The sequence below is a fragment of the Platichthys flesus genome, chromosome 13 (genome assembly GCF_949316205.1).
Source record: "Platichthys flesus chromosome 13, fPlaFle2.1, whole genome shotgun sequence".
Classification (NCBI taxonomy): domain Eukaryota; kingdom Metazoa; phylum Chordata; class Actinopteri; order Pleuronectiformes; family Pleuronectidae; genus Platichthys; species Platichthys flesus.
In genome coordinates this window covers 23,687,685-23,748,632 of record NC_084957.1, presented here as the reverse complement: position 1 = coordinate 23,748,632, position 60,948 = coordinate 23,687,685, and the positions used below count along the sequence as shown (strand labels likewise).

The 60,948-nt window shown below is 41.1% G+C and overlaps 1 protein-coding gene and 1 long non-coding RNA gene across 2 annotated transcripts; one reads left to right on the top strand and one right to left on the bottom strand.

Annotated features, from left to right (window-relative positions):
- Window positions 1-770: 770 nt before the first annotated feature.
- LOC133967136 (putative nuclease HARBI1) lies at window positions 771-2,073 on the bottom strand. Its single transcript, XM_062402376.1, has 4 exons — window positions 1,641-2,073; window positions 1,418-1,530; window positions 1,213-1,324; window positions 771-1,138 (listed from the first exon to the last, which is right to left on the bottom strand). Exons 1-4 carry the CDS (start codon window positions 2,071-2,073, stop codon window positions 771-773), a joined length of 1,026 nt encoding a protein of 341 aa, XP_062258360.1.
- Window positions 2,074-24,484: 22,411 nt separating this feature from the next.
- LOC133967449 (uncharacterized) lies at window positions 24,485-27,217 on the top strand. Its single transcript, XR_009924040.1, has 3 exons — window positions 24,485-24,589; window positions 25,362-25,413; window positions 25,662-27,217. It is a non-coding gene; the product is annotated as an uncharacterized LOC133967449 (long non-coding RNA).
- The last annotated feature ends 33,731 nt before the right edge of the window (window positions 27,218-60,948 follow it).

The following is a 60,948-nucleotide window of genomic DNA, read 5'->3' as shown; positions in this document are numbered from 1 at the left end:
TTCTTCACCTTCCACAGATTATTAATAATGTCTTGATAATTGCTGAACACAGCTGTTAATGTCATTAGAGGAAGATGATGGAGAAACATTGTCTGCAGCATTTGAAAGGGAAGAGGAAAGGCCTATTGAGGTTAACACCTTTTTAAATAACATCTAAAAGTTGATGATAGCGTTGTACAATTTAAAACTGACATCTTCTTTCTCTCAAACAGGATGAAATTGAATTCAATGAGAGGCCATCCACTTCTAGCTCTACTTCACAGCTTACCTCTGTAAGATTCTCCCTGGAATTATAATGAAACGCTGTACTTGGCACTGTGAAATCCAATGTCATCTTTTGCATTCCTATAGCTTCCAGTCAAAGAGCTCTATAAAATCTATCTGGGAAAACAAATAAACAAAGCAGACTTGGAAATGGACCACATTAGGCAAAAGATGCAAAAGGATGCTTTGGAGATCCAAATTTTGGAACATAAGTTAAAGGTGGGTGAGGTACAAACTGGGATACTGTTTCCTGCTCCAAAAACATACCCAATATGAATGACCATTTTTTTTTTTTTTGTGCTTTCAGGAAATAAAGAAATCCTCATAAAAAGTAGATTGTCTTTATTAGAACACGGGCTGTGGTGGGACAAGTTATTTTGTTGAACAGTGTCACCCCCTACCAGAGGCTGGGTCTGTCACACGAGTTTACTATCATACAGAAAGGCGAAAGAATGCCAAAGAAAACATTTCGGAAATAATAAAATACATTTAACTACATAGAAAACTCAAACAAAATGATTTTGGCAGAGTCTTTCTCTAACCACCCTTCCATCCTGTGGATCCATGGCATGGTTTATGTGCTGCTCATCTGCAACTGCAGGTGGGCAATTTTCCCCTCTCAAAATCGCGATGTTGTGTAGAACCACACATGCAATTATTATGTCACATGCCCTTTCTGGTGTGACTCGCAGCATTTGGAGGCACTGGAATCTTGCCTTCAGGATCCCGAACGTGTTTTCGACCCTGGCTCTCGTCCTCATATGCGCCAGGTTGTAGCGCTGCTGTGGTCCTGGCACGGGATCGGCATACGGGGTCAGAAGGCAAGGCTGGCAGGGGTACCCTCTGTCACCTAAAACATGACCGTCGAACTCTCCTACGATACAGGTGAAATATTAATCATCTGAACAAATATGGATTCTAAATCCTTCAAATATAGGCTTAACTCACCACGGGCAAAGCGAGTGCTCAGATTAGACTCCCGAAATATGCGTGCGTCATGCACAGACCCCGGCCACTTTGCCTCCACTTGGGTGATGATATTTCTGGCATCACATACAACCTTCAAATTGCAGAGGAGTATAATTAGATACAGAGGCTGTTTTGTTAAGTATCTTTAATTTAAAATGCTGAAGGTCTAGGCCTTCACCTGTACCTGCACATTGATGCTGTGGAAGGACTTCCTATTAACATAGTCTCCTTCATTCACTGAAGGAGCTTTAATAGGAATATGAGTTCCATCGATGCACCCGATAACACCCGGAAAATCTAGAACATTACAAATTAATTAATTTAATTAAATTGTGCACATATTTATACATATTTATTACATTAAAACGTTCCAAGAAACAAATAGGCTACATTGTTGCTACTGTTACCTGCAATTCTGTAGAACTCTTCCTTGATTGTTCGTATAGGTCGGTGACTTGGAAACATCACAAACGTGTAAAGAAAACGTTTCAGTGCCAAAGTCACATTTCTGACAGACCGACACACGGTTGCCTTTGAAATGTGCTCGGCGTCACCGACGCTGTAAAGAAAGCTGCCGTTTGCAAAAAAACGGAGTGCCACACAAATAATTTGTATTGAACTTAAAGCATGCCCCCGGTGCGTTTGACAGTTAACATGGGGGCTGAGAAGGTGGTCTAAATAAATGATAGATTGCGCTGAAAAACGATAGCGCTCGTGAAGAAAATTATCAGGAAAAGAAAGTATATCCAACCGGGGTTTTAATAATCGTTCCTCACGGAGATTCCTTCTGAGGGTCGCAGCCTCTACGTCCACGGGCTCTCGTAGAAAAGGACATGCCATTTCTAACACTTCCTTCTGTCAGAGAGCTGCCTTCAGCCTTATAGACAACAAACTCAGAGTAGGTCTAACCACCTCCCGAGCAGGTTAGGTCCACGGCGTATGTTGCCGCAGCAACTAACTCTCGGTTGCGCTGAACCTGCTACCTGAAACGGAAAACCCAGAGTTTCCACTAACTCAGAGCGAACAAACTCGGGGTTGCCTCAACCAGCTACCTGAAACAGGCCTCTGTAGTGGCTATGCTTATTTATAAAAAACACTATGTAGGCTTCAAATACTTCACAATAAAATTTCAAAATTTTGACCTAAATCTAACAACAACACTACTTAATAAACACTGTTTTTCAGTGGAAAAGCCGTTTGGGGTTTTAATTACTTTAAATATACCAAGCGAAATTACAGTTACAGAGTCTTCATAGCATAAGCCTTCGTTTTCATAAACTAAGGAATAATCAGCAGTCTAGATCTGATAAAAAACATGTAGACAACCAAGATACGATCACACTTTATTGATCACCTGGAAGAAAATGTATTTTGTAGACGTGTAGGTGAGAGCTCCTGTGAATGCTGAACTTTTCAAACAACCCAGCCCTCAAACTTAATTGTTAGGAATAATTATTTTCTGTCTTTTTTAATCTCCCGTCCTGTTTTGCCCAGAAAAAAACAAGTTTTCTATCTGAAATGGCTTCGAAAAGCGTAAAACCGAGCAAAACAAAAGAAGCTAACATGGGCTTGTCTCCACAGATAGGCTTAGAACAGCATGGGAGGAACACTTGGGTCTCTCTCTATCAGAGGACACTTGGACTTCCATACTTAAACTGGTTAGCTCATCCACATGTACTGGTCCTGTTCGAGCCTTACCAACTACTGGAGAGAAATTTTCCATACACTCTCTCGGGTGTTAGGGGGCAGATTGGAACCAAGCCCGTTGATTGCTCTTTTTGGGCTCATTGAGGCGGAGGTCGAGTTGTCCATAGAAAAACGACGTACTGTATCCTTTGTCTCCCTGTTAGCTAGGCGACTGATCCTGCTCAGATGGAGGGATGCCTCCTTCCCCACTCACGCACAATGGCTAGAAGAAATCATGTCCTGCTTAAAATTGGAGAAGTGTAGATACTCGCTTAAGCAATCAAGTGGGAGATTTCAGAAGGCATGGGGTCCTTTTCTCGATGCATTCCAGACTCTGTGAAAACCTGGCCATTAGGTGCAGCTTAACAACACTATGTACTCTTTGCTTATGCTTATTTTTAGCGCAGGCTCTAGATGTGACAATGTGCTCATATTATTGTAGTGTATTGGCAGTGACTGGGAAGGGATTATTTTTCATTTGGAGATCCTATTTGATATATTCTTTCTTTTCTGTATAACGTTGCATTTGTTTTTCTGTTTCTCTTTTTCTGTTGTTTCCTTGTTTTCTTTTCCTGAAGTTATATAGCCCAATTCTGTCTGGACACATTGGTGTTGATTGTTGCACTCATGTTTACCTCCTCTGAAATGTCCATTCAGCATTGCACTTATATATATTGAAAATACTTCAATAAACAGATTTTGATTTAAAAGATCCGTTTTTGTTACGTCTTTGTCTCGTCTTAGTCACGGTAAAACGATCGTTAAAGAATATTTTGTCAGTTTTCGTAATGGAAATTAACACGGTTACAACAGTGCGTAATGTTATTAAGATCTTTGCCAAAGAGTACCTGGACAAACCGCAGTCCTTCTCGGAAAATGGTTCACGGCCCATCTTAATATTTTAGATGGGCCATGAAACATGAATTAAGGTATCACAACGCGAACTTGAGTGTACCAGGACATGAGCGGCCTTCAATCAATCAAATTGTCTTTGCCCATATTCGCAAATCACGATTTGTCTCATATGGCTTTTAACATGGTGTGACATCCTCTGTCCTTAACCCTCAGCAAAAGTAAGGAAAAACTACTAAAAACCCTTTTTATCAAGGTAAAAATACGTAGAAACCTCAGAGAGCCACATGTAAGGGATCCCTCTCCAAGGATGGACAGAAGTGGAATATATGTCAAGTGTAGGAAAACATAATTGTTACATACAGTGTTCTGTATGTCTTGTATGTATACATGTTATAGGCCTACATGTATTGTGTTCGGTTTTGTGTTGATGTTTTGTTTCCTCCGCCCGTTTTCATTCTCCTACCTCACAGATGGGCACACCTGGTTCCAATCATCAAATCACCACTCCTGTTCCAGATCTCCCATCAAACATTCCCCTTTAAATAGTCCTTTATTTTGTTAGCCCAGGGCTTTTGGTTTTAGCTGTGGTAGAGCTCTGGTTGGCCGCTGGCTGAGCTCTGATTGGTTTTGCTTGGTTGTTTGCTGGTCTATCTATTTATCTATCTATCTATAGGGATATCCCTATTGTATGTGTTACATTTAGTTTATCAATTTATTTAAACAGCTTCTCAACAGTGCTGGGTTTCCGGCGGTTTCTTTTTTTAGAAATAATTTCGCCTGCTTCATAAAATATCCTTTCACATGACACAGATGGAGCTGGTTCAAAGAAAAGATACCGCAAGTTTGTACAAGTTAAGGAATGAATTATTCCCCTCCCCCACCATACTCTATATTGTACTATTATATTGCAAGCAAACGCACAATAAAGTCCCAAGACAATTAGTGTGTAGGCAGTGGCGGCTCTACATGGAATTGCGCCCCGGGCGAGACCCCCCCCCCCCCCCAAGTGTCTTCTTAATTTGTTGGGTCTCTTGGAGTTTTCAGACATTAAATTACACACTGTTCTCTCCTCATGTCCTACCACATTGACTGTGAACCCAAGAGCAAGACATGCTTCATCGTACCTTCTTTTCAACTTGGTTTTTGAACACCGTCTCTTGTTTGTCCCTGACTGGCTGCTTCACGTGAACAAGCTTTGATCTTTTGTGTGTGTCTCTGAGTGGGGGTAAAGCCCCGGGGCCTGAGTGTGTGCGCTGTCCGTTCGCCGAAAATATGCGTGACATGCACAATACTGTACACGGAGCCACTGCAGAGGGGCTGAAGTCCCCTGTTGCCGACCCCTGGCTACGAAGAAAGAGTAATTTGTTTACTGCTCCGCTGTTAAAGAGATGTTTTATGTAAAAAAATTAATTTAAAAAGTACAATTCATAATTTCATTTGTTAATGTTTAACATTTAAAAATATAAGTTTAATCACAAACAAAAATGGTTGAATTTAAACGGAACACTAACATACATATGACTTAAATACGTCACAGGTTGACTTCCATCAAAGTGTTCACTTTGAACACTTAGTGTTTTATAAGAGCTACATTTTAACACGATTAAAGTTTTTTATGGCGCTTTGATTTTAAGTCAAGATTTCATTGTAGATCATTTGATGTAGATTCTTTCAGGTCGCGAGTCTTGTCTAACATGTCTAGTTTGGACTTGATTGGACCAAATATGCCACAGATACAGAAGCTTGTGTTTTGATGGCGTTGTAATCAAACTTTGACACCAGGCCACGGTCACAACGTGTGCTGAAATCAAATAGTGAGGTAGATTATATCACCATCTTGTTTAGATAACATTCCCAGAAGTTAATCTGATGAAAGCCAAAGGATAAGATCATCAGAGTAAATTTGTAGAAAATAGCCACCAAAGTTAATATGGCGGGCTTCCTGTTTGGTCTAGCATATCTATCCAGAGCCTTTCTTATGTCATGAAAAGACACATAGAGTTTTGTAGATGTCGGACAATTGTAGTGCCGGGGCTATCCTTTAGGGGGCAAGTCAGATATTTTGCCAAACCCATTACTTAAAACCATATGAATGTCTGCAGGGGGGGGGGTTGTTGCTATAAAACTGTAGTTTGAGGGAGATTGAACCTCGATCACAGAAGTTATAGCAATTTTGTGTGTCGTGGCGAGTTGATAAACTTTGATGCAACGCCATTAATATGCCGTTTGATGAAAAGTCACAGTAATCTTATGCCTACACTATCAATGTCTTGAGATCCATTTGACATGGTTGAGGTCAGTGGATGAGGAGGAATACATCCAATTGTAAGACATGCAGAAAACAAGACATTGCCTGTTGCCACCAAGGGGCGCTGTGACTTCAAGTCATAATTTCTATGTAGATGTCATCAAGCCGGGACCCCTTTCTTACATGTTTAGTTTGGACTCCATTGGACCAAATATGTCTGAGATACAGAAGCTTCTGTTTTCATGTTGTTAATGAAACTTTGATGCCACGCTATGATCACACGGTGTGACGAAAAATCAATCTTTGGGTTAGTTTGTATCCATCTTGTTGTGATGACGCTCATCTCAATTTAAAGTTGATCTGACGAACGCCCGGGACAAATATGTCAAAGTAGAAATGGCCACTAAATGCAATGGTGGATTTCCTGTTTCGTTTTTCATTATGCTCCTGACACTTTTTTTTATGACTGGTCACCATACACCTGTGTTCTGATTTTGGTGAAGATCGGTTAAAGGGAAACATGGGGACTGGTTCCAGGTGGCGCTGTTGAGCCATTTTTCCACACCCAATTCAAATTACTCCAGAATACTAACATTTTTGTAGATGTTGAATTTCCTGCAAAAATAATAAAAATAATAATCCCCTAAATAATAATAATATAAAAATCATTACAATTTCAATAGGGCCTCCCACCGTTGGTGCACGGGGCCTAATAATCCTTAATATTTCAATAGGGCCTCCCTCCGTTCGGTGCTCGGGCCTTAACTAGGACTGGTAAGCAGCACTGAACAAACTATTTTATCCTGAGTATAAATGTATTTTTAGATTCAGGAAATCTGTGTTGTGAAGTTCAACATTATGAGTCATTCATTCATTTTAAACTACTTGATTTATTTATCAGTCTACTTTAGTGCTTATTTCTTTGTTTTGTACCCGGATGTGAGAGTTTCAGCAGTTGGATAATTTCCAGCAGATGGCGCCACACTTGTGCGTAAGGTTTGAGAACTCTGACCTTCAGTTCATTTGGTTAGATCTAAAGGCCAATTTTAATGCTTCTCCGTTTTGACGGACACAGACAGATCGGACCACCTTCTTTGCCATGGAACGCCCTCTCCGGGCCTCTCCGGGGCTCCACGGAGAGCTTTTCGTGCAGCTCTGATTTTTCTAACTACACATCGGCATGGCGGAGAGCCCACGGATAGCTCTTGGATGTGATTGGTCCGCTAACGCCAGCATTGCCGGACCTCAAACTTCCTGTTTCATTCCCTTAATCACAATAAAACTAAATCACGACTAAGACGCTATGATTATTGTGACAAGTGTGTTTGTCCGGCTGACGGTGGCTGGTTAGAGCACTTACGGCAAATGTGTACGGTCACATATGGTTAAAACGAACTTTGATAACAGGGGTAGCGGGCTAGCCACCATGCTAAATGCGGTGGGAACAGTGCAAAACCCCGCTGACTTTAATCCCACTTCTGACATGACACTGTTTCTCAAACACCGTCAGGTTAGAAGCAAACACTTGGTAGTAGTTAGTATCGGGTGTCCGTTCTGACTGTGTGTGGAAGCTGGGGGGGAAGACAGCTGTCTCCGTGTAGCTTCAAGCTGTTGCAGCTGTTGAATTAGCAACGCAGTTTGGAAACAATACCGGGGTACCGCTGCGCTAAGACACAATAACATAAGCATTTTGACCCGCTGGGTGTCACTTTATTTCAGCAAAAACTGTCGCGTCATCAACAGCCTTTTTCTGTTAGTTGCCATCATTCACTGTGTGTGAGGAGCCAGGGGGACGTAAATAAACCACCGTGGACAGAAGTCGAGCTTCTCTAAGCTAAGTCGAGCTTAGAATAACAAAGTGCTGCGAATAGATGCACTGTATGAATTTGTGTGTGAATGGGTCAGTGTTGTGCAAAAGAACGCGTTCATTGAACACGTTCACTTTTATGAGAACGATGAACTGAACGCAACTCAATGACAAATAATGAATTTGAACGGTGAACACGTTCATATTGTAGTGTCCTCGCGTTGAGACGACAGGAAACTTCTCAATTTTTGTGTAACTTTATAGAAGTCCAGCTAACACAACATACCTCTGGTTCTTAACTCCGACACTCCTACCCAATAACATTTGGACTGTAAACAGATGCACACACAAAGAGTCCTGTAATGATAGCATATCATGTCATGTCGACATAAATAAACATTAATGATGTCCACAATCGGGGTGATCTTACCTCTATATTGTTGTCTCTTCTCCTCCTCTACTTTGCGGTGCTTTCTGAATTGTTCACCTGATAATTTAATCTTTTTTTGATTCATCTTTGTCTCTAAGGCGAGCCGCCGCCTGACTGTTCACACAGGGAGCCATCCAGGAGGATGTTAGATGCTGGCTTGCCTGTCAACGGAGCCACGGGTGGTGACATCAGCAAATGTCCCAACTATGCTGCCAAAATGAGTAGGTTTTTATACTTCTCTTTGTATGCATCATGCTGCTATGAGGAACTGTTGTGAAGTGAAATGAACCTTCCTTCTTTTTTTCTGTTCTTGCTGAAATAAAGTGGATTCACTTGGTCTGACGTTTTTGATCACATCTTTATAAAACACCTCATTAGCTTCACACTACAAACCCTATGGGGGGGGGGGGGGGGTTTGAGAGAAGATTCCAGATTCATTCACTAGACTTGCACTCAGTGTAAACTTAAATTAATTTAATATAAGATGGGGAAAATTAAATAAAAAAAAAAACTGCCACGCAATTCCTGCGCAGGATGTTTTTTTTTTCAATTTCATTTAATTTCATTTTATATTTCATGTTAAATTTTTCCATCATTACTTCTCCGCTCTGGTTCAGGGGTAAATGATGCTGTTCTTCAAAGGTGACTGACCTTTGAAGCCGCCATCTCCCCCCCCCACCACAGGAGATTATGTGCTTGTGTGTGTGTCCGCGGTGCTTCCCGGCACTACTCTGCCGGTGTGAACAGTCCAAGTATTTAACGTGGGCGAGGAAAGGAGGCGGACCGTTTTTTGCAGCGCTTCTACCTCTGGTGCGTCCCCGGGGTTAGAGGATGGTGGTGTGACGTTATTGTTTTACATTGCATGTGTCACGTCATGATAAATCAGTCTCCTATGTTGCCTGTACCAGGAGCCGCCCCTGTCACTGGTTATCTTGCCTCGCTGTCTGGCCGGTAACCAGCCGTCCGGACCGCTCCGTGAATAAGGAGGAGGAGATGTTTCTTTACTTGGAATGCGCCACTTTATTTCTCGGATATACAGCAGGAGTGACACTCGCATCACCTCACTTCTCGTTATACACACTTTTAGCGTATTTTCCCACAATACCCAGGTGCACTACGTAACACACTACAAACTTTCCTTAAAGGGGCAGGCCATACCTGCAACACAACAGCTCTCGGTCTTGTATACAGATGGCAAGAGAAAGCAGTGAGGGATTTTTACACACTGTCTGACAAATATAGGCAAGGGGTAGTGATGGATAAGGTTTTGTTTAACAAGTTAAGTCTTTCATTCTCACTTTCCAACTTAAAACTATGAACTGAACTATGAACTAGTTCAGAATTGAAATGGTGAACTATGAACGTGAACTATTCATATTTTCTTGTATGAACTGAACTTTGAAGTAGTTCATGAGGTGTGAACTTGCACAACACAGGAATGGGTGAATGTCAAACTGTACTTTAAAGCGCTTTGAGTGGTCATCAGGACTAGAAAAGCACTATATAAATACAAAACCATTTACCATTCATCCTTGTTTCATCTTGGATATCCGAGCCAGCCAGCACCCTGCCGCCCCAGCCTGCATCTGTGATTTGTTACCAATAAACTCTTTTCATTCTCAACTACCAGTCAGTATCTGCTTTGGGGTCCAACCGAACAACAAATCCTAACACTTACTTACTTAAGGGAAACAATTTCAGGTTTTATATTTATTTAAAGCCTGATGTACTTACACCACATAGTTTTGTTGGTACCTTTAATAAAAAAGGTGTTATCTGCACTGAGGGAAACTATCCTGAATGCAATTGTAAAACTCAGATCATTGTCCTCTGCATATGAAAGCCTCCCCTAGGATAAGGAGCAGGGGAGTCGCCTCCCATCATTCCCAGGCTTGTTAAACTGCCAGAAACTAGTGCCCCACGTCAATTCCTGACTTTTTCTGTGCTGCCTTCAGATTCCTGTGAACAGGAATCTGTTTTTTTTTTCTCCCAAAATTTCCTGCAACACTTATTGACACAAACTCTTCTGTTCATGTAGAGGAAGGTAATGAAACACGTGGTTCAGGTTTGACTGTTGGTAAAACACTTTGACTAAGAAGGAAGGAAACCTTGAAAAGGTTTCAGAGTTTCACAAAAACATCATCAACATGAACACCTGGGCTCATTCAGGCATTTTACGGATGTTTTACTAAGAGGCCGTTAGAAAACGTCAGAGGCAACTCACTTGACCATTACCGTTTTCACAAACAGCCCCTCTGGAAAATTCCAGAAAAATTTCCAGAGTTCAGTACATTTCTGAAGGCGGCTTAAGTGAGAAGCAGAAAATCAAAGCTAATATATACATTATTTTTATATTCTGAACCAATGAAATTACTTCATGTATATAAGGTCTTATTATTGATGACCCCAGAGAGAAATACAACCAGACTCTGCGTCTTCCAGGTTGGCAGTAAATCTGTGCTGTTTTGGCTGAATTTAACCACTGTCATCTTTAGCAGCATTAGTTTTTATTCATAAAGCTGTGAAAACCACACTATCTGCTTAGCAACTGACAGACAGAGTTAGCGAAAAGCTTGTGAACAAAGCGAGCATTAATTACCAAAATACAGATCAAGGAAGAGTGTGGATTTGATTTATAGTCATCGGACGGCCAGATAATCCAAATGTTTCTTTGTAATAGACATGCATGATAACATGATAGCCACATCACCTTAAAAAAGGTATTAGCACATCAGTGTAGTGTTTCACTTAACTTTTGGAGAGCTGTCTTGTCATCCATGTTCAGATAGGGGATATGGTTAAAGCTAGATTTTTTCCTCCTTTTTCTGGTCCTAGCTAGTCTTTTGACACAGCTCCCTGTTAATCAGGAACCTGCTCTGACCCCAAATAGTCATGTTGCCTGACACACTGACCCAAATAATCAGAGCCTCCCGATCTCCCCTATCATGCCACGGGGAATTAAAAATAAACAAACAAAAGACAAAAACAGCTGATTAACATTTCAGTCATCTGATGTAGTTAAACTGTTTATTATCAGACAGACAGAAAAGCGGATTTCGTGCAGAGGGGACGTGACTGCTGTGCAAGTGCCAAAGCTTGGAAATCGACAAAGTGCGTGCAGCACTGAACAAGCCCGGGCACATGCATTTTGAAGTGTTGCATGCGTTTTGCACACTGCAGCAAGGATAAACGCTTCACTTCCTTAGTCCGTCGAGTGATGATGTTCCTTTCCTGCTAATTGCTCATTATGGTCCACGCTATCAATTTATGTAAATCGAATGATATTTGTAAAACAAAGTTTACTTCCTGTAGCCAAAAGGTGGCGCAATCACTATTATGTACAGACTAATATATCTGTTCAAGTAGGGGCTCTGATGTAGCGTGAGTAATTTTGTATTAATTGGACAATGTTAAACAACTTAATTTTCAAACTGATCAGTAGGTGGCGTTATGACCCTGAATTAATATATGGAGCTGTTCAGGTCAGGATTGTGATCATAAGTCAGTAGTTTGAAGCCGGTTGGATAATGCAAAGTGGATTTACAAAGTCCTTCCTGCCACACATCGATGTTTAAACGGTTTGGGGAAATGTCACAATTCTGGTCATGGTCCATTGACTTGTCTCAGCTGAGCTTTATATTGTTAAGCAGCCAGGAGCAGTTCTTCAATGTATAAAACATGTCAGTTCCTGTAGCCACCAGGTGGTGCTATGATTTTAAGCCATGATTTCTCTGTAGATGTCATCAGGCCGGGATTCTTGTCTTACAATATCTAGTTTGGACTCGATTGGACCAAATATGTCTGAGATACAGAACCTCATGTTTTGATGGCGTATAATCAAACTTTGACGCATCGCCACTGTCACAGGCTATGGCGAAAAGTTGAAATTTGAGGTAGTTTGGATGTCCATCTTGTTGCGTTTTTCATAATGCTCCTTGAGACTTTTTTGGATGAATGGTCACAATACACCTGTGTTTCAATTTTGGTGAAGATCGGTCGAGGGGAAACCTAGGGGCTGCGTTCTAGGTGACGCTGTTGAGCCATTTTGCCACATCCATTTCCAAATACTCCAGAAAACATACATTTTCACCACTTTCCAATTTTTGAGCACGTTAAAGCCCTCAAAAAGCACCTTCTTTTGCCGATAGGGCCTCCCACCGTTCCATGATCAGGCCCTAATAACAATTAGAATAATGCCTACAATTTCAATAGGACCTCCCACCGTTCGGTGCTCGGGCCCTAATAAGAATAATCCTTACAATTTCCAAAGGGCCTCCAACTGTCTCCTACTGTTCAGTGCTCGGGCCCTAATAATAATCCTTACAATTTCAATAGGGCCTCCCACCATCTCCTACAGTTCGGTGCTCGGGCCCTAATAACTAGCAACATCAACGGTTCAGACACGAGTTTGTAATTAAAGTAACACCTTTATTTTTTTGTAGCAAAGAACAAATAACCTTCAAAATCTTTACAAAACAAGTCATTTAAATAGTAACATATTTAAATATTTTTCACTTAAATAGTCTGTGCTGTACAAATGTTGACTCCCTGAAAAAGGCTTTGGATTGTCCATCTTGCACTTAAGTAAATCACTGGCTTGTAACGCTGTCTAAGAGCTGCTCCCACTGATCCACTCAATTCAGTTTACTGTGACTCATTGAGGTCTACCCAAATTTCCCAGATTACGACCTGGTTGTTCACTGCCCTTCAGCTGGCTCAAGTGAGGACAGGACACAACAGAGTGATGGGCCATAATGAACTAATGTGTCTGATGACTTCACTTTATATCCCATTGCTTCATTACCATGCTCTAGTCTCACTGGTTCTGAAACAGAGTGGATTCATCAAGAAATCTCCCCATAATGTGTTCCTTTCAGTTAGCCTCTCTGATCCCCACACTGACAAAACTATGTGACATCATTAGGAAGTAAGGTGGATAGATTGATAGGTGGGATGTAGGGAGATAGTAGGCTGGGTAGGTGAATCCAACTATGCATCCATCTATGGTCCAAGACAGATGTATGCGTAGTTCGATTGATGGATAGATGGATGGAGGAAGTACGGCAAGAGTTCTTTCCTACCCTCTCAAAAATCTTTACTTCTTCCCTCCCATGGTCAAGTTCTCACTTTTTTTTTCTGTACCTGTAAAGAACATACATTTTGTATGTATGAGCCACAATCTCAAGGGCAGATGATATGAATACTCATAGAAATCCTCCAACCTCATTCATGGCATCAATCGGTTTGAGTTCTTCGTATCGGTCCCTAGACTCTCTGAGTGGCTGCACCATTGCCTCCTCGATCTGTGGAAACAGCTGACACACAGACACACCACTGTAAGTATCATCACTGCAATACGTTTGTGATGTAATTTTTTTTGTTAAATGTTGTTGTTTGTAAAAGATATTCCTTTTTTTGTAAATTTATGAGGTGAAGGGAGGTTACTCCAGCATGCAGTAGAGTAATGCATCATCATCTTGATATCCTGAAGTATTCTTCAGGATAAGACTGTTTCTACAACAGGTACAATATTCCAAAGCAGAACCTCAACCAACTATGAAAAATCCTGAAGCTTTTTCGAATTCAACCAAATTCCCCTAAGCTTAAAACATGACTATCAGTCGGTAGATATTAAAAAATGTGTGCGTAGAGTAGAGAACAAATAACTCAACACTCTCAGAATAGAGTTCAAATTAGTTTCCCTATTTTATTAAGTCACATTAATAATCTGCAAGATGAAAAGTCACAGAAATCTTATGACTACATTATCAATGTCTTGAGACCCTTTTGTCACAGTTTGACGTGGATGAGGAGAAATACATCCAAGTGTAAGACGTACCAAAAACAAGACATTTTTTTTCTATGATTAGTCATGATACACCTGTGTCTCGATTTTGGTTAAAATCAGTTATGTGGAAACCTAGGGGCTGCATTCCAGGTGGCGCTGTTGAGCCATTTTGCCATGCCCATTTACTGCACACTTTAACAACTTTTTGAGCATGTTAAAGCCCTCAAAAAGCCAATTCATTTGTCGGAAAAATAATAATAATCATTACAATTTCAATAGGGCCTCCCAAAGGAGGTGCTCGGGCCCTAATAATAATAATAATTTCAATAACACTGTTAAAGTTCTACCCTCACTGGGACTTTAACTCTCCACCTCTGGGTCACTGACCCTCTGCTTTAACCACTACACCACCTATGGTGTTGATCAACACCTTTGACACCTTTTGAAGTGGTAATATATGTAGTGGTCCCCCTTTCCCCAAGGGCCCCTCCCTCAGCATGTGTAACTCACTAATGACTGCAGGTGTGGGAGAGAGAGTGACATATAAGACACCAGGAGAACGTCCCAAACAAAATGCTGTTATTCAAAATCGATGACTCCTATCCGTGATAGGTTTTTTCACAGATTTTTTTAATGTGAACAGCTTTCAGACAGTTAGAAATGCCAAAATATTCTAGCCAAATCGTCAGGACCACCGACAGATGCTGTCAAAAAGTTATTATTGATTAATTTATTACCAATATCACTACAGTGTATATTACTTCTGTAGACCAGTGGGAGAGTGGGGCCTGCCTCATTCCACAGATACTCCCTTCTCTCCAAGCAGTACCCAAGGACAAATGCTTTGTGGTCAGACAGACAGATATCCATAGTTTCAATGTTGTTAGGACTAAGACCGTTACAAAGCAGTTCACTTCTTTTTTGCAAACCTTCGATACACCTGGAATAGCTAGCTAGCAGCGTGAAGCAAATGAAGCACCCAAGATGCGCCGTGGTCGGTTGCACAGATACGCAGTGGTCGGTTGCACAGATACGCAGAGATCTGTACATAACGTCCCAGCCTCAGGAGACACAAGAGCGAAATGGATGAATTCATATTTGAAGGAAATGTCCCTGAAAGAATTGGTAAAAGTCTGTTGGTGTGCTCTCTGGTAGGCCCCGGGTTCCTACCGGGGATACGCCTTTAGCTTCTAAAGGAAAAGGCACTCACAACAGGTCAATCTGAGGAGGGCTGTTTTAAATTTGAGGAGTACTTCATGCAGGTGAGTCAACTAAAATGGAAAAAATTGTCAAACAGGCAGTCAACCCATGGCTCAGCCACCTCCATGGGCCGCACCTCATTGGAGATGTCGCAGCATTTGATAAGCACCATCTTCAGCTGAATAGAGCACAGTGTAAGAGGACATAGACCCATTGTAATGACTCTATTCATGGTGAACTGAGAGAGTACACTCATTGACCCCACTGTAAACAAATGAAACACCGAAAAGCATAGTTCATAACCTGGTATAGTGAGAAGGAATGCCTTTTTAAGTTTATGTGCACTGACTTGCTACCCTTGAAAATGAATACCACTGCTGCTGGGCTAATATTAAAGAATTCATTTAATGAGGAATGATAAACTTTGCATGTGTTGATAAATAATAACATTTTATTTCTGTAAATTTCTGTATCAGTGATTGTGAATGCTTTATGGGCAGGTTTGCCAGAGGACAGGCAGTAAAAAAATTCCTGTACCTTGCAGTAAAAGTGTCAGCAGTAAATATAGAGGAAGGGGGTCCTTAGGTTATTTACAAATATTATTAACACAGTGTGAAAGTACTGTTACAAATAAAACTCCTGCATTGAGAATTTAAATGCTTGCTAAAGGTACATAAATGTTAATATTAAATTGCACTTATGATATGGAAGCAAAGTGCAGAGTATTAACACTTTGTACTTAAAGTGCACAATGGCCATTTATAGGGCCATATTTTAACTTTAGTCTTGACAAGAACAGCTTCACATGTGCATCAAATTAATTATTAGTGTGACCATACAGCGTTTCCTTTCACCCTCTGTCTGACCCCATTCCCCTTGTAGAATGTGCCACAAACCTTAAAGGGGATCCACACAAGCTAAGGTGATCATGCACTATTCAATGGGACAGACATTGTTTTGAATTAGGCCTGCCCAGCATGGTTCCTCCATATGACACATTAAGCTGGTCCGAAAAGCTCACTGAGGGCCTACACGGAACTCAAATTGTCAAGCCTCTGGACCTATGTGGGTCCAGAGGCTTATCCAAAGGATATCCAAAGGATAAAAGGGGCAGCATCTTGTCACCAGCCCCACAACTGAGACATACCTGATAAAAAGTCAAGAATCCAACCCAAAATATCAAGATCAACCTTTATTTTTTCTAAAAAGATATCTATCAATCTTCAATTGTATTAAAAGCAAATGAAAAATCAATAAGACAATTTCTGGCATAGATTTTGCCCATTTGTAGGTATTTTTAAAGGCAGATTTAATAGGGTAGCAGTAGCATCTGCGACCACTAACTTAGCCCTCTTAGCAAACTGAAGAGGGTTGAGGTGATACTCCGTTATTGAGTGGAGGCTCTTTTTCGTAAATTTTTCAAAGCACTGCATGACCAATGACGTCAGGGCTACTCCTGTAGTCATTAAGTACGTTGGGGTGAATGTATTTTTCCAAATGAATGGCAATAGATTGCTTCCACATTTTGGGCAACCTTGTCTTGGCTGAGGGATGGTTGGAAAATGTAATAACTCCTCTCTGCTCTGAACAGGAGACTATTTTTCCTGCTTGCTTCCTCCCAATGCATGAAAATATATTTTTTGTTGATTAATGCCCTCATAAATTTCTGTGAAAGTTAAGGTTAACAACTGTTCACAGGAATCTGCAGGCAGTTGACGTGGGGTTCCAGTTTCAGGTAGTTAGCCTCCACTAGACCTAGGAGCAGAGGGGCCGTCACATGTAAATGCCAAAACTGCGATCTTTATAAATGCAAATTAGGACAGTTTCACTTAATGATGCAGAGTCTACACGACTGAGTGAACTCTGTATTAAAAAAGGTACTAACTCCCTTTTAAGGAAATCTCCCCTATAAATACATCAGTGTTAGTGAAATTAAAGAATCATAAATTGTACCTTGAATAGATTTACCTTATATACGTAGGTATGCTATAATGAGAATAATCAGTGATACAATTTTGAGGGTACATCTGATGATACATTGTTAACATTGCAATGCTGTCAAGCTCATACAAGACAATCAGTTGGAATTGAGAGAGTGTCACCACTTTCCAAGTCCTTCTGCCGACACCGAAACACTGCTTCACATAAAGCTGTGTAATCGCTTGACAAAATCCAAAACATTTGTCCTCCCAAATTACTGGAAAAATCTCAGCTCCATAAACACATATCCAAGGCATACTAAGGTGTTTACTCGAATAATTTGTACTTCAACTGTCCTTATGTTGTAATTAAACTTTTTCAGTATTCCATTATAAATTATTTTAGCCAAAGCGACTTATAATAAGTGCATTTAACTGAGGGTACAAACCCAGAACAGCAAGAATCATGTAATTACATTACCAGAAAGAATAAACTGGTCCTCAGTCACACACTCAATCTATATTGATTGCAATTTAAAAACTGTTATTACCGCTGCTTCAAAAGTGAAAAGGTAATAAGAGAAGTTTTACTCTGAAAACATCCCACTCAGCTCGTGAATACGTCCATTCCTGAAGAGACCACGTCATCCAATCACAGCCTAAGGAATCAAGTGTCTGTCTCCCACAAACAAGAAACTCCTGGCTGTTGTTTTGCTTGGTTCGATAAATCAGAATCAGAAGGTGTGTATTGTCAAGTAGGTTGACACCTACCTGGAATTTGATCTGGTTATTGGTGCAAACGATGAACACAATAAACATATAAGTAAAGTGAAATGCAAAATGCAAACAGAAGAACAGTGTCAAATTGCAATATGCTGGTCTTGTGGCATGAGGTTTTGGTCCTGATGGACCTCAGCCTCCTGCTGGAGAAAAGAACCTCAAAGAGTTTATGACCCGGGTGGGAGGGATCGGCCACAATCTTGCCTGCATGCCTCAAGGTCCTAGAGGCAAACAGGTCCTGTAGAGATGGCAGATTGCAGCCAATCACCTTCTCAGCAGAACGGAGGATACTCTGTAGCCTGTCTGTCGTTGTCAGTAGCACCAGCGAACCAGATGGAGGAGGTGAGAATGGACTCGATGATGCAGGTGTAGAGCTGTACCATCATTGACTTTGGCAGGTTGAACTTCTTCAACTGCCGCAGGAAGTAAATCCTCTGTTGACCTCTTTTGGTGATGGAGCTGATGTTCAGCTCCCACTTGAGGCCCTGGGAGATGATGGTGCCCAGGAAGCGGAAGGACTCCGCAGTGACGACTGGGGAGTCTCTCAGGTTGATGGGGGAGGGTGGGGCTGGGTTCCTTCTGAAGTCCACAACCATCTCCACTGTTTTCAGAGCATTGAGCTCCAGGTTGTTCAGATCACAGATGGTCAATCTCCCACCTGTAGGCGGACTCATCCCCATCAGAGATGAGCCCAATGAGGGTGGTGTCGTCCGCAAACTTAAGGAGATTGACGGACTGGTGACTGAAGGTGTAGCTGTTCATATACAGGGAGAAGAGTAGAGGGGAAAGAACACAGCCTTGAGGGGAACCGGTGCTCATGGTCCTGGAGTCAGAGACATGCTTCCCCAGCCTCACGTGTTGCCTCCTGTCAGACAGGAAGTCTGTGATCCACCTGCAGGTGGAGTCAGGCACATGCAGCAGAGAGAGCTTGTCCTGTAGCAGGTCCGGAATGATGGTGTTGAAGGCAGAGCTGAAGTCCACAATCAGTATCCTGGCGTAGGTTCCTGAGGAGTCCAGGTGCTGGAGGATGAATTGAAGGGCCATGTAGACTGTATCGTCTACAGACCTGTTGGCTCTGTAGTCAAACTGCAGGGGGTCCAGGGGGGTGACAAGTCTGTAATCATTTATCCTTCGATCTTTGTTTTTTTGGGGACAGGGATGATGGTGGAGGTCTTGAAGCAGACTGGTACGTGGCAGGTCTCCAGTGAGGTGTTAAAAATGTCTGTGAACACCGGAGACAGCACTACAGTGCTTCAGGGTCAATGGAGAGACAGAGTCTGGCCCAGCTGCTTTGCAGGTGTTCTGTCTCCTGAAGAGTCTGTTGACGTCCCTCTCCAGGATGGAGGGTGGTGTCACGGGGATGGTGTCAGGACTGACCCATTGTCTATCAAAGCAACAGTAAAACTTATTCTAGTCGTTGGCCAGGCGTGAGTCGTTAGTGGAGTGGAGGGCTCTAGGCTTGCAGTTTGTAATCTGCCTAAGCCCTCTCCAGACAGAGGCAGAGTCAGGCTGAGAACTGGTGTTGGAGTTTCTCAGAGTACAGTCGTTTAGCTTCTCTCACCTCCTTGCTAGACCTGTATTTCGCCTCTATAAACCTGACTCTGACCCCGCTCCTGAACGCCTCTTCCTTCTCCAACCTTAACTTTTTGAGTTTGGCTGGGGTTGCGGTTGGAAAATCAAAGGAGAAGAGTCGTCGTTCTCAAGTTGAAATTAAGCAAGTTTATTCACAGGTCAGGAAAACGCGGTATCCAGCAATTGAACATGCATGGGTCTCTAGTTCTACGCAGGAGCCTGCACAGGAAAAGAGGCGCTTAAACAGAGGGCACACATAGGTTATATATTGATATATTGGGCGTGACTGGGGTTCTTCTTGGATTGGTCAAAACTAGATGGAGGCCGCTGCATCTATACGGGACAGTGCCTCATCCTCTTAGAATGTCGCGTGATGAAGATATCGTACGTGCAATCCGTTGTCGTGGTTACCAGAGGTCATAATGTTCCTGTGTCAGTGCAGCTGCCTTAATGTGTTGTGGGGGAGAGATTTTAGGCCAAGGTCTGCTCATTATCTGCTGTTGGTGTTCTACTTTGTGTGTGTATGAATTGAAACAGGGAGCTAGGATGTGTGGTACAAAGTGTTGACTGCTCTACAGAGTGTAATAAAAAGGTCAAAGGAATGTATGTGGTGTATGTCAATGGATGTATGTGTAATATTTCAATACTGGGAACCAGGGTTTGTCATTATTGTAAGTCACCCTGATGCATGATGGAACACAGCTGTCCTCACAGAAGCTGATATAGGAAGTCACAGCCTCTGTGTACTCATCATGACTATTAGTAGCAGTCCTGAACACCTCCCAATCTGTACAGTCCAAGCACACCTGAAGATCCTCCACAGCTTCACTGGTCCACTGCTTTGAAGTCGTCACAACAGGTTTACAGAGTTTTAATTTCTGCCTGTATGCCTGAATCTAATGGACCATGACATGGTCTGAGAGTCCCAGTGCAGCCCGGGAGACGGCGTGATAAGCACTGCTTACTGTCGTGTAACAGTGATGAAGAATTTTCTCCTCTCTGGTCGGGCATTTAATAAAATGTTTATATTTGGTTCACGGGTGAGATTTCCTTTGTTAAAGTCCCTGAGGACAATAACTAAGGAGTCCGGGTTAGTCCGCTCCCCACACAGTATCTGATCAGTGAGCATGCGTTGTGCCTCTTGCTGGTATGTACACACCGACCAGAATGAATGAAGCAAACTCACGGGGGAGTAGAAGGGTTGGCAGTGAATGAAAAAATATTCCAGATCAGGAGAACAGTGCTGTTGAATCACTGTCACATCATTGCACCAGCCAGAGTTAATGTAAAAGCAGACACCTCCACTTTTCGTTTTGCCTGAGAGTGTTAGGAATTAAAAAATTCTAGCTGGTATGTGGGTCTCACTATACTATTTGCAATAAAGGCAGAAGGGGGGCCTTGAGCAGTTTGAGCCAGATATAAGGCCTTTATACAAATGATTTATAAATAACCGTTGCTGCATATTGTTAATAATGAACCTTATATCTGTTCTGAATTCTAACTTTTGGTATTAAACCATTATTCCCTTAGACTCATTCACATCACATATTTCAAGCAGCTGTCTGATAAGGTTCTGGAGGTCGGACAGAGTGACTTTGTTGACATTTTTTTGGTTTCGAGGATCCTAATGTTTACACCAAGTGGAAATTGTTTGAATATAGCAGGAACATCATATTCCTTTCGCCAATGGCCTACATGGCATCAGCTGTGTCAAGGCCTTTCATGAAGAGAACATTTTGCTTAGCAATTATCAGAGTAGTAGGAGCTTCACGGAGAGCGGCTTCTTGTCACTTCCTGGATTCCTTGACAAGAGGCGGGGGACTACAGCTGGGGACCAATAAGGGAGAACCAAATTGATTTGCGGTGACTCCCCTTCAATCTTTCATAACCAATCATATTAAATCTACTGTTATAACTATATCAAACCCCTTTTGTTCGGGGCCATTATTAACTACCTATTGCTAACTTATTTAGCCTAGGCTGTGATAATTGTCCATGATCATGTTGTTCATTGCATCTCAATAAATACTTGAATTGGATCAGTCCGGCTCTTCTCATATTTAGGATAAACCAACACGCTCAACAATTTGGTGACCCCGACGTGATCCTAAGAGAAGTTTTTACCGACGTGATCCTGAGGAGGAATCTTTTGACCAGAAAGACCGGAGACCCCCAAGGTCCGAGGCTGCTCCTATCAATTCTCCACATACTCAAACCAAAAGGTAAGCAGAAAACCAAATTCTGTTTAGTTATGGATTCTGAGTGTGCGGAGAGGTGAAGGAGGTAAAATAATGTGTAATGTTTTTAGGGGGCAATGAAAGGCTACGGCAAAGCAATGTTAATCAAAGGAATGAACAAAGGTTGTTTGTAACAGCAATAAGTCTAAACAGTGCAGAGTATTGGCGCAACAGATAAGTCTGTGACGCACGAATCCTTAAAACTAATTCAGATTAGAGAAGAGACACACCGGTGATCGGGACTAAAAGAAGAAAGACGACTTGAGCAAATGTTGCATCTCTGCAAACTAAGTTAGTTAGTGTGGGATTCTGGAGGAAGTTGAGCAGCCTACACAAAAGTGTGGTGCTTGACTAGCCCCAACCACCGTTGCTTAAATTGGTCCTAAATTGAAGATGCCGAGATCATAAAAATATTATTGTGTTTCTCAAGGTAGGAGTTGGCCTGGTCTTAGACAGAAGGTTTACTAGTCAGACACAACGTATTTTCAATTGGGCACAAATAACGGAAGGCTGTTACGAATAAAGACTTTGGAAGAGGAAATTACTATATAATAATTAGAGCCCGAGCACCGAATGGTGAGAGGCCCTAATGAAATTGAAAGGATTATTATTAGGGCCCAAGCACCGAAATCGGTGGGAGGCCCTATTGAAATTGAAATGATTATTATTATTATTAGGGCCCGAGCACCAAATCGGTGGGAGGCCCTATTGAAATTGAAATGATTTTTATTATTATTAGGGCCCGAGCACCGAAATCGGTGGGAGGCCTTATTGAAATTGAAATGATTATTAGGGCCCGAGCACCGAAATCGGTGGGAGGCCCTATTGAAATCATTATTATTATTCTTATTAGGGCCCGAGCACCGAAATCGGTGGGAGGCCCTATTGAAATTGAAATGATTATTATTATTAGGGCCCGAGCACCGAAATCGGTGGGAGGCCCTATTGAAATTGAAATGATTATTATTATTATTAGGGCCAGAGCACCGAAATCGGTGGGAGGCCCTATTGAAATTGAAATGATTATTATTATTAGGGCCCGAGCACCGAAATCGGTGGGAGGCCCTATTGAAATTGAAATGATTATTAGGGCCCGAGCACCGAAATCGGTGGGAGGCCCTATTGAAATTGAAATGATTATTAGGGCCCGAGCACCGAAATCGGTGGGAGGCCCTATTGAAATTGAAATGATTATTATTATTATTAGGGCCCGAGCACCGAAATCGGTGGGAGGCCCTATTGAAATTGAAATGATTATTATTATTATTATTAGGGCCCGAGCACCGAAACGGTGAGAGGCCCTATTGAAATTGAAATGATTATTATTATTATTATTATTATTATTATTATTTTTTTCCGTCCGAATGAATTGGCTTTTTGAGGGCTTTAACGTGCTCAAAAAGTTGCTAAACTTTGCAGTAAATTAGAAAGTGGTGGAAATTTACGTATGCTGGGGTATTTGGAAATGGGCGTGGCAAAATGGCTCAACAGCGCCCCCTGGAACCCAGCCCCTAGGTTTCCACATAACCCATTTTCACCAAAATCTGGCGAAAGGTGTATCGTGACTAATCATACAGAAAAGCCTCTTGGAGCATTGTGAAAAATGCAACAGGAAGCCCGCTATTTTTGATTTAGTGGCCATTTTGGCCATATTCCATAATTTTTGTTTGATTTACCTCTTGTAGAGTTTTCATCAGATCAACTTGAAATGTAGACGCGTGTCATCATAACAATATGGAGATTGAAAGTTATCAAAAAAATCAACTTTTCGTCGCACCGTCTCACCGCGGCGTGGCATGAAAATTTGATTAAACGCCATCAAAACACGGGCTTCTATATCTCAGACTTATTTTGTCCTATCGAGTCCAAACTACACACATAAGACAAGAGTAGAGATATGAAGACATCTATACAGAAATCGTGACTTAAAGTGACAGCGCCCCCTGGTGACAGCAGGAAAAGTCTTGTTTTTGTCACGTTTTATGTTTTTATATACTAGTCGTACAGCTTTTATCAAATCAACTTAATATTTAGACGACTGTCATCACAACAAAATGAAGATCTAAAGTTATTGAAAGATCGACTTTTCGTCAAACCGTGTGATTGTGGCGTGGCGCTAAAGTTTGATGAGACTTCGGTGAAACGCACTAAAACACGAGCTTCTGTATCTTGGACATATTTTGTCTAATCAAGTCCAAACTAGACACATAAGACAATAGTTGCGATATGAAGACATCTATACAGAAATCGTGACTTAAAATGACAGCGCCCCCTGGTGGCAGCAGGAAATGTATAGCTGACACTCTGATGTATTCCTGCTCATCCAATATGCAAAACCATGTCAAACTTTGTTTAATGGGTCTCAAGACATTGATAATGTAGCCATAAGATTATTGTGACTTTTTATCATGCGGTTTATTAATGGCATGGCTTGAAAGTTCATCAGCTCGTCGGAGAGAGTCCCATTGAATCCCATGTTAAAATGCCCAATTTTAGAGTAGAATTAAACCTGTTTACAGCATTATTCAAACTTTGGTTTTAGTCTCAATCGCTATGTTCTTCCTTCATTAAAACTCTGAGGGGGTGAACTTTTTCGTAACTACCTCTATATCGCTATAATAAGCGATATAGTGGTTTGAAATTTACGTGACGTCACAGTGAGCTGCGCCCTCCCTTCTCCTTACTTTTTCCTGTGTCATTGAACACAACTCGAGACTTTCGAAACCTCCCACTCAGTATCGGATGAATAACACAGTTTGATGTTTTGCTTGTTCTGCTGACGGACACGTTAAAGACGTCTGCGCTCCTGTGGTAAGCGCAGACGTCTTTCTGTGGTAAGTCAAGCTCAGTATTTTATTTAGATGTGTAGAAGTGATTCGCAGGGTGTTTTAGTACCATGCATTCGAGCTAACGTCCGTTAGCATGGAGGCTAAATACGAACTCCGATCTGGGGCATTAACTCCTGTTTAATGCGAACGGCACTATTACCGACACACACCGATATGAACCGACATGAGTAGGTCCGCCCAGCAGTGGCATGCGTTAGTTTATGAGGTTAAATCTGAGACAGGAGACTGTGTGTGTCCGGTGAATTAGCTCCATCAGGATATCTATTGCTATAAAATGGTTTCACTCGCCAAGGCATTTGACTTGACAATGTTACACAGTTAGTTATTCTACTGAAACAGACTTACAGTGATCAATTGAAACGTGCGTATTTAAAGTCACATCTGTATTTTAAGAGCAGATGTTTAAAGGGGAATTCAACTTCCAAAGCTCTTTATTCAGAGTATTGTTATGATGTCTTACAGAGAAAGCTAAACGTTCTGCTGCCTGCACTGTTTACATTGTAATCTCAGGCAGATTTCACTGAATTGTTCTGTTAAATATAAATAAATTATAGCCTTGTATCTTTATTAGAACAGACAGTGTAATAGAGAATTTGATGCTGATGTACACTAACTATTTCCTAAGCTGAAATGATTATGATCTGTTTAACTTTGAAGTAATACACTTCCTTTTTTACCATTTAAAGTGTGTTAAGGACTTAACCTGGCACATGTATGACTTTACACATTTGTATATTTATGTTGAAATTTTCTCTAGCATGTCCAGCATGAGACAACTGGAATTCAACCACATTGAACACCGACTTCAGGTACAGACCTCTTTTCATTAATTACAAACAACCATGGCAAAGTACTGCACATAATACATTGTGTATTAAATAATATATGCAATACTTTGAATGTGAAATAACTCCATACTGTACATTCATTGTCATGGTAGTGCACAGTTTCATCCAAAAGCATATTCGAATACAGAGTTGATTGTCCACAGGAAATAATGATACACACTTTGTCCATAACTAACACTTCCTCTATATTCTTTTATGTTTCCTATCAGTTTATTAGGGATGGATGTGCCCTGAAGGACACAGCTGTGATGACCATGTTCTGTCTCTTATGGCAAAGCAGAAATATAAAACACTGGGTTCTTATCTAAAGTGTATCAAATCAGATCTCCACCATGTTGCTGCTGAGGACATCAGGTGCTGCAGTTCTTCATCTATGAAGAGAAAAAACGCACTGTTAAAGAATGTTTTGTGTTGTGTATAAAGCACAACAGATTTCAGATAGAACTGTTGTACTGTGGTCTTGGTTTATATCCTCATGGTGAAATGTACATATTTTAAGTCCCTTCTGATAAAAGTGCTGAAAGAAATACAACATTGTACAAATACATAAAATGTCTTTCTACCTCATCAGTACTATTCAAGGTGATAATCTCCCACAGACCTATTGATAACAGTCCAAATCAAGTCTTTCCACTTCTCTCAGTGTGAAAACATAATTCTATAATTAATTTGAGAACTGTTTACAACACTGATGTGTGGAGATTAAAATCATACCTAAACTGTCTAATTCACTGTAAAACTCCATGACATTCGCAGGCCATCTGTAGTTAAGGGAGCAACGCATGGAGTGATGTGTAGATTACTAGTTTGATGATGCATGAGGAGAGGCGGTGGTCGAGTGGCAGAAACTTGGACTATGGGCAGAGAAGGTCTCTGGTTCGTCTTTGGTTCGACTCCATGGAGAGACAACAAAAGTCGAACCTGGATTGATCTGTCCAAAAATCCAAGAGTCTCCCTACCCTCTCTAGTGCCCATGAGCAAGGCACCTCACTCCCCCAACATCTGCTCCCCCGAGCGCCGTACATGGTCGCTCACTGCTCTGTGTGTCCTGCACCAGATGGGTAAAAAGCAGCGATTAAATTTCCCTACCTGCATGAGTGTGCCTTTGCATGTCTGTGCATGTGTTTGGGATGAATAAATGGATTTTAATCTTAATCTTTTAATCTTAATCAGTTGTCTTCCAGTTGACCAGCATGAAGCTGCAGATCTCCACCATGTTGCTGCTGGGGACATCAGGAGCTGCATTAATGAGGAGCAGAAGCGTACTGTTATGAATGTTTTGTGTTGTTTATGAAGCACTACTTATTTCAGCTAGAACCGATGTACTAGGGTCTGGGTTTGTATCCTAATGGTTAAATGCACATACTTTAAATCGCTTTTGATAAAACGTGACAAAGAAATACAACATTGTACACATAGATAAAATGTCTTTCTACCTCATCTGTAATATTCAAGGTGATGATCTCCCACAGAGCTGTTGATAACAGTCCACATCAAGTCTCTCCACTTCCCTCAGTGTGAAAACATAATTATATAATTAATTGGAGAAGTGTTTACAACACTGATGTGTGGACATTATAATGTTATCACTACTGTCTAATTCACTCTACAACTCCATGACAGACTAAATAAACGATGTGAAAATAGTAATGGCGGATATACCATCCTGTATCAGAATATTGGTGAAACAGTTACTATCACATGAAACGTACACGTGTAGCGTATTGATAGTAACTCATTAAAAAAAATAATGTCACAACCAAAACAAGACTGTCGAGTTATCTTGCTTCAATCTGTTCATTAGACGTGATAAATAAACGGTAACTTTTATAACAATTACATATTACAAAAAACTTGAGGCATGTAAGCATATGATGATAGATAAAGCCATAGGTTATGTTGGATAGTTTCAAGGTTACTTACCTCTAGTTCAGCACCAGCGGCTGGCCAGAAGAAGTGGAGCGATCTTCCTTGCCGCACAGGGCAAACGCAGGCAATGTGGAGACGAGCGCTTGGTCATCGAACGTTCTCTCTTCCCCGACCGCAACAGACTTGAAATTGCCTGTGCTCGGGCCCGTTAGTGCTACAACGTAGCCCTAGTTAGGGCCCGAGCACCGAAATCGGTGGGAGGCCCTATTGAAATTGAAATGATTATTATTATTAGGGCCCGAGCACCGAAATCGGTGAGAGGACCTATTGAAATTGAAAAGATTATTATTAGGGCCCGAGCACCGAAATCGGTGAGAGGACCTATTGAAATTGAAAAGATTATTATTAGGGCCCGAGCACCGAAATCGGTGAGAGGACCTATTGAAATTGAAAAGATTATTATTAGGGCCCGAGCACCGAAATCGGTGGGAGGCCCTATTGAAATTGAAATGATTATTATTATTATTATTATTATTTTTCTTAGCTTAAATGAATTGGCTTTTTGAGGGCTTTAATGTGCTCAAAAAGTTGTAGGAGTTTGCAGTAAATTCGAAGGCGGCGTAAAATTACGTATTCTGGAGTATTTTGAAAAGGGCGTGGCAAAATGGCTCAAGAGCGCCACCTACGGAAAAGCCCCTCATTTAGCATTCACCGATCCTCAAAAAAAACAAAGATTATTGTGTATCATGACTAGATGCACAAAAAAGTCCATCAGTGCATTATGAATAACGCAACAGGAAGCCCGCCAGTTTGACTTTAGTGGCCATTTTGGTCATATTCCATATTTTTTCTTTGATGTACTTGTCGTACAGCTTTCATCAGATCAACTTCAAATTTAGACGATCGTCATCACAACAAATTGGAGATCTAAAGTTATTGAAGGATTACGTTTTAGCAAAACCGTCTGACCGTGGTGTGGCGTTAAAGTTTGATGAAACGCCATCAAAACACAAGCTTCCATATTTCAGACATATTTTGTCCAATTGAGTCCAAACTAGACACATTCGACAAGAGTCGCCACCAGAAGACATGGGTGCAGAAATTGTGACTTACAATCACAGCGCCCCCTGGTGGTAACGCGAAATGTCTTGTTTTGGTACGTGTTATGTTTTTATGTACTACTCAGACAGCTTTCATCAGATCAACTTAAAAATTAGATGAGACTCTACAAAACAAGATGAAGATCTAAAGTTATCAGAATTTAAACTTTTCATCATACCGTGTGACCGTGGTGAAGTCTTAAAGTTCGACTAAACGCCAATATAAGCGAGCTTCTGTAACTTAGACATATTTTGTCCAATCGACTCCAAACTACACATATAAGACAAGAGTCGCGACCGGAAGACATCTACCTAGAAATCATGACTTAAAAGGAAAGCGCCCCCTGGTGGCATCAGGAAATGTCTTGTTTTGGTCATCTTACTCTTTGATGTATTTCCCTCCAGCCACTTTACTAAACCATGTCAAACTGTGTCAAATTGGTCTCAAGATATTGATAATGTAGGCATAACATTATTGTGACTTTTCATCATGCAGATTGTTAATGGCGTGGCATCAAAGTTCATCAGCTCACCATGACCAATGAATCCCATTTTAACAGAGTTACCCTGAACGCAGCATGAGACCGCTTTCGGTTTGTTACGTCTCACACCTGGATGAATTTCTCCTCATTCACTTTGCTAAACCATGTCAAACTGTGTCACATGGGTCTCAATATATTGATAATGTAGGCATAACATTGCTGTGAGTTTTCATCATGCGGATTATTCATAGCTTTGCAGCAGACTTCTTCAACTCGCCATGACAAACGAAGCTGCATTTAACACAGCTGCAAGTGAACGCCTCATGAGTTACGTCGTCACAAGCTGCGGAGCTGTGTATCACGAAGAACCGGAGAACGGTTGGCGAGTCTGGATGAGAGGACGGCGGCGGAGTCACTGTGGACGTTGTTCGCTCAGCAGGTTAGAGTGTGGGACGCTCGCAAAGCTTTTTTCCCCCGTCCGTCGTGTCTTTTCCTGTGTGAACTCTGCCGCTCTCAACAGCAGCACTGGCTATGAGCTAGCTCCTGCTAGCTCCGACGAAGCATCTCTCAACTGCTACGTAAGTTAAACGGACACTTCTGACTGACTGTGATGATAAGCAAAAGAGACACTGTGGATGTGTGATGTGTTGTACTGCATTTGTTTGATCTGTTTACTAATACTAGCTCTAATAAATACTGTATAAATTATATTTTGCTCCTGAATTGAACTGTGTTAAAGGGGTTCACATGGAAAATATATGTTCAATTATGTAAAGGGTGATTTTTGTTACTATTATACTAATGGAGATTTAGCACTTGCTACACATTGTAAGAGCAGCTGTTCAAAGGAGCACTACGTCTTTTAAGGCTCTTTATTCAGAGTCACGGTGTTGATGTCCTGTCACGTGTTACAGTGAAAAATAACCCTGTCTCCCACCTTCAGTATTTAAATCGTTAATCTCAGACAGACTTCACTGAATTCTTTTGTTAAATATGAGTAAGTCATAGCCTTGTAACTTTACTAGAACAGACAGTGTCATACAGAGTTGTGGGCTTATATGCACTACCTATTTCCTAATCTGAAATGATTGATTATGCTCTGATTAACTTTGAACTAATATTTTATTTTTACCATTTAAAAGTCTGTTAATTACTTAACCTGGCCCATGTATGACTTTACATATCTGTGTATTGGTTTCATGTTCCTCTAGAAGGTCCAACTTGACACACAACTTGAATCCAACCAGACTGAACACTGACTCCAGGTACAGACCTGATTTCATTACTTAAAAACAATCAAAGTATTGCACATAATACATAATGTATTAAATTATAATGCAATACTTTTAATGTGAAATAGCTCCATTAAAAACATTCATTGTCATGGTAGTGCACGTTTTAATCCAAAAGCATATTCAAATACACAGTTGAATATCCACAGAAAATAAGATTACACACTTTGTTCATATGTAACTCTTCCTCTACAATAATGACGATCACTTTCATGTTTCCTATCATTTTATTAGGGACAGACGAGCCTGAAGGACACAGCTGTGATGACCATGTTCTGTCTCTTATGGCAAAGCAGAAATATAAAACACTGGGTTCTTATCTAAAGTGTATCAAATCAGATCTCCACCATGTTGCTGCTGAGGACATCAGGTGCTGCAGTTCTTCATCTATGAAGAGAAAAAACGCACTGTTAAAGAATGTTTTGTGTTGTGTATAAAGCACAACAGATTTCAGATAGAACTGTTGTACTGTGGTCTTGGTTTATATCCTCATGGTGAAATGTACATATTTTAAGTCCCTTCTGATAAAAGTGCTGAAAGAAATACAACATTGTACAAATACATAAAATGTCTTTCTACCTCATCAGTACTATTCAAGGTGATAATCTCCCACAGACCTATTGATAACAGTCCAAATCAAGTCTTTCCACTTCTCTCAGTGTGAAAACATAATTCTATAATTAATTTGAGAACTGTTTACAACACTGATGTGTGGAGATTAAAATCATACCTAAACTGTCTAATTCACTGTAAAACTCCATGACATTCGCAGGCCATCTGTAGTTAAGGGAGCAACGCATGGAGTGATGTGTAGATTACTAGTTTGATGATGCATGAGGAGAGGCGGTGGTCGAGTGGCAGAAACTTGGACTATGGGCAGAGAAGGTCTCTGGTTCGTCTTTGGTTCGACTCCATGGAGAGACAACAAAAGTCGAACCTGGATTGATCTGTCCAAAAATCCAAGAGTCTCCCTACCCTCTCTAGTGCCCATGAGCAAGGCACCTCACTCCCCCAAAATCTGCTCCCCCGAGCGCCGTACATGGTCGCTCACTGCTCTGTGTGTCCTGCACCAGATGGGTAAAAAGCAGCGATTAAATTTCCCTACCTGCATGAGTGTGCCTTTGCATGTCTGTGCATGTGTTTGGGATGAATAAATGGATTTTAATGTTAATCTTTTAATCTTAATCAGTTGTCTTCCAGTTGACCAGCATGAAGCTGCAGATCTCCACCATGTTGCTGCTGGGGACATCAGGAGCTGCATTAATGAGGAGCAGAAGCGTACTGTTATGAATGTTTTGTGTTGTTTATGAAGCACTACTTATTTCAGCTAGAACCGATGTACTAGGGTCTGGGTTTGTATCCTAATGGTTAAATGCACATACTTTAAATCGCTTTTGATAAAACGTGACAAAGAAATACAACATTGTACACATAGATAAAATGTCTTTCTACCTCATCTGTAATATTCAAGGTGATGATCTCCCACAGAGCTGTTGATAACAGTCCACATCAAGTCTCTCCACTTCCCTCAGTGTGAAAACATAATTATATAATTAATTGGAGAAGTGTTTACAACACTGATGTGTGGACATTATAATGTTATCACTACTGTCTAATTCACTCTACAACTCCATGACAGACTAAATAAACGATGTGAAAATAGTAATGGCGGATATACCATCCTGTATCAGAATATTGGTGAAACAGTTACTATCACATGAAACGTACACGTGTAGCGTATTGATAGTAACTCATTAAAAAAAATAATGTCACAACCAAAACAAGACTGTCGAGTTATCTTGCTTCAATCTGTTCATTAGACGTGATAAATAAATGGTAACTTTTATAACAATTACATATTACAAAAAACTTGAGGCATGTAAGCATATGATGATAGATAAAGCAATAGGTTATGTTGGATAGTTTCAAGGTTACTTACCTCTAGTTCAGCACCAGCGGCTGGCCAGAAGAAGTGGAGCAATCTTCCTTGCCGCACAGGGCAAACGCAGGCAATGTGGAGACAAGCGCTTGGTCATCGAACGTTCTCTCTTCCCCGACCGCAACAGACTTGAAATTGCCTGTGCTCGGGCCCGTTAGTGCTACAACGTAGCCCTAGTTATTATTATTTTTCTTCGCTCAGTGAATTGGCTTTTTGAGGGCTTTAACGTGCTCAAAAAGTTTCTAAAGTGTACAGTAAATTACAAATGTGTGCAAGTTTACGTATTCTGGAGTATTTTGAAAAGGGCGTGGCAAAATGGCTCAAGAGCGCCACCTACGGAAAAGCCCCTCATTTAGCATTCACCGATCCTCAAAAAAAACAAAGATTATTGTGTATCATGACTAGATGCACAAAAAAGTCCATCAGTGCATTATGAATAACGCAACAGGAAGCCCGCCAGTTTGACTTTAGTGGCCATTTTGGTCATATTCCATATTTTTTCTTTGATGTACTTGTCGTACAGCTTTCATCAGATCAACTTCAAATTTAGACGATCGTCATCACAACAAATTGGAGATCTAAAGTTATTGAAGGATTACGTTTTAGCAAAACCGTCTGACCGTGGTGTGGCGTTAAAGTTTGATGAAACGCCATCAAAACACAAGCTTCCATATTTCAGACATATTTTGTCCAATTGAGTCCAAACTAGACACATTCGACAAGAGTCGCCACCAGAAGACATGGGTGCAGAAATTGTGACTTACAATCACAGCGCCCCCTGGTGGTAACGCGAAATGTCTTATTTTGGTACGTGTTATGTTTTTATGTACTACTCAGACAGCTTTCATCAGATCAACTTAAAAATTAGATGAGACTCTACAAAACAAGATGAAGATCTAAAGTTATCAGAATTTAAACTTTTCATCATACCGTGTGACCGTGGTGAGGTCTCAAAGTTCGACTAAACGCCAATATAAGCGAGCTTCTGTAACTTAGACATATTTTGTCCAATCGACTCCAAACTACACATATAAGACAAGAGTCGCGACCGGAAGACATCTACCTAGAAATCATGACTTAAAAGGAAAGCGCCCCCTGGTGGCATCAGGAAATGTCTTGTTTTGGTCATCTTACTCTTTGATGTATTTCCCTCCAGCCACTTTACTAAACCATGTCAAACTGTGTCAAATTGGTCTCAAGATATTGATAATGTAGGCATAACATTATTGTGACTTTTCATCATGCAGATTGTTAATGGCGTGGCATCAAAGTTCATCAGCTCATCATGACCTATGAAACCCATTTTAACAGAGTTACCCTGAACGCAGCATGAGACCGCTTTCGGTTTGTTACGTCTCACACTTGGATGTATTTCTCCTCATTCACTTTGCTAAACCATGTCAAACTGTGTCACATGGGTCTCAATATATTGATAATGTAGGCATAACATTGCTGTGAGTTTTCATCATGCGGATTATTCATAGCTTTGCAGCAGACTTCTTCAACTCGCCATGACAAACGAAGCTGCATTTAACACAGCTGCAAGTGAACGCCTCATGAGACGTTACGTCGTCACAAGCTGCGGAGCTGTGTATCACGAAGAACCGGAGAACGGTTGGCGAGTCTGGATGAGAGGACGGCGGCGGAGTCACTGTGGACGTTGTTCGCTCAGCAGGTTAGAGTGTGGGACTCAAAGCTTTTTTCCCCCGTCCGTCGTGTCTTTTCCTGTGTGAACTCTGCCGCTCTCAACAGCAGCACTGGCTATGAGCTAGCTCCTGCTACCTCCAACGAAGCATCTCTCAACTGCTACGTAAGTTAAACGGACACTTCTGACTGACTGTGATGATAAGCAAAAGAGACACTGTGGATGTGTGATGTGTTGTACTGCATTTGTTTGATCTGTTTACTAATACTAGCTCTAATAAATACTGTATAAATTATATTTTGCTCCTGAATTGAACTGTGTTAAAGGGGTTCACATGGAAAATATATGTTCAATTATGTAAAGGGTGATTTTTGTTACTATTATACTAATGGAGATTTAGCACTTGCTACACATTGTAAGAGCAGCTGTTCAAAGGAGCACTACGTCTTTTAAGGCTCTTTATTCAGAGTCACGGTGTTGATGTCCTGTCACGTGTTACAGTGAAAAATAACCGTGTCTCCCACCTTCAGTATTTAAATCGTTAATCTCAGACAGACTTCACTGAATTCTTTTGTTAAATATGAGTAAGTCATAGCCTTGTAACTTTACTAGAACAGACAGTGTCATACAGAGTTGTGGGTTTATATGCACTACCTATTTCCTAATCTGAAATGATTATGCTCTGATTAACTTTGAACTAATATTTTATTTTTACCATTTAAAAGTCTGTTAATTACTTAACCTGGCCCATGTATGACTTTACATATCTGTGTATTGGTTTCATGTTCCTCTAGAAGGTCCAACTTGACACACAACTTGAATCCAACCAGACTGAACACTGACTCCAGGTACAGACCTGATTTCATTACTTAAAAACAATCAAAGTATTGCACATAATACATAATGTATTAAATTATAATGCAATACTTTTAATGTGAAATAGCTCCATTAAAAACATTCATTGTCATGGTAGTGCACGTTTTAATCCAAAAGCATATTCAAATACACAGTTGAATATCCACAGAAAATAAGATTACACACTTTGTTCATATGTAACTCTTCCTCTACAATAATGACGATCACTTTCATGTTTCCTATCATTTTATTAGGGACAGACGAGCCTGAAGGACACAGCTGTGATGACCATGTTCTGTCTCTTATGGCAAAGCAGAAATATAAAACACTGGGTTCTTATCTAAAGTGTATCAAATCAGATCTCCACCATGTTGCTGCTGAGGACATCAGGTGCTGCAGTTCTTCATCTATGAAGAGAAAAAACGCACTGTTAAAGAATGTTTTGTGTTGTGTATAAAGCACAACAGATTTCAGATAGAACTGTTGTACTGTGGTCTTGGTTTATATCCTCATGGTGAAATGTACATATTTTAAGTCCCTTCTGATAAAAGTGCTGAAAGAAATACAACATTGTACAAATACATAAAATGTCTTTCTACCTCATCAGTACTATTCAAGGTGATAATCTCCCACAGACCTATTGATAACAGTCCAAATCAAGTATTTCCACTTCTCTCAGTGTGAAAACATAATTCTATAATTAATTTGAGAACTGTTTACAACACTGATGTGTGGAGATTAAAATCATACCTAAACTGTCTAATTCACTGTAAAACTCCATGACATTCGCAGGCCATCTGTAGTTAAGGGAGCAACGCATGGAGTGATGTGTAGATTACTAGTTTGATGATGCATGAGGAGAGGCGGTGGTCGAGTGGCAGAAACTTGGACTATGGGCAGAGAAGGTCTCTGGTTCGTCTTTGGTTCGACTCCATGGAGAGACAACAAAAGTCGAACCTGGATTGATCTGTCCAAAAATCCAAGAGTCTCCCTACCCTCTCTAGTGCCCATGAGCAAGGCACCTCACTCCCCCAACATCTGCTCCCCCGAGCGCCGTACATGGTCGCTCACTGCTCTGTGTGTCCTGCACCAGATGGGTAAAAAGCAGCGATTAAATTTCCCTACCTGCATGAGTGTGCCTTTGCATGTCTGTGCATGTGTTTGGGATGAATAAATGGATTTTAATCTTAATCTTTTAATCTTAATCAGTTGTCTTCCAGTTGACCAGCATGAAGCTGCAGATCTCCACCATGTTGCTGCTGGGGACATCAGGAGCTGCATTAATGAGGAGCAGAAGCGTACTGTTATGAATGTTTTGTGTTGTTTATGAAGCACTACTTATTTCAGCTAGAACCGATGTACTAGGGTCTGGGTTTGTATCCTAATGGTTAAATGCACATACTTTAAATCGATTTTGATAAAACGTGACAAAGAAATACAACATTGTACACATAGATAAAATGTCTTTCTACCTCATCTGTAATATTCAAGGTGATGATCTCCCACAGAGCTGTTGATAACAGTCCACATCAAGTCTCTCCACTTCCCTCAGTGTGAAAACATAATTATATAATTAATTGGAGAAGTGTTTACAACACTGATGTGTGGACATTATAATGTTATCACTACTGTCTAATTCACTCTACAACTCCATGACAGACTAAATAAACAATGTGAAAATAGTAATGGCGGATATACCATCCTGTATCAGAATATTGGTGAAACAGTTACTATCACATGAAACGTACACGTGTAGCGTATTGATAGTAACTCATTAAAAAAAATAATGTCACAACCAAAACAAGACTGTCGAGTTATCTTGCTTCAATCTGTTCATTAGAAGTGATAAATAAACGGTAACTTTTATAACAATTACATATTACAAAAAACTTGAGGCATGTAAGCATATGATGATAGATAAAGCAATAGGTTATGTTGGATAGTTTCAAGGTTACTTACCTCTAGTTCAGCACCAGCGGCTGGCCAGAAGAAGTGGAGCGATCTTCCTTGCCGCACAGGGCAAACGCAGGCAATGTGGAGACGAGCGCTTGGTCATCGAACGTTCTCTCTTCCCCGACCGCAACAGACTTGAAATTGCCTGTGCTCGGGCCCGTTAGTGCTACAACGTAGCCCTGGTTAGGGCCCGAGCACCGAAATCGGTGGGAGGCCCTATTGAAATTGAAATGATTATTATTATTATTATTATTATTATTTTTCTTAGCTTAAATGAATTGGCTTTTTGAGGGCTTTAATGTGCTCAAAAAGTTGTAGGAGTTTGCAGTAAATTCGAAGGCGGCGTAAAATTACGTATTCTGGAGTATTTTGAAAAGGGCGTGGCAAAATGGCTCAAGAGCGCCACCTACGGAAAAGCCCCTCATTTAGCATTCACCGATCCTCAAAAAAAACAAAGATTATTGTGTATCATGACTAGATGCACAAAAAAGTCCATCAGTGCATTATGAATAACGCAACAGGAAGCCCGCCAGTTTGACTTTAGTGGCCATTTTGGTCATATTCCATATTTTTTCTTTGATGTACTTGTCGTACAGCTTTCATCAGATCAACTTCAAATTTAGACGATCGTCATCACAACAAATTGGAGATCTAAAGTTATTGAAGGATTACGTTTTAGCAAAACCGTCTGACCGTGGTGTGGCGTTAAAGTTTGATGAAACGCCATCAAAACACAAGCTTCCATATTTCAGACATATTTTGTCCAATTGAGTCCAAACTAGACACATTCGACAAGAGTCGCCACCAGAAGACATGGGTGCAGAAATTGTGACTTACAATCACAGCGCCCCCTGGTGGTAACGCGAAATGTCTTGTTTTGGTACGTGTTATGTTTTTATGTACTACTCAGACAGCTTTCATCAGATCAACTTAAAAATTAGATGAGACTCTACAAAACAAGATGAAGATCTAAAGTTATCAGAATTTAAACTTTTCATCATACCGTGTGACCGTGGTGAGGTCTCAAAGTTCGACTAAACGCCAATATAAGCGAGCTTCTGTAACTTAGACATATTTTGTCCAATCGACTCCAAACTACACATATAAGACAAGAGTCGCGACCGGAAGACATCTACCTAGAAATCATGACTTAAAAGGAAAGCGCCCCCTGGTGGCATCAGGAAATGTCTTGTTTTGGTCATCTTACTCTTTGATGTATTTCCCTCCAGCCACTTTACTAAACCATGTCAAACTGTGTCAAATTGGTCTCAAGATATTGATAATGTAGGCATAACATTATTGTTACTTTTCATCATGCAGATTGTTAATGGCGTGGCATCAAAGTTCATCAGCTCACCATGACCAATGAAACTTATTTTAACAGAGTTACCCTGAACGCAGCATGAGACCGCTTTCGGTTTGTTACGTCTCACACTTGGATGTATTTCTCCTCATTCACTTTGCTAAACCATGTCAAACTGTGTCACATGGGTCTCAATATATTGATAATGTAGGCATAACATTGCTGTGAGTTTTCATCATGCGGATTATTCATAGCTTTGCAGCAGACTTCTTCAACTCGCCATGACAAACGAAGCTGCATTTAACACAGCTGCAAGTGAACGCCTCATGAGTTACGTCGTCACAAGCTGCGGAGCTGTGTATCACGAAGAACCGGAGAACGGTTGGCGAGTCTGGATGAGAGGACGGCGGCGGAGTCACTGTGGACGTTGTTCGCTCAGCAGGTTAGAGTGTGGGACTCAAAGCTTTTTTCCCCTCTCCCGTTGTGTCTTTTCCTGTGTGAACTCTGCCGCTCTCAACAGCAGCACTGGCTATGAGCTAGCTCCTGCTAGCTCCAACGAAGCATCTCTCAACTGCTACGTAAGTTAAACGGACACTTCTGACTGACTGTGATGATAAGCAAAAGAGACACTGTGGATGTGTGATGTGTTGTACTGCATTTGTTTGATCTGTTTACTAATACTAGCTCTAATAAATACTGTATAAATTATATTTTGCTCCTGAATTGAACTGTGTTAAAGGGGTTCACATGGAAAATATATGTTCAATTATGTAAAGGGTGATTTTTGTTACTATTATACTAATGGAGATTTAGCACTTGCTACACATTGTAAGAGCAGCTGTTCAAAGGAGCACTACGTCTTTTAAGGCTCTTTATTCAGAGTCACGGTGTTGATGTCCTGTCACGTGTTACAGTGAAAAATAACCGTGTCTCCCACCTTCAGTATTTAAATCGTTAATCTCAGACAGACTTCACTGAATTCTTTTGTTAAATATGAGTAAGTCATAGCCTTGTACCTTTACTAGAACAGACAGTGTCATACAGAGTTGTGGGCTTATATGCACTACCTATTTCCTAATCTGAAATGATTATGCTCTGATTAACTTTGAACTAATATTTTATTTTTACCATTTAAAAGTCTGTTAATTACTTAACCTGGCCCATGTATGACTTTACATATCTGTGTATTGGTTTCATGTTCCTCTAGAAGGGCCAACTTGACACACAACTTGAATCCAACCAGACTGAACACTGACTCCAGGTACAGACCTGATTTCATTACTTAAAAACAATCAAAGTATTGCACATAATACATAATGTATTAAATTATAATGCAATACTTTTAATGTGAAATAGCTCCATTAAAAACATTCATTGTCATGGTAGTGCACGTTTTAATCCAAAAGCATATTCAAATACACAGTTGAATATCCACAGAAAATAAGATTACACACTTTGTTCATATGTAACTCTTCCTCTACAATAATGACGATCACTTTCATGTTTCCTATCATTTTATTAGGGACAGACGAGCCTGAAGGACACAGCTGTGATGACCATGTTCTGTCTCTTATGGCAAAGCAGAAATATAAAACACTGGGTTCTTATCTAAAGTGTATCAAATCAGATCTCCACCATGTTGCTGCTGAGGACATCAGGTGCTGCAGTTCTTCATCTATGAAGAGAAAAAACGCACTGTTAAAGAATGTTTTGTGTTGTGTATAAAGCACAACAGATTTCAGATAGAACTGTTGTACTGTGGTCTTGGTTTATATCCTCATGGTGAAATGTACATATTTTAAGTCCCTTCTGATAAAAGTGCTGAAAGAAATACAACATTGTACAAATACATAAAATGTCTTTCTACCTCATCAGTACTATTCAAGGTGATAATTTCCCACAGACCTATTGATAACAGTCCAAATCAAGTCTTTCCACTTCTCTCAGTGTGAAAACATAATTCTATAATTAATTTGAGAACTGTTTACAACACTGATGTGTGGAGATTAAAATCATACCTAAACTGTCTAATTCACTGTAAAACTCCATGACATTCGCAGGCCATCTGTAGTTAAGGGAGCAACGCATGGAGTGATGTGTAGATTACTAGTTTGATGATGCATGAGGAGAGGCAGTGGTCGAGTGGCAGAAACTTGGACTATGGGCAGAGAAGGTCTCTGGTTCGTCTTTGGTTCGACTCCATGGAGAGACAACAAAAGTCGAACCTGGATTGATCTGTCCAAAAATCCAAGAGTCTCCCTACCCTCTCTAGTGCCCATGAGCAAGGCACCTCACTCCCCCAACATCTCCTCCCCCGAGCGCCGTACATGGTCGCTCACTGCTCTGTGTGTCCTGAACCAGATGGGTAAAAAGCAGCGATTAAATTTCCCTACCTGCATGAGTGTGCCTTTGCATGTCTGTGCATGTGTTTGGGATGAATAAATGGATTTTAATCTTAACCTTTTAATCTTAATCAGTTGTCTTCCAGTTGACCAGCATGAAGCTGCAGATCTCCACCATGTTGCTGCTGGGGACATCAGGAGCTGCATTAATGAGGAGCAGAAGCGTACTGTTATGAATGTTTTCTGTTGTTTATGAAGCACTACTTATTTCAGCTAGAACCGATGTACTAGGGTCTGGGTTTGTATCCTAATGGTTAAATGCACATACTTTAAATCGCTTTTGATAAAACGTGACAAAGAAATACAACATTGTACACATAGATAAAATGTCTTTCTACCTCATCTGTAATATTCAAGGTGATGATCTCCCACAGAGCTGTTGATAACAGTCCACATCAAGTCTCTCCACTTCCCTCAGTGTGAAAACATAATTATATAATTAATTGGAGAAGTGTTTACAACACTGATGTGTGGACATTATAATGTTATCACTACTGTCTAATTCACTCTACAACTCCATGACAGACTAAATAAACAATGTGAAAATAGTAATGGCGGATATACCATCCTGTATCAGAATATTGGTGAAACAGTTACTATCACATGAAACGTACACGTGTAGCGTATTGATAGTAACTCATTAAAAAAAATAATGTCACAACCAAAACAAGACTGTCGAGTTATCTTGCTTCAATCTGTTCATTAGACGTGATAAATAAACGGTAACTTTTATAACAATTACATATTACAAAAAACTTGAGGCATGTAAGCATATGATGATAGATAAAGCAATAGGTTATGTTGGATAGTTTGAAGGTTACTTACCTCTAGTTCAGCACCAGCGGCTGGCCAGAAGAAGTGGAGCGATCTTCCTTGCCGCACAGGGCAAACGCAGGCAATGTGGAGACGAGCGCTTGGTCATCGAACGTTCTCTCTTCCCCGACCGCAACAGACTTGAAATTGCCTGTGCTCGGGCCCGTTAGTGCTACAACGTAGCCCTAGTTATTATTATTAGGGCCCGAGCACCGAATGGTGAGAGGCCCTATTGAATCTGTAAGGATTTTTATTATTAGGGCCCGAGCACCGAATGGTGAGAGGCCCTATTGAATCTGTAAGGATTTTTATTATTATTATTATTTCCCTTTGGGGGGCTTTTTCAGGGTCTAGACATGCTCAAAAAGTTATGAAACTTTGCAGGAAATTCAAGGTCTGCGGATATTTTAGTATTCTGGAGTAATTGGAATTGGGCGTGGCAAAATGGCTCTACAGCGCCCCCTGGAACCAGCCCCTAGGTTTCCACATAACGGATTTTCATCAAAATCTGGATATAGGTGTATCGTGACCAGTCATGAAAAAAAGTCTCATGGAGCATTATGAAAAACGCAACAGGAAGTCCGCCATTTTGCTTTTAGTGGCCATTTTGGCAATATCCCACATTTTTACTTTTACGTACTTGTCCCAGGGCTTTCATCAGATCAACTTCAAATTCAGATGAGTGTCATCACAACAAGATGGAGATAAAAAATGATTGAGGGATTTTTTTTTTATCACACCGTGTGACCGTGGCATGGCGTTAAAAATTGGTTACACGCCATCAAAACACGGGCATCTGTATCTCGGACATACATGTTCCAATCAAGTCCAAACTAGACATGTAAGACAATAGTCCCCGCCTGATGACATCTATGCATAAATGATGACTTAAAACCGCAGCGCCCCCTGGTGGCAACAGGAAATGTCTTGTTTTTTGCTTGTCTTACACTTGGATGAATTTCTCCTCATCCACTGACCTCAACCATGTCAAACTGTATCAAATGGGTCCCAAGACATTGACAATGAAGACATAAGATTACCGTGACTTTTCGTCAAACGCCATATGAATGGCGTGGCATTAAAGTTCATCAACTCGCCGTGAAACACGAAATTGCTGTAACTTCAGTGTTCATGATTCTATCTCTCTCAAACTACATGTGTGTAACAACAGCCCCCCCCTGAAGATATTCATATGGTATTAAGAAATGGGCGTGGCAAAAAAACTGACCAGCGCCCCCTATAGGGCAACCCCGGCACTACGATGGCCGACATTTATACAAATCTATCGGGACATGTGTCGTTTCATAACAAACAAAAAAATATCTTGGATAGGTATGCTTGACCAAACAGGGAGGCCGCCATTTTGGATTAAGTGGCCATTTTTTTTCCATATTCCACATTTTTACTTGATGCACTTGTCCCAGGGCTTTCATCAGATTAACTTCAAATTAAGATCAGTGCCATCACAACAAGATGGAGATAAAAAGTGATTAAGAGATTGACCTTTCGTCACACCGTGTGACCGTGGCGTGGCGTCTTGAGTTTGATTAAACGCCATCAAAACACGAGGTTCTGTATCTCGGACATACATTGTCCAATCGAGTCCAAACTAGACATGTAAGACAAGGGTGCCATCCTGATGACATCTACACAGAAATTATGACTTGAAATTACAGCGCCCCCTGGTGGCTACAGGAAGTGACATGTTTTATACTTTGATGAACTGCTCCTGGCTGATTTACAATATACAGCTCAAATCAGATCAGTCAAGTCATTAGATCATGGTCAGAATTGTGACGTTTCCTCAAACCGTGTAAACATTGATGTGCGGCGAAGGATTTTCCTTCGCCAAAGGACACGATGTTATCATAACTCCACTGTGCATTGTCCTATCACTACAAAACTTCTGTCACATGGTCAGAGTCCAAGCCTGAACAGCTCTATGTGTCAATATTTCCTCAGTGTCATAGCGCCACCTACTGATTCGCCAGGAAACAGGAAGTACTTTGTTAATCCACTCTGCATTATCCAACCGGCTCCAAACTACTGACCTATGATCACAATACTGATCTGAACAGCTCCACATATAAATATTAGTTCAGGGTCATAGCGCCACCTACTGATCAGTGTGAAAATTAAGTTGTGTTAACATTGTCCAATTGACACAAAATTGCTCACACTACATCAGAGCGCCTACATGAACAGATATATATGTCTTTGCGTAATAATAGTGATGGCGCCACCTACTGGCAAACCTACTGCCCCAGAGCGCAAAACGCATGCAACGTTGAGAAGTGCATGCTCGATCGATGATGTGCGCTTGGTCATCGATCGCTCTCTCCACCGACCGCAACAGGCTTCAACGTGCGGGTGCTCGGGCCCGCAAGTGCTACAACGTAGCCCTAGTTATTATTATTATTTCCCTTTGGGGGGCTTTTGCAGGGTCTAGACATGCTCAAAAAGTTATGAAACTTTGCAGGAAATTCAAGGTCTGCGGATATTTTAGTATTCTGGAGTAATTGGAATTGGGCGTGGCAAAATGGCTCTACAGCGCCCCCTGGAACCAGCCCCTAGGTTTCCACATAACGGATTTTCATCAAAATCTGGATATAGGTGTATCGTGACCAGTCATGAAAAAAAGTCTCATGGAGCATTATGAAAAACGCAACAGGAAGTCCGCCATTTTGCTTTTAGTGGCCATTTTGGCAATATCCCACATTTTTACTTTTACGTACTTGTCCCAGGGCTTTCATCAGATCAACTTCAAATTCAGATGAGTGTCATCACAACAAGATGGAGATAAAAAATGATTGAGGGATTTTTTTTTTATCACACCGTGTGACCGTGGCATGGCGTTAAAAATTGGTTACACGCCATCAAAACACGGGCATCTGTATCTCGGACATACATGTTCCAATCAAGTCCAAACTAGACATGTAAGACAGTAGTCCCCGCCTGATGACATCTATGCATAAATGATGACTTAAAACCGCAGCGCCCCCTGGTGGCAACAGGATATGTCTTGTTTTTTGCTTGTCTTACACTTGGATGAATTTCTCCTCATCCACTGACCTCAACCATGTCAAACTGTATCAAATGGGTCCCAAGACATTGACAATGAAGACATAAGATTACCGTGACTTTTCGTCAAACGCCATATGAATGGCGTGGCATTAAAGTTCATCAACTCGCCGTGAAACACGAAATTGCTGTAACTTCAGTGTTCATGATTCTATCTCTGTCAAACTACATGTGTGTAACAACAGCCCCCCCCTGAAGATATTCATATGGTTTTAAGAAATGGGCGTGGCAAAAAAACTGACCAGCGCCCCCTATAGGGCAACCCCGGCACTACGATGGCCGACATTTATACAAATCTATCGGGACATGTGTCGTTTCATAACAAACAAAAAAATATCTTGGATAGGTATGCTTGACCAAACAGGGAGGCCGCCATTTTGGATTAAGTGGCCATTTTTTTTCCATATTCCACATTTTTACTTGATGCACTTGTCCCAGGGCTTTCATCAGATTAACTTCAAATTAAGATCAGTGCCATCACAACAAGATGGAGATAAAAAGTGATTAAGAGATTGACCTTTCGTCACACCGTGTGACCGTGGCGTGGCGTCTTGAGTTTGATTAAACGCCATCAAAACACGAGGTTCTGTATCTCGGACATACATTGTCCAATCGAGTCCAAACTAGACATGTAAGACAAGGGTGCCATCCTGATGACATCTACACAGAAATTATGACTTGAAATTACAGCGCCCCCTGGTGGCTACATGAAGTGACATGTTTTATACTTTGATGAACTGCTCCTGGCTGATTTACAATATACAGCTCAAATCAGATCAGTCAAGTCATTACATCATGGTCAGAATTGTGACGTTTCCTCAAACCGTGTAAACATTGATGTGCGGCGAAGGATTTTCCTTCGCCAAAGGACACGATGTTATCATAACTCCACTGTGCATTGTCCTATCACTACAAAACTTCTGTCACATGGTCAGAGTCCAAGCCTGAACAGCTCTATGTGTCAATATTTCCTCAGTGTCATAGCGCCACCTACTGATTCGCCAGGAAACAGGAAGTACTTTGTTAATCCACTCTGCATTATCCAACCGGCTCCAAACTACTGACCTATGATCACAATCCTGAATAGAACAGCTCCATATATGAATATTAGTTCAGGATCATAGCGCCACCTATTGATCAGTGTGAAAATTAAGTTGCGGAAACATTGTCCAATTGACACAAAATTTCTCACGCTACATCAGAGCGCCTACTTGAACAGATCTATATGTCTGTGCGTAATAATAGTGATGGCGCCACCTACTGGCAAACCTACTGCCGCAGAGCGCAAAACGCATGCAACGTGGAGAAGTGCATGCTCGATCGATGATGTGCGCTTGGTCATCGATCGCTCTCTCCACCGACCGCAACAGGCTTCAACGTGCGGGTGCTCGGGCCCGCAAGTGCTACAACGTAGCCCTAGTTATTATTATTTTTCTTCGCTCAGTGAATTGGCTTTTTGAGGGCTTTAACATGCTCAAAAAGTTTCTAAAGTGTACAGTAAATTACAAATGTGCGCAAGTTTACGTTTTCTGAAGTATTTTGAAAAGGGCGTGGCAAAATGGCTCAAGAGCGCCACCTACGGAAAAGCCCCTCATTTAGCATTCACCGATCCTCAAAAAAAACATAGACTATTGTGTATCATGAGTAGATGCACAAAAAAGTCCATCAGTGCATTATGAATAACGCAACAGGAAGCCCGCCAGTTTGACTTTAGTGGCCATTTTGGTCATATTCCATATTTTTTCTTTGATGTACTTGTCGTACAGCTTTCATCAGATCAACTTCAAATTTAGACGATCGTCATCACAACAAAGTGGAGATCTAAAGTTATTGAAGGATTACGTTTTAGCAAAACCGTCTGACCGTGGTGTGGCGTTAAAGTTTGATGAAACGCCATCAAAACACAAGCTTCCATATTTCAGACATATTTTGTCCAATTGAGTCCAAACTAGACACATACGACAAGAATCGCGACCAGAAGACATCGGTGCAGAAATTGTGACTTACAATCACAGCGCCCCCTGGGGGCAACAGGAAATGTCTTGTTTTTAAGACGTGTTATGTTTTTATGTACTACTCGGAGAGCTTTCATCAGATCAACTTAAAAATTAGATGAGACTCTACAAAACAAGATGAAGATCTAAAGTTATCAATATTTAAACTTTTCATCACACCGTGTGACCGTGGTGAGGTCTCAAAGTTCGACTAAACGCCAATATAAGCAAGCTTCTGTAACTTAGACATATTTTGTCCAATCGACTCCAAACTACACATATAAGACAAGAGTCGCGACCGGAAGACATCTACCTAGAAATCATGACTTAAAAGGAAAGCGCCCCCTGGTGGCATCAGGAAATGTCTTGTTTTTGTACATCGTGCGCTTTGATTTATTTGTCGGAGAGCTTTCATCACATCAATTTAAAATTTAGACGGGTGGCATCACAACAAGATGGAGATCTAAAGTTATCAAAGAAACAACTTTTCGACACACCGTCTGACTGTGGCGGGGCGTCAAATCAGCTCACCATGACACGCGAAACCGCTTAAAGGGGACATATTCGCTTTAAAGGGGACATATTATTTCCATTTCAACACAGTTGATATGGTTCCTTGGGGTCTTAATGAAATGTCTGTAAAATATTTTGGTAAAAATACCCCAAGGATAATTTAAAACAGCACCTTTTTACTCTGTCTAAAACAGACCTCCTCAGATCAACCCGCCCCCATCTTACCCCACCCCCTTTCACCCCTCTCATCCCTCCCCCTTCTCACCCCTCCCCCCTCTCATGGAGGTGTAGGACATGTGCTTGAATGTGTTCTCACTACAGAATGCATTCAACATCTATAGGGCAGATTATGGGCCTCGTGAAAATTTACGTAATCTGGGGTATTTGGAAATGGGTGTGGCAAAATGGCTCAACAGCGCCACCAACGGTGCTTTCCCTCATTTACGGAGAAACACCTCATTTAGCATTCACTGATCCGCACGAAATTGAAGACAGTTGTGTATCATCACCAGATGCACAAAAAACGCGCTCGGAGCAATATGAAAAACGCAACAGGAAGCACGCCATTTTCGATTTCGTGGCCATTTTGGTCATAATCCATAATCTTTTACTTTGATATACTTCTCGTACAGCTTTCATCACATCAACTGAAAATTTAGACGAGCGTCATCACAACAAGATGGAGATCTAAAGTTATCAAAGAAACAACTTTTCGTCACACTGTCTGACTGTGGCGGGGCGTCACATCAGCTCGCCATGACACACAAAAACGCTTTAACTTCCGTGTTCATGGGTCCATCTCCCTCAAACTACATGTGTGTATCATCAGCCCCCCTCCCTTGAAGATATTCAGATGGTTTTAAAGAATGGGCGTGGCAAAATGGCTCAACAGCGCAACCAACGGAGCTTCCCCCTATTTATGGAGAAACACCTCATTTAGAATTCACTGATCCTCACGAAATTGAAGACAGTTGTGTATCATCACCAGATGCACAAAAAACGCGCTCGGAGCAATTTGAAAAACGCAACAGGAACCCCGCCATTTTCTATTTGGACCATATTCCATGTTTTTTATTTTCAAGTACTTCTTGGAGAGCTTTCATCAGATCAACTGAAAATTTAGACGAGTGTCATCACAACAAGATGGAGATCTAAAGTTATTGAAAGATCAATTTTTCGCCACACCGTGTGACCGTGGCGAGGCGTCAAAATGTGACTAAACGCCATCAAAACACAAGCTTCTGTATCTTGGACATATTTGGTCCAATCGAGTTCAAACTACACATGTAAGACAAGAAGCGCGACCTGATGACATCAACAAAGACACCATGACTTAAAATCATAGCGCCACCTGCTGGCTACAGGAAGTGAAGCGTTTATATCGCAGCAGTGCGCAAATGCATGCAACGCTGAGACAAGCGCTTGGTCATCGAACGTTCTCTGTTCCCCGACCGCAACAGACTTGAAATTGCCTGTGCTCGGGCCCGTTAGTGCTACAACGTAGCCCTAGTTATTATTATTTTTCTTCGCTCAGTGAATTGGCTTTTTGAGGGCTTTAACGTGCTCAAAAAGTTTCTAAAGTGTACAGTAAATTACAAATGTGTGCAAGTTTACGTTTTCTGAAGTATTTTGAAAAGGGCGTGGCAAAATGGCTCAAGAGCGCCACCTACGGAAAAGCCCCTCATTTAGCATTCACCGATCCTCAAAAAAAACATAGACTATTGTGTCTCATGACAAGATGCACAAAAAAGTCCATCAGTGCATTATGAATAACGCAGCAGGAAGCCCGCCAGTTTGACTTTAGTGGCCATTTCGGTCATATTCCATATTTTTTCTTTGATGTACTTGTCGTACAGCTTTCATCAGATCAACTTCAAATTTAGACGATCGTCATCACAACAAATTGGAGATCTAAAGTTATTGAAGGATTACGTTTTAGCAAAACCGTCTGACCGTGGTGTGGCGTTAAAGTTTGATGAAACGCCATCAAAACACAAGCTTCCATATTTCAGACATATTTTGTCCAATTGAGTCCAAACTAGACACATACGACAAGAATCGCGACCAGAAGACATCGGTGCAGAAATTGTGACTTACAATCACAGCGCCCCCTGGGGGCAACAGGAAATGTCTTGTTTTTAAGACGTGTTATGTTTTTATGTACTACTCGGAGACCTTTAATCAATCAACTTAAAAATTAGATGAGACTCTACAAAACAAGATGAAGATCTAAAGTTATCAATATTTAAACTTTTCATCACACCGTGTGACCGTGGTGAGGTCTCAAAGTTCGACTAAACGCCAATATAAGCAAGCTTCTGTAACTTAGACATATTTTGTCCAATCGACTCCAAACTACACATATAAGACAAGAGTCGCGACCGGAAGACATCTACCTAGAAATCATGACTTAAAAGGAAAGCGCCCCCTGGTGGCATCAGGAAATGTCTTGTTTGTGTACATCGTGCGCTTTGATTTATTTGTCGGAGAGCTTTCATCACATCAATTTAAAATTTAGACGGGTGGCATCACAACAAGATGGAGATCTAAAGTTATCAAAGAAACAACTTTTCGACACACCGTCTGACTGTGGCGGGGCGTCAAATCAGCTCACCATGACACACGAAACCGCTTAAAGGGGACATATTCGCTTTAAAGGGGACATATTATTTCCATTTCAACACAGTTGATATGGTTCCTTGGGGTCTTAATGAAATGTCTGTAAAATATTTTGGTAAAAATACCCCAAGGATAATTTAAAACAGCACCTTTTTACTCTGTCTAAAACAGACCTCCTCAGATCAACCTGTTTTTAAGGCCCCGCCCCCCTCTCACCCCGCCCCCATCTTACCCCACCCCCTTTCACCCCTCTCATCCCTCCCCCTTCTCACCCCTCCCCCCTCTCATGGAGGTGTAGGACATGTGCTTGAATGTGTTCTCACTACAGAATGCATTCAACATCTATAGGGCAGATTATGGGCCTCGTGAAAATTTACGTATTCTGGGGTATTTGGAAATGGGTGTGGCAAAATGGCTCAACAGCGCCACCAACGGTGCTTTCCCTCATTTACGGAGAAACACCTTATTTAGCATTCACTGATCCGCACGAAATTGAACACAGTTGTGTATCATCACCAGATGCACAAAAAACGCGCTCGGAGCAATATGAAAAACGCAACAGGAACCCCGCCATTTTCGATTTGGACCATATTCCATGTTTTTTATTTTCAAGTACTTCTTGGAGAGCTTTCATCAGATCAACTGAAAATTTAGACGAGTGTCATCACAACAAGATGGAGATCTAAAGTTATTGAAAGATCAATTTTTCACCACACCGTGTGACCGTGGCGAGGCGTCAAAATGTGACTAAACGCCATCAAATCACAAGCTTCTGTATCTTGGACATATTTGGTCCAATCGAGGTGCAAACTACACATGTAAGACAAGAAGCGCGACCTGATGACATCAACAAAGACACCATGACTTAAAATCATAGCGCCACCTGCTGGCTACAGGAAGTGAAGCGTTTATCTTGCAGCAGTGCGCAAATGCATGCAACGCTGAGACGAACGCTTGGTCATCGAACGTTCTCTCTTCCCCGACCGCAAAAGACTTGAAATTGCCTGTGCTCGGGCCCGTTAGTGCTACAACGTAGCCCTAGTTAGGGCCCGAGCACCGAAATCGGTGAGAGGACCTATTGAAATTGAAAAGATTATTATTATTATTATTTTTCTTCGCTCAGTGAATTGGCTTTTTGAGGGCTTTAACGTGCTCAAAAAGTTTCTAAAGTGTACAGTAAATTACAAATGTGCGCAAGTTTACGTTTTCTGAAGTATTTTGAAAAGGGCGTGGCAAAATGGCTCAAGAGCGCCACCTACGGAAAAGCCCCTCATTTAGCATTCACCGATCCTCAAAAAAAACATAGACTATTGTGTATCATGAGTAGATGCACAAAAAAGTCCATCAGTGCATTATGAATAACGCAACAGGAAGCCCGCCAGTTTGACTTTAGTGGCCATTTTGGTCATATTCCATATTTTTTCTTTGATGTACTTGTCGTACAGCTTTCATCAGATCAACTTCAAATTTAGACGATCGTCATCACAACAAAGTGGAGATCTAAAGTTATTGAAGGATTACGTTTTAGCAAAACCGTCTGACCGTGGTGTGGCGTTAAAGTTTGATGAAACGCCATCAAAACACAAGCTTCCATATTTCAGACATATTTTGTCCAATTGAGTCCAAACTAGACACATACGACAAGAATCGCGACCAGAAGACATCGGTGCAGAAATTGTGACTTACAATCACAGCGCCCCCTGGGGGCAACAGGAAATGTCTTGTTTTTAAGACGTGTTATGTTTTTATGTACTACTCGGAGAGCTTTCATCAGATCAACTTAAAAATTAGATGAGACTCTACAAAACAAGATGAAGATCTAAAGTTATCAATATTTAAACTTTTCATCACACCGTGTGACCGTGGTGAGGTCTCAAAGTTCGACTAAACGCCAATATAAGCAAGCTTCTGTAACTTAGACATATTTTGTCCAATCGACTCCAAACTACACATATAAGACAAGAGTCGCGACCGGAAGACATCTACCTAGAAATCATGACTTAAAAGGAAAGCGCCCCCTGGTGGCATCAGGAAATGTCTTGTTTTTGTACATCGTGCGCTTTGATTTATTTGTCGGAGAGCTTTCATCACATCAATTTAAAATTTAGACGGGTGGCATCACAACAAGATGGAGATCTAAAGTTATCAAAGAAACAACTTTTCGACACACCGTCTGACTGTGGCGGGGCGTCAAATCAGCTCACCATGACACACGAAACCGCTTAAAGGGGACATATTCGCTTTAAAGGGGACATATTATTTCCATTTCAACACAGTTGATATGGTTCCTTGGGGTCTTAATGAAATGTCTGTAAAATATTTTGGTAAAAATACCCCAAGGATAATTTAAAACAGCACCTTTTTACTCTGTCTAAAACAGACCTCCTCAGATCAACCCGCCCCCATCTTACCCCACCCCCTTTCACCCCTCTCATCCCTCCCCCTTCTCACCCCTCCCCCCTCTCATGGAGGTGTAGGACATGTGCTTGAATGTGTTCTCACTACAGAATGCATTCAACATCTATAGGGCAGATTATGGGCCTCGTGAAAATTTACGTAATCTGGGTATTTGGAAATGGGTGTGGCAAAATGGCTCAACAGCGCCACCAACGGTGCTTTCCCTCATTTACGGAGAAACACCTCATTTAGCATTCACTGATCCGCACGAAATTGAAGACAGTTGTGTATCATCACCAGATGCACAAAAAACGCGCTCGGAGCAATATGAAAAACTCAACAGGAAGCACGCCATTTTCGATTTCGTGGCCATTTTGGTCATATTCCATAATCTTTTACTTTGATATACTTCTCGTACAGCTTTCATCACATCAACTGAAAATTTAGACGAGCGTCATCACAACAAGATGGAGATCTAAAGTTATCAAAGCAAAAAACTTTTCGTCACACTGTCTGACTGTTGCGGGGCGTCACATCAGCTCGCCATGACACACAAAAACGCTTTAACTTCCGTGTTCATGGGTCCATCTCCCTCAAACTACATGTGTGTATCATCAGCCCCCCTCCCTTGAAGATATTCAGATGGTTTTAAAGAATGGGCGTGGCAAAATGGCTCAACAGCGCAACCAACGGAGCTTCCCCTCATTTATGGAGAAACACCTCATTTAGAATTCACTGATCCTCACGAAATTGAAGACAGTTGTGTATCATCACCAGATGCACAAAAAACGCGCTCGGAGCAATTTGAAAAACGCAACAGGAACCTCGCCATTTTCTATTTGGACCATATTCCATGTTTTTTATTTTCAAGTACTTCTTGGAGAGCTTTCATCAGATCAACTGAAAATTTAGACGAGTGTCATCACAACAAGATGGAGATCTAAAGTTATTGAAAGATCAATTTTTCGCCACACCGTGTGACCATGGCGAGGCGTCAAAATGTGACTAAACGCCATCAAAACACAAGCTTCTGTATCTTGGACATATTTGGTCCAATCGAGTTCAAACTACACATGTAAGACAAGAAGCGCGACCTGATGACATCAACAAAGACACCATGACTTAAAATCATAGCGCCACCTGCTGGCTACAGGAAGTGAAGCGTTTATATCGCAGCTGTGCGCAAATGCATGCAACGCTGAGACGAGCGCTTGGTCATCGAACGTTCTTTCTTCCCCGACCGCAACAGACGTGAAATTGCCTGTGCTCGGGCCCGTTAGTGCTACAACGTAGCCCTAGTTATTAGGGCCCGAGCACCGAAATCGGTGAGAGGACCTATTGAAATTGAAAAGATTATTATTATTATTATTTTTCTTCGCTCAGTGAATTGGCTTTTTGAGGGCTTTAACGTGCTCAAAAAGTTTCTAAAGTGTACAGTAAATTACAAATGTGCGCAAGTTTACGTTTTCTGAAGTATTTTGAAAAGGGCGTGGCAAAATGGCTCAAGAGCGCCACCTACGGAAAAGCCCCTCATTTAGCATTCACCGATCCTCAAAAAAAACATAGACTATTGTGTCTCATGACAAGATGCACAAAAAAGTCCATCAGTGCATTATGAATAACGCAGCAGGAAGCCCGCCAGTTTGACTTTAGTGGCCATTTCGGTCATATTCCATATTTTTTCTTTGATGTACTTGTCGTACAGCTTTCATCAGATCAACTTCAAATTTAGACGATCGTCATCACAACAAATTGGAGATCTAAAGTTATTGAAGGATTACGTTTTAGCAAAACCGTCTGACCGTGGTGTGGCGTTAAAGTTTGATGAAACGCCATCAAAACACAAGCTTCCATATTTCAGACATATTTTGTCCAATTGAGTCCAAACTAGACACATACGACAAGAATCGCGACCAGAAGACATCGGTGCAGAAATTGTGACTTACAATCACAGCGCCCCCTGGGGGCAACAGGAAATGTCTTGTTTTTAAGACGTGTTATGTTTTTATGTACTACTCGGAGAGCTTTCATCAGATCAACTTAAAAATTAGATGAGACTCTACAAAACAAGATGAAGATCTAAAGTTATTAATATTTAAACTTTTCATCACACCGTGTGACCGTGGTGAGGTCTCAAAGTTCGTCTAAACGCCAATATAAGCAAGCTTCTGTAACTTAGACATATTTTGTCCAATCGACTCCAAACTACACATATAAGACAAGAGTCGCGACCGGAAGACATCTACCTAGAAATCATGACTTAAAAGGAAAGCGCCCCCTGGTGGCATCAGGAAATGTCTTGTTTTTGTACATCGTGCGCTTTAATTTATTTGTCGGAGAGCTTTCATCACATCAATTTAAAATTTAGACGGGTGGCATCACAACAAGATGGAGATCTAAAGTTATCAAAGAAACAACTTTTCGACACACCGTCTGACTGTGGCGGGGCGTCAAATCAGCTCACCATGACACACGAAACCGCTTAAAGGGGACATATTCGCTTTAAAGGGGACATATTATTTCCATTTCAACACAGTTGATATGGTTCCTTGGGGTCTTAATGAAATGTCTGTAAAATATTTTGGTAAAAATACCCCAAGGATAATTTAAAACAGCACCTTTTTACTCTGTCTAAAACAGACCTCCTCAGATCAACCCGCCCCCATCTTACCCCACCCCCTTTCACCCCTCTCATCCCTCCCCCTTCTCACCCCTCCCCCCTCTCATGGAGGTGTAGGACATGTGCTTGAATGTGTTCTCACTACAGAATGCATTCAACATCTATAGGGCAGATTATGGGCCTCGTGAAAATTTACGTAATCTGGGGTATTTGGAAATGGGTGTGGCAAAATGGCTCAACAGCGCCACCAACGGTGCTTTCCCTCATTTACGGAGAAACACCTCATTTAGCATTCACTGATCCGCACGAAATTGAAGACAGTTGTGTATCATCACCAGATGCACAAAAAACGCGCTCGGAGCAATATGAAAAACGCAACAGGAAGCACGCCATTTTCGATTTCGTGGCCATTTTGGTCATATTCCATAATCTTTTACTTTGATATACTTCTCGTACAGCTTTCATCACATCAACTGAAAATTTAGACGAGCGTCATCACAACAAGATGGAGATCTAAAGTTATCAAAGACACAACTTTTCGTCACACTGTCTGACTGTGGCGGGGCGTCACATCAGCTCGCCATGACACACGAAAACGCTTTAACTTCCGTGTTCATGGGTCCATCTCCCTCAAACTACATGTGTGTATCATCAGCCCCCCTCCCTTGAAGATATTCAGATGGTTTTAAAGAATGGGCGTGGCAAAATGGCTCAACAGCGCAACCAACGGAGCTTCCCCTCATTTATGGAGAAACACCTCATTTAGAATTCACTGATCCTCACGAAATTGAAGACAGTTGTGTATCATCACCAGATGCACAAAAAACGCGCTCGGAGCAATTTGAAAAACGCAACAGGAACCCCGCCATTTTCTATTTGGACCATATTCCATGTTTTTTATTTTCAAGTACTTCTTGGAGAGCTTTCATCAGATCAACTGAAAATTTAGACGAGTGTCATCACAACAAGATGGAGATCTAAAGTTATTGAAAGATCAATTTTTCGCCACACCGTGTGACCGTGGCGAGGCGTCAAAATGTGACTAAACGCCATCAAAACACAAGCTTCTGTATCTTGGACATATTTGGTCCAATCGAGTTCAAACTACACATGTAAGACAAGAAGCGCGACCTGATGACATCAACAAAGACACCATGACTTAAAATCATAGCGCCACCTGCTGGCTACAGGAAGTGAAGCGTTTATATCGCAGCAGTGCGCAAATGCATGCAACGCTGAGACGAGCGCTTGGTCATCGAACGTTCTCTCTTCCCCGACCGCAACAGACTTGAAATTGCCTGTGCTCGGGCCCGTTAGTGCTACAACGTAGCCCTAGTTATTATTATTTTTCTTAGCTTAAATGAATTGGCTTTTTGAGGGCTTTAATGTGCTCAAAAAGTTGTAGGAGTTTGCAGTAAATTCGAAGGCGGCGTAAAATTACGTATTCTGGAGTATTTTGAAAAGGGCGTGGCAAAATGGCTCAAGAGCGCCACCTACGGAAAAGCCCCTCATTTAGCATTCACCGATCCTCAAAAAAAACAAAGATTATTGTGTATCATGACTAGATGCACAAAAAAGTCCATCAGTGCATTATGAATAACGCAACAGGAAGCCCGCCAGTTTGACTTTAGTGGCCATTTTGGTCATATTCCATATTTTTTCTTTGATGTACTTGTCGTACAGCTTTCATCAGATCAACTTCAAATTTAGACGATCGTCATCACAACAAATTGGAGATCTAAAGTTATTGAAGGATTACGTTTTAGCAAAACCGTCTGACCGTGGTGTGGCGTTAAAGTTTGATGAAACGCCATCAAAACACAAGCTTCCATATTTCAGACATATTTTGTCCAATTGAGTCCAAACTAGACACATTCGACAAGAGTCGCCACCAGAAGACATGGGTGCAGAAATTGTGACTTACAATCACAGCGCCCCCTGGTGGTAACACGAAATGTCTTGTTTTGGTACGTGTTATGTTTTTATGTACTACTCAGACAGCTTTCATCAGATCAACTTAAAAATTAGATGAGACTCTACAAAACAAGATGAAGATCTAAAGTTATCAGAATTTAAACTTTTCATCATACCGTGTGACCGTGGTGAGGTCTCAATGTTCGACTAAACGCCAATATAAGCGAGCTTCTGTAACTTAGACATATTTTGTCCAATCGACTCCAAACTACACATATAAGACAAGAGTCGCGACCGGAAGACATCTACCTAGAAATCATGACTTAAAAGGAAAGCGCCCCCTGGTGGCATCAGGAAATGTCTTGTTTTGGTCATCTTACTCTTTGATGTATTTCCCTCCAGCCACTTTACTAAACCATGTCAAACTGTGTCAAATTGGTCTCAAGATATTGATAATGTAGGCATAACATTATTGTGACTTTTCATCATGCAGATTGTTAATGGCGTGGCATCAAAGTTCATCAGCTCACCATGACCAATGAAACTCATTTTAACAGAGTTACCCTGAACGCAGCATGAGACCGCTTTCGGTTTGTTACGTCTCACACTTGGATGTATTTCTCCTCATTCACTTTGCTAAACCATGTCAAACTGTGTCACATGGGTCTCAATATATTGATAATGTAGGCATAACATTGCTGTGAGTTTTCATCATGCGGATTATTCATAGCTTTGCAGCAGACTTCTTCAACTCGCCATGACAAACGAAGCTGCATTTAACACAGCTGCAAGTGAACGCCTCATGAGTTACGTCGTCACAAGCTGCGGAGCTGTGTATCACGAAGAACCGGAGAACGGTTGGCGAGTCTGGATGAGAGGACGGCGGCGGAGTCACTGTGGACGTTGTTCGCTCAGCAGGTTAGAGTGTGGGACTCAAAGCTTTTTTCCCCCGTCCGTCGTGTCTTTTCCTGTGTGAACTCTGCCGCTCTCAACAGCAGCACTGGCTATGAGCTAGCTCCTGCTACCTCCAACGAAGCATCTCTCAACTGCTACGTAAGTTAAACGGACACTTCTGACTGACTGTGATGATAAGCAAAAGAGACACTGTGGATGTGTGATGTGTTGTACTGCATTTGTTTGATCTGTTTACTAATACTAGCTCTAATAAATACTGTATAAATTATATTTTGCTCCTGAATTGAACTGTGTTAAAGGGGTTCACATGGAAAATATATGTTCAATTATGTAAAGGGTGATTTTTGTTACTATTATACTAATGGAGATTTAGCACTTGCTACACATTGTAAGAGCAGCTGTTCAAAGGAGCACTACGTCTTTTAAGGCTCTTTATTCAGAGTCACGGTGTTGATGTCCTGTCACGTGTTACAGTGAAAAATAACCGTGTCTCCCACCTTCAGTATTTAAATCGTTAATCTCAGACAGACTTCACTGAATTCTTTTGTTAAATATGAGTAAGTCATAGCCTTGTAACTTTACTAGAACAGACAGTGTCATACAGAGTTGTGGGTTTATATGCACTACCTATTTCCTAATCTGAAATGATTATGCTCTGATTAACTTTGAACTAATATTTTATTTTTACCATTTAAAAGTCTGTTAATTACTTAACCTGGCCCATGTATGACTTTACATATCTGTGTATTGGTTTCATGTTCCTCTAGAAGGTCCAACTTGACACACAACTTGAATCCAACCAGACTGAACACTGACTCCAGGTACAGACCTGATTTCATTACTTAAAAACAATCAAAGTATTGCACATAATACATAATGTATTAAATTATAATGCAATACTTTTAATGTGAAATAGCTCCATTAAAAACATTCATTGTCATGGTAGTGCACGTTTTAATCCAAAAGCATATTCAAATACACAGTTGAATATCCACAGAAAATAAGATTACACACTTTGTTCATATGTAACTCTTCCTCTACAATAATGACGATCACTTTCATGTTTCCTATCATTTTATTAGGGACAGACGAGCCTGAAGGACACAGCTGTGATGACCATGTTCTGTCTCTTATGGCAAAGCAGAAATATAAAACACTGGGTTCTTATCTAAAGTGTATCAAATCAGATCTCCACCATGTTGCTGCTGAGGACATCAGGTGCTGCAGTTCTTCATCTATGAAGAGAAAAAACGCACTGTTAAAGAATGTTTTGTGTTGTGTATAAAGCACAACAGATTTCAGATAGAACTGTTGTACTGTGGTCTTGGTTTATATCCTCATGGTGAAATGTACATATTTTAAGTCCCTTCTGATAAAAGTGCTGAAAGAAATACAACATTGTACAAATACATAAAATGTCTTTCTACCTCATCAGTACTATTCAAGGTGATAATCTCCCACAGACCTATTGATAACAGTCCAAATCAAGTCTTTCCACTTCTCTCAGTGTGAAAACATAATTCTATAATTAATTTGAGAACTGTTTACAACACTGATGTGTGGAGATTAAAATCATACCTAAACTGTCTAATTCACTGTAAAACTCCATGACATTCGCAGGCCATCTGTAGTTAAGGGAGCAACGCATGGAGTGATGTGTAGATTACTAGTTTGATGATGCATGAGGAGAGGCGGTGGTCGAGTGGCAGAAACTTGGACTATGGGCAGAGAAGGTCTCTGGTTCGTCTTTGGTTCGACTCCATGGAGAGACAACAAAAGTCGAACCTGGATTGATCTGTCCAAAAATCCAAGAGTCTCCCTACCCTCTCTAGTGCCCATGAGCAAGGCACCTCACTCCCCCAACATCTGCTCCCCCGAGCGCCGTACATGGTCGCTCACTGCTCTGTGTGTCCTGCACCAGATGGGTAAAAAGCAGCGATTCAATTTCCCTACCTGCATGAGTGTGCCTTTGCATGTCTGTGCATGTGTTTGGGATGAATAAATGGATTTTAATCTTAATCTTTTAATCTTAATCAGTTGTCTTCCAGTTGACCAGCATGAAGCTGCAGATCTCCACCATGTTGCTGCTGGGGACATCAGGAGCTGCATTAATGAGGAGCAGAAGCGTACTGTTATGAATGTTTTGTGTTGTTTATGAAGCACTACTTATTTCAGCTAGAACCGATGTACTAGGGTCTGGGTTTGTATCCTAATGGTTAAATGCACATACTTTAAATCGCTTTTGATAAAACGTGACAAAGAAATACAACATTGTACACATAGATAAAATGTCTTTCTACCTCATCTGTAATATTCAAGGTGATGATCTCCCACAGAGCTGTTGATAACAGTCCACATCAAGTCTCTCCACTTCCCTCAGTGTGAAAACATAATTATATAATTAATTGGAGAAGTGTTTACAACACTGATGTGTGGACATTATAATCTTATCACTACTGTCTAATTCACTCTACAACTCCATGACAGACTAAATAAACGATGTGAAAATAGTAATGGCGGATATACCATCCTGTATCAGAATATTGGTGAAACAGTTACTATCACATGAAACGTACACGTGTAGCGTATTGATAGTAACTCATTAAAAAAAATAATAATGTCACAACCAAAACAAGACTGTGGAGTTATCTTGCTTCAATCTGTTCATTAGACGTGATAAATAAACGGTAACTTTTATAACAATTACATATTACAAAAAACTTGAGGCATGTAAGCATATGATGATCGATAAAGCAATAGGTTATGTTGGATAGTTTGAAGGTTACTTACCTCTAGTTCAGCACCAGCGGCTGGCCAGAAGAAGTGGAGCGATCATCCTTGCCGCACAGGGCAAACGCAGGCAATGTGGAGACGAGCGCTTGGTCATCGAACGTTCTCTCTTCCCCGACCGCAACAGACTTGAAATTGCCTGTGCTCTGGCCCGTTAGTGCTACAACGTAGCCCTAGTTATTAGGGCCCGAGCACCGAAATCGGTGGGAGGCCCTATTGAAATTGAAATTATTATTATTATTATTATTAGGGCCCGAGCACCAAAATCGGTGAGAGGACCTATTGAAATTGAAAAGATTATTATTATTATTATTTTTCTTCGCTCAGTGAATTGGCTTTTTGAGGGCTTTAACGTGCTCAAAAAGTTTCTAAAGTGTACAGTAAATTACAAATGTGCGCAAGTTTACGTTTTCTGAAGTATTTTGAAAAGAATGGGCGTGGCAAAATGGCTCAACAGCGCAACCAACGGAGCTTCCCCTCATTTATGGAGAAACACCTCATTTAGAATTCACTGATCCTCACGAAATTGAAGACAGTTGTGTATCATCACCAGATGCACAAAAAACGCGCTCGGAGCAATTTGAAAAACGCAACAGGAACCCCGCCATTTTCTATTTGGACCATATTCCATGTTTTTTATTTTCAAGTACTTCTTGGAGATCTTTCATCAGATCAACTGAAAATTTAGACGAGTGTCATCACAACAAGATGGAGATCTAAAGTTATTGAAAGATCAATTTTTCGTCACACTGTCTGACTGTGGCGGGGCGTCACATCAGCTCTCCATGACACACGAAAACGCTTTAAAGGGGACATATTCGTTTTTAAAGGGGACATATTATTTCCATTTCACCACAGTTGATATGGTTCCTTGGGGTCTTAATGAAATGTCTGTAAAATATTTTGGTAAAAATACCCCAAGGATAATTTAAAACAGCACCTTTTTACTCTGTCTAAAACAGACCTCCTCAGATCAACCTGTTTTTAAGGCCACGCCCCC

What these genes read in the sequence shown, in the direction of transcription:
- LOC133967136 (XM_062402376.1), bottom strand. Translation starts at nt 2,073, where the DNA reads ATGGCATGTCCTTTTCTACGAGAGCCCGTGGACGTAGAGGCTGCGACC. An exon ending in AGAGTTCTACAGAATTGCAG is followed by an intron (nt 1,531 to 1,640) that starts GTAACAGTAGCA and finishes GTAATGTTCTAG; the next exon opens with ATTTTCCGGGTGTTATCGGG. An exon ending in GAGCACTCGCTTTGCCCGTG is followed by an intron (nt 1,139 to 1,212) that starts GTGAGTTAAGCC and finishes CCTGTATCGTAG; the next exon opens with GAGAGTTCGACGGTCATGTT.